The sequence below is a fragment of the Cajanus cajan genome, chromosome 11 (assembly GCF_000230855.2).
Source record: "Cajanus cajan strain Asha chromosome 11, NIPB_CcT2T_4, whole genome shotgun sequence".
In the NCBI taxonomy this organism is placed as follows: Eukaryota; Viridiplantae; Streptophyta; class Magnoliopsida; order Fabales; family Fabaceae; genus Cajanus; species Cajanus cajan.
Genome location: NC_138527.1, coordinates 32,758,909 through 32,830,997, shown reverse-complemented (window position 1 = coordinate 32,830,997; position 72,089 = coordinate 32,758,909). Strand labels below are relative to the sequence as shown.

The following is a 72,089-nucleotide window of genomic DNA, read 5'->3' as shown; positions in this document are numbered from 1 at the left end:
CGAATATTTTTTTGCAAGAAAATTCGCAAAAAGTTTATGTGAATATTTTTTTGCAAGAAAATTCGCAAAAAATTTCTACGAATATTTTTTTGCAGAAAAAATTACAATAAAATGACAGTTTTTTAGTAATGCTTACAGAAAATCATTTTTATCAAAAATTAAATTTCAATATTATCCGAATAATTCAATTTTAAATTTAAGATGTTAATCACTTGTGTTTAACTTCTTAAATTTTGTTTTCCTTATTTAGCAAGAAATTTTCTTGAGGCATGAAAACTTACGTGTCAAGAAAATACCTTATTACATTCAATATTTTTTTAGGATTTTACTAACCAACATATTATTGAAGAAAACTATAATAATTTTTTTTAGTAAATATTAGGTTAAAAATTTATTAAAAATCACACAGGGAACAATAAGAACGTTTTTAATAAAAATTTACATTTTTAATTGATTAAAGCACTGATTAAAATATTTACCATTTCCTTTGTACGTTTATTAAGAGAAGACAAATTACGAAATATAATTAATATATTTTTTTAATAATATTTTGAACTTTTTAATACGTTTTAATTTCGTTATTATTTTACTCTTATTTATTATACAAAGGATGTGTTTATTATAATTAACTTATAAATTACTTGAAAGTTTATAAACTATTTGAAAACTATAACCTATAAATTGAAAATAAACTATACAATGGATTTGGTAAGCCATTTAAAAAATTTATAAGTTTGTTGAGTAACTTATAAGTTAATTTGATTAAAATAAACTAGTTTAATATGCGATTTTATTTTAGGAGTTTATAATTTATTTTCATAAATTAATTGAAGTAGTTTATAATTTATAATTTTCTTCTTCTTTTTTAATCTTTATTAATTTACTTAAATTCTTTTTTTAATACTTTTTTTAATGTAGAAACATTTTTTCTTATCCTGTTGTTCTTTTACTTCATTATAAAAAAATCATTTTGTCATTTTACAATATTAACTAGTTTAATAACTAATTTTATTAAACACTTTCAATTCAATCAATTATCTCATAATTTTAAAACTTTTGGCTTGACATATAGATTTTAAGTTTTTAATAACTTATAAGTTAATTTATCAAATACATTCACAAGCTTACATATATAAATTTTTGTGCTAAATAAGTTTATTTTGGTCAACTTAACTTATAACTCTTAAAATCTCTTACCGAACACAATCAAAATATTTAATAATCAGAACAAAAAATGGGTACAAATGGTAATCAATACTCTCTTAAATTTCTAAATAAGCAAATAAATAGAAGGAAAAAATGGCTAATGCTAGAAAATTATGATAGTATATATATTTTTTGTAATCATGTTACTGGTACAAAATATCGTTAATTCTACTTATGAGTAATAATTAATCTTTCGTTAAATAATTTGATTGCCCTCCTTTATTATAATATCTTATCCTATATATGTTTTTTTTATATATATAATATTAAAACTCAATATCTTATTCAAAGAAATGTAATTTAATTTTATGATTAACATCTTGTTAAGCCATTTTCAGTGGGGTTACTTATAAGTAACCCCACTTGCCATATCAGCGTGAAAATTAGTGTATGAGTTGCTTAAAATTTACAAAAATTATTTATATAAACATTGATTCTTAAAAAAGAAGAAAAAAAATGATACTAATATAACAAGTGGGGTTACTTATAAACAATTCTACGAGAAATAACCTTAGTAAATTAAAGTAGCACATTGTCGTCATAGTAATTTTTTCTATCGATAAAAAAAAACATTCTTTTAAAAGTAAAGAGATAAAGAAAACTTGACATGCATGTCACATACATGTGATTGCGTTCCTTAAGCAATTTCTGATGATGACCGACGCCCTAATTTTAACAAGTAGATCCTTGAGCCTTACTTTGTTAACAACCCAAAAAGCATATTACATTATTACTATAATATTAATGTAGGTGCATTGACCTTTCTGCACCATGACAGACTCACACACATCATTCATTGTACATTACATAAATTTTAAACGTTTTCGGTATTGAAACTATTGCCACTTAGCATTAAATCTTATGGTTTCCGATGTAACCACTAAACCTACCTCCATCTTTTTATTTTTTTATAACTTCATAGTAAGTAATTTCTTAAAAATTGATTTCTACAATTAGAGGACAACAATAAATAAAAAATGTAATTAACATATTCATTTATATTAAAATAATTTTAAATTTTTAATATGATTTCTGTTAGGATTCATCCCAAGTCTCACATCTGTAAAATAAAGGAACATTTACTAGTTTACAAGGGTGTCCTCCATTCCATATAGTATGAGGTCTTTTAGGAAGGAGCCCAAAAACAAAATCGTGCGGGCCTAGCCCAAAGCGGACAATATCATACTATGGTGGAGAAACAGGTAGACTATCGGGCCCTACAAATAGTATCAAAGCCAACGGTTCGACTGGGTTTGATGCGGGAAGACCCTCAATGATGTGCCTCGCAATGAAACCATGCGAGCCTAGCCCAAAGCAGACAATATCATACTGTGGTGGAGAACTATCGGACCCTATAATTTCTACCATTATTTTTTCTCATTAATGGTAACTGTATAAAGTATTTAACAATTAGGTCGAGATAAAAATATAATTAGTTTAATCGATTCAAATCTAACCCAAATTTAAAAACCATAATAAAGCGAGCAAAATAAATAAACAAAAAATATTCCAAACTCCAATGAAGCTGATAACACATGGCATAACCATTGTTAGCGATTTGTATGAACTATGGCCCCTCAATCATAATGGTAATGTGGCAGTGAGAGCACAGAGGTGGCTATTCCATTTTTTAACTTATAATATTTTCTACCCTTAGACATAACACGAGTATACCATTTATTTTTATAAATATTAAAAGAATTAAAGGATCTTCCTTGCCCGATAAATTTGGACAGCCCCATATGGATACGACTGACCCACAAGGGTTTAGATTTTCTTTTTTGAGAAGACCAAGATTTTGTTTTTAATTTCAAGTTGAGTATGGCATTGAAACTTTCCAAGATTTGAATAATTAAACCCCTCTGCCATCCCAGTAAGTAGCATTAAGAGAGGATCAAGCACATTGCCACCCCTTAAGGACTTTATTTTGTTCAATTTCTAGGGACAATTGGGAACAGCAAAATCAACACGGTTTTATTTTAATTACTCCACAAAATCTTTGTATATACTTATCACATCCGTGTATATATAAGTTGGCAGATATTAATTAAAGTCAATTAATTCACAGTCTCATATTGTTGAAAGCATTTTGGCAGCATTAGGAGTGTAAGATTGAACGAATATCCAATCATCGACGACATGGTTGCCCTGCGAGATCAATTCATAAACGACAGATTCACCAATGATAGGACTGAACAAATTGCTTGACCTGACATGTCTATGTACCAAGGACACATAAACTAATTAATCATACCATAATTCATATGATAAACATAAATCGTATTCTTATTGTTTTGTTTTCATTCGAACGCACATGATTAGCGGTTAGTGCTGTTAAGTAAATTCATACTAGTATTCCCATAAACTTCCATTTAATTAATTATTGCATAACCTAAACTCACATGTGCATGACGGATAAAGGAACACAAGAATTAATTCCAAAAATCTAATGAGGACCATTAATCATTTAATATTGCTCAGAATGAGAGGCTTCTTAGGACGGCGAATGTGGCCACCATAATTAGGGCACATGCCATGACCCGTTAATGCTACGATCCCCACCAACCAATTATAATTAATCTCACACTACAAATAATGTGCCCTAACATTCTATATAGTTATTTATAACATCACAAAGCAATAAATTGTTGATATAAATGATACTAAAGTTGATTTTGTTAAATAATATTTTGAATTCAAATATAGCGGTACTTGGTTGGTTAAAAAGCAAAGCAAAACAAAACTAGATAAACTGTATAATAAGAATTATGATCTTGGCAATAATTAAAACCCATTATTTTGATTCCTCTTTTATTTTACAGTGACTATGGGATAAGCAATTAATAATTGAATCATTTATATATGTAGCAGAAAGTGTAGATAAGGTCCTGTCAAGTTGCTCTCAAGCATTATATGTGTGACAGTATTTCTGTGCCTATCCTTTTAAATGTACAAGTCCTGTCCTATATATATACATTCACCATAATATATGATGTAAACAAGGAACTGTTTTCTCCATCAAGTTCAAACTACACCACAGTAGGATGCAATCCCAACCAATTATGCCACATCAAAACGATGCATGTGTAGAATGTTTGTATGGGACTTTAATTTCTGATGATGATCATCATAATGTATCACAAGTGACACATGCTTCCCACAGGGGTGCGTGGTAGCTGAAGAAACACGTGGAGTCATTATTGAAGAACATATCGGAAGGTAGATAGAGAAATTCGCAACCTTAGCTTAAATTTCGGTTGGTGTATATATATATCAAATTGTAATTGGCATGCAATGTGGCTGCCTAAGGTACACGAATTAAATATCATGTGTTTTGATGTATGTTAATATAGATATGTCACTGTATGACATATTTTGATCTGGCTATATCTAAATATCCGAGAGAGAAGAAAGCCAAAAGGGTCCAATGTGTTTCTTAATTATTGTGATTTTCAATTCTCATGAAAAAACAGTACACAACATTTTCTGAACACTGGCAATGGTAAATAAGGGGGGCATCACAAATTTTCGGCTTCTTCTGTTGATTTTTCTTGAATTAAGAGGAAAATTATGAGGCTAGGATTTTAGAACTTGATTGAAAGAGATTGATGAAGCAACCTAACAAGTTTACATGTTGTCCTTTTGCACTGTTGTTGTTCTTGGTCACTTGAGCAAATTTATTGTGTTGTCATTTGAAACATGGACAAAAAATGGGCATGGTATCGGGGACTAGATATGATAACTTTTAACAATTGGTTCTAAGCACATGTATAATTTGTCGTCAGTAGATAAATAATTTGAAGTGACTAATTAATTGAAAGGCAGATACAACCATTTCAAACTTATGGGCCATTATTTTTCAGAAAATGAGAATGTAAAAGTCACGGTTACTAGATAAGCTAGCTGTTTGATCATCATTTCTCCTTCTGTGGTTCTATTGTTAGACAAATTATGTGGAATTTAATTTGTATTCTAATTACAAAGTGTCATAAGTTTTCTAGTTTTTATAATAATCATCTTAAAATTTATACTTAAAAGTATTTTTAAGTTGATTGTTAGTGTAAAAAAATTCATACCAATTGTGCATGGAACTTGAACTCAATTATGTATTAAGAGTGAAAAGTGGTTTCCTGCAAATAGAGAGAAAAGGAAGATTGTACCGAGGCTCTTAGTTGAGTTTGACAAGTCATTTTTATAGCTTATTTCATTAACATGTAAGTTTATTTGATCAAAACAGAGGCATTTTTTTTTTGGTAGTTAAAACAGAGGCATTTGATAAATGATAATATATTTTTTCATTATTTAAAGTAATATATGTGTTTATATATTATTTTCATCTTCATCATCATATGTTCCACTTGCCTATAGAACATTTTTTTATTCCATTTTCATCCTCAATCATTACGTTATTTGTTTACTAAAGTATTTGGTTTATATAAAAAAATAATAATAAGAGTCAAAATTAACTAACCTACCTACAACTATAATTACCTAAAAAAATATATACCAGAAAATAATCTATTTGTCGTCCAAAATTAGAATATTTAAGAGTTTTTTTCTCTCTAGGATCTTGTTTTATATTTAGTTATTGTGTCTTTATGTATCTCGAAAATTATGGGATCTCGTTAGAATTTTATCATATAATTGGGTAATATATTTAGATACTTAATTATGATCATTAATGATTATATTTTGGTATAGAATACGAATTTTAGTTGGTAAAATGCCAAGATGTTTTAGTAGTGATTGAGTCGTTGCCCAATAATTTGTCGTATAGGTGAAAGGATCAACAATATATTAAATTACAACTTGGTGTAATATATCTCGACATCTAGTTGAAATGGTGTAGTTGTCTACCAGCCTCAAACACAAAATATGTAGAGACTAACTCAAATTATACTCTCAAATAAAAGAACTCGACCTCATATTAGGATGATCATGTTACAAAACTAAAATAAAGGTTATATAATTAAAAAAAAATCATATACGCATATTCGTTATATTATTTTACATTTATCGACTAGTTTAATAATCAATATTATTAGATACTTCTAGTTTAATAAACTAACTTAGATAATTTAAACTAAAAAGAATATTTTTAAAATTTAAATTAGCATTTATATTTACGCCAACTAGCCCCCCATTACCTAGGATCTTAACAAGATCATCTAAGCACTTTTTCACGTGAAATAAACTTGTTAGTGGAAGTGTTTTTCTCTTTTTAGGGGCTTGAGTGGTGGGGAGGTTGTGATTTGCATTATATGATACTTAAAATTTAAGCTTTTATATCCGTGTCAACACCTAGCATTAAGACATTATGTTATTCTTTGCATAATTTATATGAGGATTTTGTTGTTAAAAATACTTTGTTTCCCACATTTACACAGTATCTATCTCTTTCTAAACAGGTCCATAGTGCTGTTATTAAATCATGGTGCTTTTGAATTAGTGGAAGGAAACAAAATCTTGTGTCATTAAGTCCACCCTATTAATCAAATTATAAGAGGAATATGAACATTGATCACCACTGAATTTATCACTCTGTATGGTTCTCAAGCATCTTCAAACTACTTTTTCTCTTTTTTGCTTGGCATCTTCAATTAATGGCATAATGGGGGAAATAGTTAACCACTTCTCACTTGAATTTTTCCGCTTCTCATTAATTGACATAACTTTAACTTCTTCATGCATGGAGGGTAATTAAATCACGTCATATTCATAATACAGGGGAAAAGCCCACTTACAATCTTATCTTGCCTGAATGTTCAAGAATCACTAATCATACAATATGACTTTACTACTTCACACTTTTTATTTTCTAGTTTCTTCAGCTATGTATGTAGTTGCAACTTCAATAGCTATGAGACATTAATGAGAACCTTAACCTATTAACCAAACCACATCAATGATACGTATCGTGTGAAGAACTCGTTAAGTTAGCAATAATTACAGAGATTAGTTTCTAGCTCAATAAGCTAAAAGATATTTATGACAGGACCAAAAATCACATAAAGGACACTACAATTATTCAAAATATCATCCACAAATTGATGTTTGGCTTCACAATTCTTGCTTATTTGGTACAGCAGGTGGTACCAAGGAAGAAAATCTGATCTTACAATCTTGAACATGATGAAGTGCATTTAGATGGTTCCTTTTTAAAATTTTTTGTTTTCACCTAATGAACAGAGTGATGCTGCGCATACAGGGTAAAATAATCACAGCAAGAAACTTACAAGTGTAACTTCATACGATTATATCATATCCGGGTAAGAATATTCTAAACAAGTGACATCCAACTTCAATAAATCAATAATTGATTCCCAACCTCACCAGTAGCTAGTACAGCTTTTCTCCACTATTAGGTAATGATTACAATTAATCCTTCTAACACTACTACTTTCATTTTAAGATTCTGGATTATATCTCTTACTTTTCTTTTAAGATTCTGGCCTTGGACTATTATATATATCTCTTAGACATTACTCCAAAGTCTCCTTTACTTTGAATGAACTAGTACATGTCAAATTACTGGAAAATAGTCTCGAAAGAAACATTTGGTGAAAAAACAATACACAGTATAAACAAACACAAATTTCCCGTTTCTGTATGGAATATAATATCTACCATTTCCCTCTCGATTCTATCTCTTAACAGCTATGCGCACTAATGTCAAAAGCTTTTTCATGTAAATGTTGTGTTTCCTTCGGAGGGAACGCCATCATATTGCCATTTAGCAGAGCATGATTAAATTCAAATAAATATTATAATCCATAGAATCTGGAAGAAATGACAAACTATCATCAGTGTACTTCTATAATTATTTAATACTTTTGGTCCATAATTAATCTTGCACTAACCTGGGAATATTTCAAATTCATCATGCATTACTAACAATGTTTAAACTAATAAATCGTAAAGTGCGATCAGTATTAACAACTTCAACGTTCAACAGTACTAATCAGAAGTCAAAAGAAACCGACAATAATGCTATTTCATACTGTACGAATGTAAATCTTGCAATAAGATGCATTAAATGTTTATTGAAAAAAATCTGCGACAAGGTGGCAGTGCACACCAACTCTAAGATTATTGCTTCTATCGCTGGTATTATACTTACTAGGATTTTACCTAGTATAGATTTAAGTTCATTTTGTTTTGGTCATTTATCATATACGTCATTTTGTTTGAATGATGTGAAATTCTAATTGTATTCCAACTAGATTCTTAAATTTCATGGCTGCCAAAAGAAACTAGATGTTCAATTAAAACAAACATATTTGGTTAAGTTTTCACAAAATCAACATATCTAGTGACGTATACTTTTAGTTTTCCCCCTTTTTTGATGGTTTGTCACGTACAGCTATTGGTTTTATTGTATAAAAACTAATATTTCATGATTGCTGTTTTCCTAATGAAGAATGAAAATTATGACAGCTACTATTGAATAGACTCTGCTATCTTAAAATGTAGATTTGAAACTAACTAATCCTTGAGATATTGCATGCTAACCCGAAGTTTGGATTGGAGTTTTCAACATGCACTTAATTCATTTGTTTTTATAAATATTGAACTTGTTATACCTGAATTGATTCATTTGATATCCAAGTGTTTTTCATATTTTGATAATCGATTTATGTAAAAAGTTCAAAGCCATGACATAAGAATACTTACACATGCCCCTAGACGTGGAAACCCCGATATAGATGGTCGTAAAGGCTTATAGCGAAGACGTCCATCAAATTTTAAGCATATATCATGTTTATGTAAGCTGAGAACCTTTCCTCGCTGCTTGATTCTTTGTTACCTGTTACCCCATTACTAGAATGCATTATGTTCATACAGGAACCATATTAAAGCAAGCTAGCTAGAGAGGCCACAGATCATGTTCCATATAACGTAGATACCAAGACAAGGAAGAATGAACAAAAAAAGAAATGAAAAGAACACTCAAGGACACTATTAATGGAGGTAAAGTAAATTTTTTTTGATATTTTGGCAATGAGATGAAGTTAAGAATTAAGCAACATAATTCAGTATGCTGGTGGCCATGGTTATAGATCGGGAAAAAATAGGGATGTTACACGACCATCATGCACCCCAAACTAGTTTGCTCAAATCAAATGACAAATGCAGTTTAGCGCAATATATTTGGACTACTTGAGTGATAATGAAATATGCAATTTTATCCCAGCAAGTAAACTCAAGGTTTCGTCTAATTCGGAACATCAAATTCTTAATATCTAGAGTGTAGAATAATCTACGATGATTAAACCTTCCCAGTCACATCCGATTTTGGGGAAAATCAGCTATATTTTGCAAACAAGCTATAATGATAAATGGTAAAAAAACTTGGATCACAACCTCCCATGTTAGTGTCAACCATTTGATTCACCATTCTCGACAATCCCAGAAACATAATCATGGTTTGCAATGATAGCTGCTTTTACAGGGCATCACATTGAGATTTTCTTTCCAGCTATGGAATTTATTTTATTTTATTTTATTTTTATAAAAATAAGCCTATAAGCTGTCACAACCCACATCCAATGGAAAGACCAAATTTTAATAATCCAACCCAGAGCATGGACAGACCTATTTTCACACCCTTAAGAGTGGACATGAAACAATGCCCGTTCAGGATTCAAGGGGTAAAATGAAAGATAAGAATGGGCCAGATATGCAAATCACAAATATAGTGTTAGAACCGTACGTTGGCTGTAACAGATTCAATTCATCCAAACAAACAGATTCCTATAATGATTACAGGCTCCACAAATACTAATCTTGCATTGTAGCTTTATATGGTATTATAGTGGTAACAAATTAACACAAGACCAAGACAAACTCATGGACTTAAAAAACATAAATAACATCGGAAGGGCATTTAACGACCATGCCAGGGAATTCAGTCATCATCCTCTGCTTTTTCCCACTCCGGATCGAGCACAAAAGTTTGATTAGACAAAAGGCTGTCCAGGGTATAACCCTAACTCCTGCTTTTGGACTTCTCCATGGCCCTGGGAGCTGAGGCAAGAAAATCTACGTCAGAAAACTGAGGCACATTAATTAGGAGTTACAAGATACAGAGTAGTATTAGCGTGGTTAATATTTAAATTGACGTCGGGTGACGAGATAGTCACTAACAAAATTCATGCAGTTCCCTCGAATGAAAATATCGTCTAAAATAAAACAATTTTAACAATTCTAAGAGAACAAAATTTTTTGTTCTCTTGTATTATTGATATATAATATATAATGTTTCAAATATTGCACGATATAGCATATATCGGTGTTTGTCTAGATTCAAGTGATCTCACACTAACATGTCAGGATCATAACGAGGCAGGTTATAGTTCTTAGACACGGTGACTGTCTCAAGTTAAGCAGGCCACAATCTATAATTAGTTCATGTGATAGCCTTCCGCATTAGGTATAATGAGTGACTATAAAATGAATCATCGCTGAGAATACATACCTAAGCCAATGGCATCAGAACCTTTCATAATTTTCAGCCTTTTGCAAGTGTCAATGAACATTCTGCAAAAAAAGTAGAAATGAGTTGAGTGGAAGGGGGAAGCTATCAAGCAAACCAGTAAGGACAAAGCAAAAATCACACCCCATTAATCATTCAGTTCATTTTCTTGGTACAAGCACCAAGTAATTAGCATTAACACGTGATGTCTACATACACAAGCACATTAACACAGGCCAACAGGTAATATAGCTGAATTAGACTTAAATATCCTATTCAAGAGCAAAAGCCATGGACATTATCAAGTTATTTGGTCTCATATCATTATTAGGTAATATAGCTGAATTAGAATTAAAATACTCTGATTGGGACTTGGATTCGTTATTTAAAAAATATGGGGATTAACTCCTCACAGCAGAGGGAAATCGTGTAATACCACAAAGTTGGAAAATAATAAAAACAGAACTAGATAGATGAAAAAGGAATGAGACACTACTGACTCAATGAGGGGTATGAATATGCTCCATCCCTTCCCAAAGGCCCCAAGTCCTCGATCAACCATTACAAACCCCTACTCTCCCCTCTCATCAAATTTATTGTCACTAACCAAATTCCCCCTTTCTCATTCACTTCCCACTACTATTCAGGCATTCTGTTGATAACCCTGTTTACCCACATCTTCAGTATTCCCCCCATTCTATCCTCCTTACCCACATATGCTAACCTCCATTTCAGCCTCATCTCCAGCATACACCATAGTAGCAGGGGTTCTACCATACTCAATAGAATTTCAAATCACTATAATAGAAGTTGCAACATGCTAAAATCATAAACACACATTTCAGTACTTTGTATTCTATTCACTTTTTAAATCTACTGCACTAGTTGAAATTTCTGGTGATTAACTGCAAAGAGACCTATATATAGTGCAAGCTAAATGTCTCGATTTCACATTATACTTTCCTTTCTGAAAAGATAAATGTTGTGGACAACTCAATGCCCATCCACACCTAGAGAGAGAAAGAAATAGAAGAGAAAAAAAAGCAATACATGTAATAAGTGATATGACGTGACAAGATAAATGGGGAGTATTAAACGGGTGTTTCTAACATTGGGGTGTCCATATATCAATGTTCTTAAAAGGACAACTTTCTGGTTAATTGGGTGTTACTGCACTCATAAACTATGCATAATTTTATGCCTCAGTCCATCAGACTTGTCAAAACAGCATATTTCACATTTAAAAAATGCTATGCAGTGTGCACAAACTAGTTGTTTAACAATAATTCTTGGCCATGCCTCAAAATTGCAAATGAAGAAACTGACTGCAATTTCATATAAATTAAAACTATTTTGTATCCTTAACATCCTGTAATCTCTTGTTATTAGAAATTTAGAAGAGTTAGTTTGGAGAAAAATTAATACAAGAGAGCAGTAGCAACTAATTCTTGCACTTGACATTTTATTATCATATTATGGATCAAACTTAGTTACCAAGTTTTATAGGTGATCGCAAAGTACAAAATGCCAAGCAAAAATCAGAAATTACTAACTTTTGAAATTACTTCAAAAATTAAAAGGTAATGTCAGAAAATGATGCATGGTTTGAAAAGCATATGATTAATCAATGGAACCACTGTTCAAGGAATAAACACAAGCAATTAATCATCAGAACCACAAATAGATATAGGTGCAGGACTCTTGCTCTTGTATACATTACCTTGATCCCCTCCTCAACCTCAAGCCCAGAATTTTCTAACACTAGTGACCAAAATAACCCCCAATTAATTTTTCAATTTCAAAATTGTTTGACTCTCGGCAATTAGCAACAAATTACATATCTGCTGATTAATAATGATTACACTTTACACCATTTTAGATTATATATTTGCTAAAGCACCTTTCTACATAATTTAATAATGATAAATGATTACACTTTACACCTTTACACTTCACACCTTTCTGAGAACCTTACATAATCTCAGAAACAACTATAGTTACTATTACAAGGAAATATAATCAAAAGACAAAAATGACCAAGCACATAGAGAATTAAAAGGAACTTACTCCCATGGTACATCTCCTACAAGCATCCAGTCTCCATCTTTATCCTCGTAAGTGAGGACATACTCTGAACCGTGCAGAAGATCTCTCAGCTTGCTCTCACTCAACATTTCTCTTCCAGGAGCTCCATGGGAACCACACTGACCTGGTTGTACACCAGTACCAAAGGCACATTTCATAATAACAAAATTAAAGTCACCATCAATATAAATATTAATATTAATTTAAAACAAATCATTAGTAAAAACCAATTCTACTGCTAAAGTAAAGAGTTGAAAAAACTCACCTAGGGTAAAACAGCTGAACATCTTCTCAAGGGCAGAAGATAGTTCCTGATATGTTGTATAACTTCTTAGATCTACCTTTCTAAGATAGGGAGCACCATCCATGCTGACCTTCACAAAGAGTGCACCAACACCTGGTTTACCATCCACTTCATCATTGTTCTTGTTGGAGGTTGTGGCCATCGAGTTTTTCCTAAATGATCTAATAGGAGGCCAACCAACAACCTGTGCCCTGCCATACAAGAGATTTTACTACATTAGCACATCTAGAAACATAGTGAAAATCTCGTTAATGTTGTCCAACTTCTGGTTTAATTACAGATTCTTAAGCTGGCAGATTTCACTTACTTAGAAGCCGGAGCACTGCCACTGACAGAAGCACCTGCATGGTTATGACTAGTTCCATTGTTAGTTTGACAAGGCCGTTCTTGCAACTTGTTTGGCATTTCTTTCATTGCAGAAGGCTGAGCTCCAGAAGGCCTAGGTGATAGCATTGTGCTCATCCCCGTACTACCAGTAAACTTCGCCTGCACGAAAGATTGTGAGGAATTAATTTCAGACACAGCAAAAGAAATCATTTCTCACAATATGGAGTACTTCAGGGTTCTCACCTGAGAAAACCCATCAATGGTATCAGCAAAACCTCTTTTGTTGCCCGAAACAACAGTTGTCCCTGTTTTCTGCAAAGAGCATATTCCGTCTTTAGTCGGAAGCAAAGGGAACAGTGGCTTCTCATCAAGCGCGGCTGAGCTTAAAGTGTAAAGATCCGGATCTCTAACAGGTGATTGGGATCCGGGAAGACCCAGCCTCAACTCTGTAGCCTTCAAATTCATGTTCTCCTTTTTCTCATCACACAAGCTTGGCACAGTAGAAGCACAGCTATCCACTGATGAGCAATCAGACAACCCTAAATAATTCCGTTCTTTCAATCCAGCCCCATTCTGAGAGAAACAGTCTAGGGATTGCGAAGAACCGGATGCTACGGTCGACGACCCTTTGCTCCGCCCGTCCTCCTCCGCAACCACCGCCGCCGGCGACATCACACTCCAAACACACAAACAAACCAAACTGCCACAAACAGAAACCGCAAAAGTCAAAACCACAGTCCACCTCACTTGTTACCAGCAACAAAAACGCTGTGCTAATAACAAAAAAAAAAAAAAAACAAAACAAAACTCATTGCATAGTGAAAATTTCCCAAATCATAATGATCACGCCTTTAGCGACAAACTTAATCAACAATTAATCACATAATACTGCTACAGAGCTAGAAATTGAAAATAATAACCTGCATGCGTTATACTATTGCAGAACTAACCTCAAAAATAAACAATCATAACGGGAACATGACATTAAGACACGTACACGACCTTGCGAGTTAGTAATTAAATTAACTAAAAACTTTTCAAAACAGCACGCGTTACTTTCTACTATTTCAGCTTCCTTCATAACCTCATGAATCTTCTTCCGCAAATAAATAAATAAACAAATAGAAAGCTGCAACAGCTAAATAGATCCACACTCACAAAATCGTTACTGAATTTTTTCCAAAAAAAAAAAAAAACAAGTGTACATTCTACCTGAAAGTGTGGAGAAAGAGAAACACGGAGTCGTAGAAGAAATGCTTGAAAAAGGGAGCAGTTAGGGGAAGGAGAAGAAGAATTTGTAGAACGCAAGGTTTTTGGTTTAGAGGAGAAAATGCAAAAGCGAGAAAGTGAAGCAGAGAGAAAGGAAAGTTTAAGGGCCTTCCATAAGCAGAAAGAAACAAAAGGTTTTTGAAGAGAGAAAGTGGATGAATGAACCAATAAAACGCAATAATAGTACGCGAGAGAGAGTGGCAAAATGGAAAATAAACGCCTCAGGCAGTGTCGTTTTGTTGATCATATGGATGGACTCGGGAACTCGCGTTGGACGGTTGCGATTGGTTCTGACGGAGAAATCAACACCGTCCGTTCTCTCGCTCTGTGGAGACAGAGACGCGAAATTAAATATCTTGTCGCTGTTAACAGGTGCTATGAATTATGGGTCTGACCCCCGTTCCGTTTTCGAATTTCGAAATCTCCTATTTACCCTTTTGTGTTTGTGACCCAAACTGTTAAGTAACGTAAATTGTGGACATTGACACTGTTTGTGGTGCAGATGATTATGAATGAATTTTAAAACAAAACAAAATGGTACATTAGTCAACAAATTCGTGATTGGATTCGCACAAATACAAATTTAGTGTGAATGGTTAGGTTTATTAAGCTTTTTATGATTTTTTTTAATTGAAACTATTGATGATTGTGAAATGGGTTTAACTCTATAATGTTAAAGAAATGCATCGGGTCTTTGAAGTTTTGCACAACCTTACTTAAAATATTGTGATTTAAAAATTATTTATAATATTTAAAAAATGAACAATTTGTTTAATGAGAGTGGAAATAGGTAATAAATAAATAAAAATTGGGTGTGGAAGACAGATTATTAGGGAACAAATTTTTATTTTTGTAAAATTGGAGAGAAATATACTTTAACCGCATTTGTGGACAAAACAAAAGTAATTGATTATGGTGTTTCTCAATCAATTGTCTTATGTCAAAAAGCAAAAATAATCATTTGTTTGTATTTTGTTCATTTCTTTTTTAAACATAACTTTTTCATGTGAATTCACTTTAAAACAAATTATAAAATACAATATAAAAAAAAACATACATTATGAAGGAGTGAAATTATTTACTTACGATAGGTTTGGTTAAAGGAAAAGTGAAAGAATAAAGGGAGGAATGAAATTAAAGAAGTAAAAAAATAAAATAATTTTGTAAATTTTTTGGTAAGAAATAAAAATATACATTTTGCTTCTTATTGTTTCGTTGGATAGAAATAAAAACAATATATATATATATATATATATACATATATATAATATTACATAAATTTTTCTTATAAAATAAAAAAAAAATATATGAATAAATACGAACAATTTAATATTTTCAGTACACAATCTAAACAATAAGAAGGAAAATGTATATATGGAACTCTAAATATTATATATATGTAGCGAAATATTTTGCTTTCTTTTAATTTTTCTTTGTTATCCATCCTTTTACTTTCATCCATTTCAAACAAATTAATTAGGTGTTGGGTTGAAAAATAAATTAAATATGATTTGATAATGTTGGGTCATAATTTCCGTATAAACTTAAAGCTCAGTTTTATTATCCACAAAGATTAATTTAGAATGAGACGGAGAGGGAAATTAGGAGAGTACAAAAGATAAGGTGAGCTTCTTTAAAAACTATTTTTTCCATTGAAATAAAAAGGCGTTGAAAATGATCCATTGGTATTGGTAGTTGCATGCGGAAATTAAAAAGGTGAAGTTAATTTTGACTGGGAGTGTATTATTGTTTGACTTGGTTTGTGTTGTTGGCGAAAGATCCCACCTGAAATGCACAAAAACGCTGGCAAAAGTGTTACTACACTGTATGCCTATGGAGTGTTGCATTATATATTTCCCAACTAATGGATTGTTTGATTTTTAAGGTAAGTTGCAGGTTTCTTAATAAATACGTTACATTACATAATGCATTATTGGGTGTGAATTAGTGTGGCAGAGGAAAGGAATCCAAGGAAGAAGGAACAGGGGTGGGTATAGCAATAGCAATAGCAATAGCAATAGCAATAGCACAGCAGAGAGCGTTTAGGGACATAAATAATTACTGCGGTGGGAATCATAACATAATCCTCTCATTCACACACAATTTCAGATCTATGCTACGAGTCAACCATAGCACAATCCTCTGTCACACATTCAATTCACTGTCGGATTCAGAATCTAAGAAACCAAAGTTTCAATGATGTTTGGAAATATTAAATTAACTAGAATGGCATAGTGGAGTGGTTTTAGATGTGGAAAAGAATGGGTTTAGTAAGAGATGATGAATGTTAGCTAGGGAGATTAGAAGGGAAGAAAATAAATTCTGGGGAGAGGGGACAGAGAGGGAGACAAGAATGCGGCAATTGAAATGGAGTTGCCGGGTGTTGAGGAGGACAACTTTTTCATGATTACCAACTTCTCTTTCTCTTACTCTATTCTATGCCTACTGCTACTACCTATTCTACCCTCTCATCTCTCGAGTCTCACCACACTTCTCTATCATCACCATACGTCACTCTACTCCTTCTCATCTCACTTCTTTTTCTAACCAACCCTCTCAATAACTCCTTTTTTAACTATAATAAATACTTCTTCTCTTTAAAATTACTTCTATTTCCAGATTCTTATTTTTAATTATTATTATTTCAAATTTAATTATTCATTATTTTTCTAATAATATATTTACCATAAATTAAGCTTACTGATTTAAGCCACAAATTAATCCAAGAAGATTGGAGTGGGTAGATCATACAAGGACATCTATGTTATACCTCATGAACCATTTTATGTCTTTGAATAATACCTATCACATGATGAATCATAATACTTATTTTGAATTTGTTACTTGTAATAACAATAATAATAGCAATGTATTAGCTAATTTGTGGCATTGTAGGTTTGGTCATATGTTTGACAGTGTACTCAAATTACTCGATAATAAAATCATTTTTCCCTTCCTGCTTCTTGTTCTTTTGAAAACTGTAATATTTGTCCTTTAGCAAAGTTTAAGAGATTACCTTTCACTTGTAATAATCATTTTGTTGACTATCATTTTGATTTGTCACACTATGATATATATGGATCCTATGACACACAAACCTACAATGGTATAAGGTACTTCCTCACTTTAGTAGATGATTGTACCATATTTACCTAAATACATATGATGAAGCACAAATTTGAGATTCTTGAGGAGATAGTTTTTCTTTTCAAAATGGTACACACTCAATTTGTTGTCACCATCAAACAAATCAAAACAAACAATGCAAAAGAGTTGGCTTGCAAAGATTTCCTTAAAGGCAAGGGCACACTTCAGAAATATTTTTGTGTGGAAAGGCCACAATAGAATGCAATTATCGAGAGAAAACATCAACATCTCTTGGCAGTTGCTAGAGCCTTTTACTTTCAATCAAAAGTCCCTATCTTTTTAGGGAGATTGTGTCTTTTTAATCAACAAACTTCCTTCACCAAACATAAGAAATTAATCACCATTCAACCTCTTATACAAGTATGAACCAGATTATAGTATCTTCAAAAACTTTTGATATCTTTTCTATGTTGCCACTCTACAATCTTAGAGGACCAAATTCATTGAAAGGAGCATTTCTGCCATCTTCATTGGTTATCCTCAAGGCACCAAAGGATATAAGTTGTATGATATTCAAAACAAGAAGATAATAATCTTCAAAGATGTTCAATTCAGAAAAACACATCATCCCTTACCATTCCTTACCCTCACCTACCTATTTTGATCCTACTAGTACTGTTGTCATCCCCTTGCCTATACTTGACACCAATGTTATGCCTTAAACACAAAATATGAATTCAAATGATATTTCTACAAATGAGCCTAATCCTAAAAACAACCAATATCTTTCTTAACCTACTTACACCACTAAATCTAGTAAAATATTTAAACCATCTTCTTACCTTACTAAAAACCATATCATATCCAACACTAAAATCATTATACCTTATCCTATAAAATCATATGTTTCTTATAACAAGCTTTTCAACACATATAAAAAACACACAACACCCAAGTTTCAAACACTTATGAACTTGAATTCTATTATTAGCCAGTCAAATTCCTTGAATGGAGACAAATCATGGACCAAAATCTACAAGCTTTACAAAAATAATGACTGAATTTTAGAGAGGTGAATTTTTTTTAACATATATATATATATATATATATATATATATATATATACACAAATACAAGAATCAAAATCAAAATTTATTTATTTTACAAGAACTAAAAATAATATTCATAAACTTTAAAAGAATAAAAATAAAGAACAAATTTTACAAGAATTAAAGTAAAAATCACTCATTTTATATTGATTACAAATATATTCAAGCCTAAAATTAATTATTTTATTAGCTAATTATATTTTTACTTTATCTACTTATTTGTGCTTTCATACATTTGCTTTTATTGCAAAGTATAAATGAAAAAAAAAATGCAATACAAACTTTAAAACTACTATTTTTTAAAACCATTTCTATTTTGTGTTTCTTATTTTTGTAAGATAATGAAAGTAATAATATAACTCCTATTCAAGTAAACTTCAGATATTTGAACCAAATTACTACCATGTTTTATTTTGCTTGATGAGTAAAGTTTTAACGTATAAATTAAGAAATAGAATTAACATTTTAAATATCATAAAACTAATAAAACATGAAATAAAATGTATCAGCAGCTTTTAAAATTAATAATGTATTCAGATTCATAATTGACACTAAGCATACGTGCATTAAATCGAAGCAACAAAGGATTACTTCCACATCTTCCACGTAATTTGACATGAAAACGTATATCCCATACGTAAATCGTAAACACGTTATACGTCAACAAAGTTTACAAATCTATCAAAATCCATGCCTATTCCCAAGCTTGATGACATCAAACCCATTATCATTTCGTGTAATGTTATTGAATTAAGGTTTTAGTCGCGCACCTTGTATGTTTTACTTTTCCTTCTCATGTCAAGTTTGTGAGACTTCTGTCATGTGTAAAGACTAAAGATGTTGATTTTTTTTTTGTTTTTGGCTAATTTGATGATTTAGTAATTTTTTGTGACGACAATGATTAACTTGTAAACCGGTCATTATGTATTGTGTTTTGATTAATGAATTTGGTTAGTGAATATATTTGCACTATGTCTGCTTGAACAGAAACACAGAATAAATAGTACGGGGAGAGAAAAAATATTTGAGCGAAAATATGTTTAAATATTCATTTAAAAAGAAATCGGTTAAAAACGAAATTTACAGGTCTATAAGTTTTTTTTTTTTTGCAAATACGAGAGGAAATAAGAAAGAGAAAGTTAAGTTATTTTTTTTTAATATTTTTATCCCAAAAAGGTGGAAATAAAATTTGTTTAATAGAGTCCATTTTATATTCCTATAAAAATGAGAGTGAGATTGTTTTATATTTGAATAAGGTTTACTGACAACAATGATTTATATATATTCTTATTATTCATTCGTTTTAACTGAATATGAATAAACAACTTTTTGGTTACCTGAGTAACACATGTACTACGTTGTTTATTTGAATAAATATCAATTCCACTTGATTGTATTTTGATACATAACGTAAGGTTAAAATAATAATTACTTTTTTTAATTATAATTTCTTTCTTCTTCATCTAATCTTTTTATTTATTTTTATTTTCTCTATTTCTCTCCATATTATTTCTCACATTACCACCAAACAAAACAATATGATTAAGAAGAAATTGTGGGCATGTAGGGTATGGGAGAAGAGAAATAAAAAAGTAATGATAGGAATAAGATTGATATAAATATGAATGATATGAGAAATAATAATTGGACATAATAAGATTGGAAGCAAGAAAATAAAAAGGAAAAGATTTGGTTTGGTTAGGAGCCACAGGTTTTGCGGGGCTGTGCTACGACACAGGGACCCAATGCCGGAAGGACTCCGCTTTTGCCGCTACCCTTTTCTTTTCAATTCTAAGTTCTAACGCTCACGTTCAGGGTTAACGGCGTGCGTTGGACTTATAAACGGAGTTTAGGAAAGAGAAGAGCACGTGGCCGGCACGTGAGCGGCAGGGAAAGCAACAACGCAGTAGGGTCAAACAACTTTGTTTTATGGGTGGGGCCCATCCTAAATTCCTATATCCTAGTCTACACTCACGTGTGAAGCCTTTAATTCGTGACTGCGACCGTGCCTGCGTGCGTGCGTGCGCTCCTCTGCGTTACTCTGTGGCATTCACCACTCTATGCTACGCTGCTCCCCCTTTTGTTCCGTCTCTCTCCCACACACCCCAAAGCAAACCTTTAACTTCAACCCTACACATAAAACAACAACTTTCATCTTATTTACCTAGTTAAGTATAACACTTCAACCAAATCATGTTCATCTACAATTACAACTGCACTTAATCAGATAAAAATGGATTTCATTCAACTTTTGCTGTAAAATATGGTTATCACATGTAATGATGTAAAGTAATATAATGAATTTTGCTCATACGTGTCTCATTCCCATTGTAAAGTCTTTTGGAAATGGATCCATCGGTTAAAAGAGAAAGTGATGAGAGCATAATGTTTAAATGCTTAACTATTTTCTCTTGCAACTTGTGGGCTACATCTTGTAAGTTTTTGAAACGTGATCTAAGCCCACAAACATGGCCCAAACTTGCTACAAGAAAGAGATAGAATACGTTACGTTGGGTTTAGAAGATAAAATAAACTAATAAAGTTATAACAAGTTCATATATTACTTACTAATACGAATGTATTTACCATTCCTATTTCCTATATACAATAAACTAATTTGGATAAATAATTCAATTAGTTAATTAATTGATTAATCTTTATTAAACGAAAGTTTATTGATTTATCGTATAAAAGTTTACCTGGGTTATCAACTTATCATAAGTTTGATTATAACATTTATTAATATGAATTTAAAAAAAAATATAAGAAGGTGATAATTAAATTTGATAAAGTTGAGTTATTATATGTTCATTCAAAAGTCTCCAATCGCTTATTAATTTTATTATAAGAAGTATTTAGTGCATTGTATAATTATTTAAAACTTTATAAACTTTAAAAATATAAATTAATAGAAAAAATAAAAATAAAAATGTCTAAATTTTACAAAAAAAAAAAATACATAATTGAAATATAAATTGAAAATATTAAAAATAATAAAAATTGTATAATCAATTTTAAAAGAACTCAAAATTAAATTTTCAAAGGAAAAAAACCAAGAACAACATTTATGTTTTTTTTTAAGAGAAAGATACTAAAAATGTAAACACTGTAAATACCTTAATTCTAGTTTAATATATAGGAATAAATATTATATTGTATCTTTTCATTCTTCAAGTTGCTTGGATTTGAACATGGCTAAGTTGTTTCAAGTTTTATAAGGGATGTAGATTATGAGGTGCTTCTCGTGAATCGAGATTCGAGATATGAAAAAATTGACTGATGCTCTGGCAATGATAAACCATGAACAGAAATGAGTTGATAATAACGTGCAAGAGTCCAAGTCAACAATAATTTTTCTATAGTGATGATATATATTAATAAATACTTGCTCAGTTGCTTGTACGCTATAGTGACATATATAGGAATTAAAGATGAGTCGAATTTATTCCTAACGTATGTCCTAAGGCCTCTTGCCGAAATAATCCTCCATTTTGGTGCAGCAATAAAGTAACTTCATTTATGATTAAAGTGAAGTTTTAGTTCACCATATATTGATATATGATATTCTTCTTATTATTATTATTGGTGTTGACCTTGTTAAAACACTTGCCATATTGGGTTCATCCAATATTGAGGTTTGGAAGTTACCCAAGTATTGTTATATGGATCGAGCTTCATAACAATATTATTTCACTACGAAAAATGAGAACTCAAATTTATTAAATAAGGACAAAATGTCGCTCACTAATCTTCTTTTTTCCTTTTTTGGCGCTCATTAGTTTATTGATGACAAGAAGTATTTTCTTTTTACATAATTTCAGGACAAATAATCATTAATTGTATATACTTAATCAAGAAATCACAACGCTTTCTAGATTTATGTTCACAATCCTAAAGAAAAGAAAAATTAATTTGAATCAATTCCATGTGTATTAAATATATAAAGTTCATCCCCTTAAATTAATGATATGTAAAGATTTTTTCTTAAGACGGGAATTGAACCATCAATATATGGATGCTTAAAATTTCTGCAACCACGTATATTAAAATAATATTAATATGATTAATTAATAAAATCATGACTAAATTAATTTTATAGCATATGTTTAATTTAAATCTATATATTTAATAATATATAATTTAATATTTTAATCAAGTCAATCATCTGATCATTAAAATTATACTTTTTCGATTATTAAAGTATTAATCATTTAAAATACAACATTAACTATGACTCAACATTAAGTAAGCAATATGACAGATAATATTTAACAGTTTATGCTAAATTATATTTTTAATTCTTATTTTTATTCCATAAAAATGGTAAAGAAAAATAAAAATAGTTAAAATAAAAATTAAAAAATATAATTTAATTTATATATTATTAATTTAATATAATTTGTCACATTATTTAGATAATGTTAAATAATAGTCAACATTAATTATCAACAGATGGGTAATTAATTGTGTAATTAAAATTACAAATTCGTAAACTTGCATAATTAAGGATTGAAAAATAAAAATCATAGATTTAACTTTATAGGAGGAAACAAATGTAATTTGGTCTTTTATTAATATTATAAAATGCACAAAACAAAATTTGCACCGATGTATTTATTGAAAGATAAGTTTATAAATTTGCACTACAGACTAGTCATTAGTTATTATATTGTTTGACTGAAAAGCGTAAATACGCCAATTCCCTAATCTCTAAAAAACCATTTTTTTACGAATTGGCTTTTTCTTTTACAACGTGCATGAATACTGAATAGGTGCTTTTAGTAAGTTTGATGCTCATACCAAAAAGCACAACTCAAAGTCTTGATCAAATCTGTGGGCAGCACTCAGAAAAAAGAAAAGAATAATTAAAGAAAATAATCTGTACTACTGCAGTGATAATATGCATCTTGATTTGATTTGATTATGTAACAAAAGTAAATAAATGTAATTTGATTTCAGTTGTATATATCCTCTAGCTACACATGCAGGAACTATGAAAGGCAAGATTCATTAAAAGTTGATTGATCATTAACATAGATAGCATATTATGTATTCTTAAGTGGTGGCATATGTTTAAGGTTAGGCAAAGTGGAAGCATCATATACTACAATTCATTCTTTGGATTGGATATAATGGATAATTCGACATCCCCACTGAAGTGATCATATGGTCCCAATTAGTTCGATCGAGATACACATTGAAATTAAGACACTAAAAATATCTAACACCTAGCTCCAAAAAGTTGAACATAAAGTGTCCTCAATTTCAGTTTTGTGCTCACAATGGTCCCGAATCCAATTATGAATATGAAATTGGAAGGAAGAATTTATGGCAAATGAGTTACAGTGAGGATAAGAAAGTTGCAGCATTTCAGGGACATATCCACATATTGCTTACGAATAAGCATAGTATTATAGATCATTCATGCTTGTTTCCCTGCTTTGAAAACAAGCTTCCCAGTTTGGATAAGACTAAACATTTAATGCCATAGAAACGCGTCAAAACTAAACAATGAAGGTCACCTACAAACTATATTATATATTTTATATGCATACTAGTTTGCCTCCATCATCATCCAGCTTTATGCATCCCGATTTCTATTTCTACACTATCAATTATCTTTTATAAAAGTCAATAAATTTATCACAGACAGTAATATATGATTAGATGACCGAATAAAATTATTAACTAATGAATGCATATAACCTATTTTTTCTTAATCTAACGGAGTGTCTAAAAATCACTATCTGTGATAATGGTGATGCCCTCAACTTGTATTCAATTATTATATATATGGATGACATAATAAGTTGTGTTTTTGATAACTGTAATTATATTTCTTCCATTGGTTATTAAGTGTTATCTTATATTATTTTATATAGATAAAAAAAATATAAAAAATAAATAAATGAAAAATAGTAATGATTTTACAACATAATACAATAACCACTTTCTAATTAATATTAATAGAAGTATAGATAGAAAAAAGATAATTAATACAATATTAAAAAGTTTACATACCACTTTTTTTTTTATTTTTTTTTTTATAAATCTTCTGATACTACACATAGGACGGGAATAGTATTAAGTTATGGACCAACAAAATTGTTACTACTATTTTAATTTGAGTCATTTAAATAATTCTAGCATGCTTCTATAGCAAGGGGAGGTCTAGAAGAATGAATGTCAATTAGTTAGAAAGAAATCAAAGAATTGTTTTTCTCATCTTTTATTTCTCCAATGTGTTCTATGGATTTTATTGGTCAACCATGAGGACGAATATTTCCGTGCTTGTCTCTTAAATTTCAAGCCAACTGGTATTCATACCAATATGGAATTTCACCATGTGTTGATTTTCTTTTCTGCCTGGGTTTGATTATGCCAGCAAGTTGGGGTAAGAATTCTCTCTCTTTTTAAAATTTTAAAAAAATTGTAAACTTATTGTTGGAAAACTATAGCAAATAATAATAATTAAATAAAAACAAAAAGGATTTTTTTTATAAGTAACAATAGACTCCAAAAATAATAAAGTAATTTCAAGCATATAATAAGATGCACATAATAAAAAAATAGAAATCAATAGACATTAAATTTTAACGCGGGAAAATCTTTAATGTAGGATAAAAATACACGGATCTAATCTAATAAAAACTTCACTAATAATAATTATTTGATATATCATAAGTCCTTTACAACTACTAAAAATCACTAAAATTTGCTTCTCACCAATATGGTGATAACAATATGAAAAAAATTTCAAATGAGTATCTAACCAAATAATAGAGAAAATCTAAATACACTAAAACTAGTACCCAATACTTTTTCTCTCAGTTGGTTATTACACTCTTTCTTATGAAATTCTTCTTCTTCTTTTTGCTTTACAAATAGACACAACACACATTATTATTTTATGACTTTTCTACCTTTTGAAAGGTTGATCTCACATAATCACTGAATCTTACGCTAATACAATTAGTATATCGAGCTTTTGGCCCATTCTCTAACAATTTTTTTTTTATAACAAAATCAATGTAAATCCAAATAAATTATCCTCTAAATATAACCCTTTTTCTCAATAAAATTAGTATAAACTTAAATAAATTGGTGATTTACATAATACTTATTTATATATTAAAAAAATTTAATTCAACGATTCAATTTTTAAAATTAAAAAAAAATATTTTTAGAACCATTTCATCCTTCCTGATAATATATATATATATATATATATATATATATATATATATATATATATATATATATATATATATATAAAACACCTCAACCAACTAATCGGTTATAAAAACATAATTTTGCATTGATTACAACAAAATAGATAAAATGTGTCATGGGTTTAATTACCTGATCGTACAATGATGCCACACTTAGGGTACTCAATTAGAATTCTATATTTAATGGCTTAATGAAGTTAATACTAGTTTTATTATGTATACTGCTATTTGAAAACAATATACCATGTGAAGAATGAAGACGATGATAATAATTATAAATAGGATGCTGATGGATCGAAATTTTGAAAAATTTAAATTCAATACATTTATTTTATAAAAATAATTCAGTTAATTAATCTATTTTTTTTAATAAAATGAATAATTTTTTTTATTTAAAAATATGAATTATTATTTTTAAATTAAATTAATTTGATATGGTGTGATTATGTATTTTTTATGGATCAATTTCTTTTAAAAATTAAATCAAACCAAATCGATTAATTTTAAAAAAATAAATAGATAATCAAATCGATTTTCTAATGAATTGGTTCAATATTAAAAAATAAATCAAAATTTTTAATATAAATTAAATCGATTATAAATTGATTTATATATTTTTTCACATCCCTAATTATAGTTAATTTAAATTGGTAAAGTTTGTAAGTTGTGTTATCTTGGTTTTGAATTAAAATATAAAGTCGGGTAGAAGTAGAAGTTTGCGAGTAACGTTTTGAATTAAAGGCGGCTATATATAAGTGAAGTGTTGTAAAGTCAAAAAACAGATTACGGATTTCGTAAGCAGCCACAATATATTTGAACTTCACACGGCATATCTATTCGGATGCTGACACTATCCATTTACTGTCGACCACTTCACATACCTTTGCCATTTCATTCCTATTATTTTTCTAGAATTAATCACCTATACATTATTATTATAATTTTTTTTATACTAATAACTAATTATATATTTTAATTGTGTCATATTATTATAAATATATTTATTTTTAATAATGACATGATATAATTAAAAGATATAATTAATTGTCAATGTAAAAAAACTTTACACTGACAATATATAAATGATTAACTCTTATTTTTAATAGTAAAAAAATAAAAATTTGTTTTAATAGTGAGAAAAGAAAACTTCTTTTTGTAACTCATATCAAAAAAGTTTTCTCTCGTATTTAAAATGAAAAAAAAGAACAAACAAACATTTTAAATGGAAAGGATAAAATAAATTTCATAATACTATATATGCATATTCAAGACCGGCAACTTATGACCAAAATGTTTTAAAAATTGAAAAAAAAAAAAAATCTCCCCTCCAAATCTTTGTTTTTATCACTTCCTAAAAATTAAACCAAATAATTTTTTTTTATATATAAAAGTCTCCCTTCTTCTTTCATTCTCCTCCAAGCAAAAGTTAAGTAAAAGAAATTGATTTTAAGCAATATTTTTTTTCTTTAAATTTTATAGTAGCATTGAACATTGTTTGCTTTAAAAAATTGAGTTTGTTTTTGTCTAGCTCAACTCGGATCTTTGAAGCGAAAACGATAAGTTTAGGCTTTGCTAAACTACCTAAGAACATAACTTTTAAACTGGTAATTAATTTGAAGTGAAATTTTCCCTTTACGTTTTTCTAACATTGATGGTATTTTTATTTTATTTTTGTGCAAAATTTGAAATCGTTATCGACAATGTAACTTAATATGGACCCTTGGAACCAAAATAATAAATTTAGACTTTGCTAAATAACCTAAGTGCATAATTTTATTTTGAGGTGAGTTTTCTCCTAGAGTTTATAGTATTTAAGGTTATTTGTTTGCAAAAATTGTTTTTTTTTTCCAGTCAATATTGTAATTCAATTTGAACTCATGTAACCAAAACGACTAGTTTAGGTCCAATTTTACTAATTACCTAAGAGCATCTCTAATGGGGGTTGTTTATAAGCAACTCCTTGCTACATCACTGCCAAATTAGCTCTGACCTACTTTATAGGTCGCTTAAATTTTAGCAGAGTTGTTTCTACAAGCAACTCTGCTAAAATTTAAGCAACTCATAAAGTGGGCCAGAACTGATGTAGCAGTGATGTGGCACAGGGGTTGCTTATAAGCAACCCCCATTGCAGATGCTCTAAGTCTATTATGTTAAATAAAAAAGAAGTTTACTAACACGAATAACATATACTATTAAAAGATATAGAAAAATTAAAATAATTAACTAAATTTAAAAATTATAAATAATAGGTAATATTAAAAGAAAAATATTAGGATCTCTTTATTTTTTTGTCAATTTGCAATTTTTATTTACTTATATTGAAATAGAGACATTTAGTCGCTTACATTTAAAAATACAAATTTTTTTTTTTATCATCAATTTAATATTTATTAATTATTAAATTTTAATGTTATTTGATGACATATTATCACTTAAATGACATAATATAGAGATAAAGATTAAAAAAAATAATTTTCAACATATCTTTATTTGTATTTATTTTCACAAGTGATTGATACATCTTTTATTAATAAATTTTATTTTCTATTCCTTGTTTTTTATTTTTATTTTTTTTATCTTCAAATGTCATATGATTAAATATTAAATCATTTGAATTTGAGTAAATATTGAAATTTAATAATTTCAAATATCAATTTAACGAGAAAATTAGAATGTTATATTTTTAAAAGTAAGGAATTAAATATCTTTATTTTAAGATAAAATATTTAAATTATAGATAAATAAAAATTAGGGGTGACAAAGCTGGTCAACCTGATCCATTTTGGTCCGGCTCGCCAATGGCCCATCAAAAATAGGCTAGGCCGGGCTGGCCCGCCATTTAGAAGTGGGTTGAAAATGTTGGTTAGTCTCGCCTAAATGCGGGCTAGCAGGTTGGCGGACCAACGGACCAACCCGTATTACATTAAAAAATACAAAAAAAAAACTAAAAAAAAATTAACATCGGGTTAACGGGTTTGGCGAGTTAGAATGATGAGTCCGGTCCGCCAAATTTTGGCGGCCAAATAACCAGCCCACGGGCCATGACCCATTTTGCTATCCCTAATAAAAATAGAGGATAAAAATTAATAGTATATGTTAAATGGAGGTTGTGAATGTGTTTTTAAAAAATGATTACACAAGGAGAGCACGTAAAATTCAAAATTGGGAAGTTAAATTCATACAAGAATGTATAAACGGCATGTCTTCCGATGGTTGCATTGCTTTGTTCTTTTCGTTTTCTTGCAACCACATTGATGTCCAGAGTTAATTTCCTGCATGCCACAATTTCTTTAAACAAAATCAATTTTTATGTTTAGTAATATCGATATTGAATAAACATCATCTGCAAATATAAAAAAAAAATGAGTTTAGTAACTATATAGAATACGTTGTCAGTATATAAGTTTTTACGCTATCAATTAATTATAAATCAGGATTAGTATGAATTATAAGTTAATTATTAGTTTTTTTTCTGTTCACGAATGATTAATAGTTTGAACTTTTGAATACATATCCTATTTTATGTGACAAAAAAAATATTTACCGGACAAAAACTTTATGCAGCTATTACTTTCTTCATTGAAAAATATCTTTTAAAGAGATAAGATATTTTTTTTTGATAATTTATGTGTCTTTGAAAGAAATTATTCTTTAACTATCCGTTTGAAAAATATCTTTAGATAAATTCATCATTCTTCTGACTGAATTTAAATTAAATAAACTTATGAGAAAAAATATTAGCAATGCATCCTATTCATGTAGAATTTGAATATATTTGTATCGATTATTATTACGGAATAATAGTTTAGCATTATTGATCGAAATCCTTGATAAAAATGTAAAGAAATTAGTGTTAGTGAAAAAATAGGAATATCTGATGCAATGACATGCGTATATATAAGAAAATATAAAGTGGAGATATTAATGGAAAATTTGAAAGAAATTAAAAAAAAAAAGAGGGTAGGAAGCATGCAGCAGCAAATGGTGTAAAGGCAAAGGAGCCCACCTTCCATTGTCTATATATCCCACCTTTCCTTCCTCCAAACCCAAAACACACTCCATAATCCATTCATTCATTCACCTTTCCTCGATGATACCAGGCTCACCGGGAACAAGAGCAACCATATCACCAAAATGGAGGGCCAGGATCTGTCTCCTCCCCACGTCGACACATCTCGACCGTCCCTTGGCTTCCCCCTGGGCACTGCCCTCCTCTTGATCATCATCTTCAGCCTCAGCGGCATCTTCTCCTGTTGCTACCACTGGGACAAACTCCGCACCTTACGTCAATCTCACTCTTCCATCCCTGCACTCTCCCACACCCAATCCCCACCCTCCACGGTATATCACTATTACAATTTTTAAATATATATATATATATATATTCTATTCTATATATCTTGCTACGTTATTTTTATTCTTATTTTTTTATTTTAATTTTGGGCAGGTGGTGAAGGGTGAGAGCTTGCCCGTGTTGATGCCCGGAGATGAGGTCCCAAAGTTCATAGCCATGCCCTGCCCCTGCCACCCTTCTCGCCCGGACAAAATCATTGTCACCGTCCAGCACCCACCGCTCAAACCGCCGCTGCTCCTGCCTTTTTATTAATATGCATCTTGCCACCATTTCTTCTATTACCCCATCAGCTGCATCAGATTCCATATTTATGTTCTTCTGTGTAATTATTATTATTATTATTTAATTTAAGGGACTTCCAATTTCGCTTTTTTAATTATCAAATTAAATTAATTCCACTAGACACATTCTTCCATCACTTTGTCTCTTTACAAAACTAATGCACAATTAGCTTTTTTTCTTGTCATTTTACTTATTATTCCACCCAGTGAGGTACGTGACAAGTATTGGTGCTAGGTTAGTTTGGTTTTTGTCTTTTTCAACTTTCAACTTTGAGTTAATTAAGGCTAGCTGGCTAGAATACAAGTTGATTCGATTTGCGTACCAGTTCCTTCCTTGCAACACGCGCGTAACTGCGAATTAACTCAACACAATAAACCCCACATTCTATATCTTGGTTGGTAAAGCAACCAAGCTCTAAAATGGCTTGCAACTCATATAATTAAACTAGGCGAGCTTAATTAATTAATTAATCATATATCCACTTTGGTTAGCCTTAGCCAAAAAATGAACATTCTTCATATCAAAACGGAACCCACTAAATCTTTTCGTAATTAAAATCATACCTGACGAGAATATATCCATCTCATCAGATAGTTTTAGATAAATCCAATCAGGAACCAACATGTGCGCTATTATATATATATATCGGTTGGTCCCGATGAGAAGGTGCCGCCACATGTACTAATTAAAATCTTTAAGAGGATTAAGCATAGCATAGGAGGGAAATGATGAAAAGGATAGCTAGGCCAACGGAAGCAATGAAAACTGTGGATACTAATAGTATTGCAGGCGAATCAATTAAGTGGAAGAAGCACAAAAAGAAGGGGACGAAGCGTGTAAAAATAAGATTAGACGTAGTGGGGGATGTTGGCCACTGTCCCCTTTTGCTCGTGAATTTTCAACATATGAAAGGGAGAGGTAGTAGCAAAACTATGATGACTTTATCAATTATGACCCCTAACGAATCATTTTCTTCGCCATAAACGAACCACTTCTCATGACCTAATTTTTAAATTTTTTTTATTATTTTTTTATTGTGGCATCAACTTCCACATGAACCTTCTTTCTTTTTAACTTAACAGAGGCATATGTGTACCCTTCCGTGATTATTGTTGGTACTTGTCGTCACTTTTTTCAGGTTCACCTTCTCCTTCCTTGATTCCCTCACTTCGCTTGTTGGATACACAAGTGGTCAAGTGGCTCTGTCACTATCCGCACACCCACAATCATCAAATATTGAAATTTAATTTCATACATATTATTATTCTTTTAAAAATGTAAACTGAAAAGCTATTTTGAAATTGTAAACTCAAAGACTATTTGATGTATAATATCATATGATATTATTCTCAATATACAAATTTAAATGTTATCATATCATACTAGACTCTATATCTCAATCTAGTATGTATTTGAAATTGCATGTAAAGGTTCTTACTTCTCATTACCAATTTCTAAACCAGAATAAGCATAAGATATTTAAAAAATATCTAACATGATGTATGTATCAATGTATCCCTTTCAATCTTTCAAAGGGGGTCGTCGTTATATTTGATTGGTCTTTATCACACATTCTAGTTATATACATAAGAAGGGGACATGGTGACGAGAGCAACATGCTGGATCCCTTTATTCCATTTGTGTTAGGTAGAGAAATCAATAGACAGTTGCACAGTGCAGATGGTGATCCTTCAAGGCCATCCAATTAGTTTCCAATTTCTTCATCCTTGTATTATCTGCATGGTGCATGTAAATAGAAACATTAGTTATATTATAGGTTTAGTGTATTCGTACACAAGGTAAATCGATAATAGAAAAATAATATTTAAGAAATTCACATTCGATTCGTAATGAATTTATTGTATTATGTTGAGAATTCTATACGATCAAATTCTTAAAACTAAAAAGTTAACAAATATAATTTTTGCGTGGCTGAGGGAGTGATTTGATTATATATTATGCAGCAAATACATTTATGTATATGGCCCCTGATGGGTGAAACGAAATGATTGAATAAATAGAATAGAAAACATGAGCCCCGGCGTTTCTTCCTGGATTTATCGAGGAGCATGGCATCGTCCAGTCTTTTGGGGACTCATAATTGGAGTGGGGCATATATGCATTCATTTCAGCCACAAAATATATATATACCCTGTTCCTGTTAGTACCATCTGTTATGATGAAATGAATAATTATTATATGTTGGAAATCCTCGCAAAAAATTAGGTACTTAGGTAGAAATGATGGATATCATATAGTGAAATTATATATATTTATACAAATCCATCCCTTTCCCATTCTGCTTTCTTAGCTATCATGCAATAACACAATACCCCATCGCTAGCTATATATGTGTTCTCTTTCCATTATTTTGTTTTACTTGTCACATTATATATTGTACTTTCCTTACTTTATTTCTATTATCATTGTTTCTTGTCTGCATCTATATATGAAGGGAAAATAACACATTAATCTGCTTTAGTGACAGAGGGGTGGAGGCCGTGGAATTGTGAAAATCAGTTGGTTAGTCTTTATTTATTATTTAGTGGTTTTTAAACATATATAGAGTAACCGATTGTAATAGTTCCCTGCTCTTGAACTATGATCTACACACGGGTTTGGGTACCTTGCACCACCTTAATATATTTGTTTTGCTGATAAAAAAAATAAAGGAAAAAAAACTGAGATCAATGGCCAATAGTATATATGTTTGTATTTGATTCAGTTTTCTTTTTTTAAAAAAAGGTTAATAGCTATATATTTAACTATTTTATTTGTGAAAATTTTTATAAAAATAAACCATGTTATATATTCCCCAATACAATTATTTCCAAAATGCACTGTTTCACTGCCATCGAAACTAAAAACAAAATAAACTACTTAAACGCTGAGTAAACTCTTACTTTACACTCAATTTGAATAAAGGAGGAAAGAAATAAAAGGAAACAAAATAGGAGGATGAAAAAAAAATATAAATAAGATGAAAAACATGTATTATTTAAATGGGCAAAATAGAAGAAAAATGGAGAAAGTTCTCTTTATTTATTTGAATAAATAAATAAATTACACAAAACAACTTAATAATAAGTTTAATTTAATAAGCAAACATAAGCCTTTTACTATAATATTTTCATATATATAATAACAAAATGATTTTAAACTTTTAATGTTTTATGTTATATATAAAAAATTATTTAACATTAAAAATACCTAAAATTATCTCTATACGCACTGATTAACCAACACAAAATTATTATAATTTAACAAATAATTATGAATTTGAGATATCATTAAATATTCAGGAAAAAAAAAACTTTACGGTATAAATTAGTCTTAACAAATTCAATTGCCTAAAAACACATTCAATTTCTTTCCCGTCATGAGTAAGGTTATTTAATATTTTGGACCCACACTCTTTCTCACTTATTCCATGATCTCTCCACCAAGTCCTAACCAACTAAATAAGGAAAATAACCATATTATTCTTTAATTTAATTCTCTCATTTCCTAATTTTACCATTAGTCATTAAAGTTGTAAGCAACTTTTATTTTAATATCTAATTTTGCAAAACTTATACTTTACAAAAAAATACTGTAAAATAATTTTTTATTTTAGTCCTTTTTATTGTTTTTGTTCTTGATTCTTAATTGTATAATATCCAAAATATATTTTACAAAGTCAAAAATCAAAATTAATAACTAAAAGAACTGACACTTGTATAATTTATTCAACGATAATATCATAAAAAAGATATTCACTAAAATATAAACGGATATGTTACTTTAGTACTTAAAGGAGTTGATTGGTTAAGGAAAAAGTATGAAGTAGCGCAAAAACAGAGAGAGCTAGGTTAGGTAAGTGTCATTGCAGTGTATATACTATATACCATATTAATTTGTGGATAACATTAAACAACCTACATGAATTGCATTCTTACATCAACTTTATATATACATATTAATCATATAACTTTTTTCACATTTTTGTCCTTGTTATTCTTTATTATTATGAACCTATCTTTGTTATAATCGATTATATCCTTATAATAAGCAATCTGCGGTTTGCTTACGAATGACGCATTGTTAGGGGCGACATATATATCATCAACTAAGTACATATATAATAAAGTCACGTACGCTTTTTAATTAAGTTCACAAAACCATGAGCTGCACATAGTTATCTTTGTTATTTAAAATGGGAATAATGCTTAAGCCGTAGTGCATGTCTTTTGTGGATAAAAGAGTATATCCTACAAAATTTTGAGCACGATCAGATGATGTACATATGATTTTGAGATATTCAAGTAATTAAGTAACGTGATAGCTGAAAAGTTAAAATTTATAATTCGGAAAAGTAAGTAAAGCAGTTGATCACATATTAAAGTTGGGGGAGGAGATAATGTAGTTTAACACATTGCAATAAGAAGACAAGGAAGTGAATCTTTCACAACTTAACAACTTAATTCGTGATTAAGTTAAATTTAAAAGAGTACTGGGACCTAGCAAATTGATTTTTTGAGCTTGATAACATTAAAATAGGTATATAGTTACGTGAGTCAAGTTGATTTCATATGCAGATTAGTTGAGTTATTAAAATATGATTCACAAAGATTATGAGTTAGTTAGTAGTATACTAATAGTCAAATTGTAAAGAAAATGGATGAGAGAGAAGGTGATCATTTAAAAGACGTACGACTTGGTGCAATATATACTACGAAGTTACATATAAATGTTGAAAGAGCAAGAGGTTTATGTTTGGAGAAAGATATGGTAAAACTGGGAAAAAATGTTTTACAAAGACTATTAGAGTGACATTAGAAGAGATGGTGTAAACCATGCAGGTTGCCGGGAATTGACATGGTCCAACATTATTTTTTAGTTTCATATAAAAGGAAGATTACAAATTTGTTTTGTTTAAAGGGTATATGAATGATATATTTCATCATTATTTAGTGGTTCAAACTTCAAAGGTGGCAATTAAAGAGAACAATTCAAAAAGTAGTAGCATGAGTACGCCAAATCATTGAAATTTAAATGAGAGGAAGATGATGACCACAAGCAGATTAATGCTTCCATTCACAGTTAATTACACAACACATGCATTGTTTCAACACAAAAAGAGAGCCACCTGCGACTTCCAATCTAGATTGAAATTTCAGGAAATTTGTTGTTGTGAGGTGATTTCCAGTAAAAAAATATATGTTAAAAAACCACTATATTTTTAATAAACGTATGTTACTTTTCTGAAATTTATTACATGCATTAATATAAAATTCTGATTTTATTTACAAATATGTAATTTCTTGTGTAAGAGCTTATTTATAATTTATTTAGGCTTTTCTCAGTAACCCCTAAGGTCGATTTACAGCATGTGAATAAATTATTTTTAACTTATTCAATAAATTTTATAGAATACGTTATAAAAAAATAATTTATAATTTAAATAATATTACTTTAAACTTTTTTTCTTCTTTGACTGTAGAATTAATATATACATAAACATTTATATGATAATTACTTATTTAATAAACAACTAATTAAGTCATCCACCAATACACCTAGATTAATATCCATCATATCAAATGATATTTTTCTTATTAATCATTTGATTGTGAACGTGAATTTATTGATTCGTGGATTTTTTATCAGCAAAAATTACGATAACAAGACTTAAATATATAAATATATATATATATATATATATATATATATATATATATATATTTGAAAATCAAAGAAAATTAGCTACATAAGTTTAAAAAATATAGTTTACTGTTAGTAGAGTAAAAAGGTGGGATAAAAGATAATTGTGCGTTAAAAATTAGCCCAAACTTGTTTTCCTATTTACATTTATTTATTTATTTATTTCAAATTAGATTTGTTGTATAAATAGTTTGTGTGACTTTTAAAAAAATAATATTATAATAATATGAGGTTAAAATATAATTGTAGAATAACCTGATAAATGATATATTAATTAAATGTTCACTTATATGCTATGAAAATGATCTATTTATTAAAAAAATATTATATTTAATTTTAATTGTGTGAAAATCTTTTGAGTTAACAATCATTATATCTTGAATAAGAAGATTAGTTTATAATCTAATAGACCAAGAAATATAAGTGACATGACAAAAATTGTAAGATTGGTCTAAAAGATTAAAAAAAAAAAGAGAGAGAGAGAGATAATGTGTATATTTTTTTTTATGACGGATCTACAAATTAATTAAAGGGGACCATTTTTATTTTTATTTTGTAATTGTTTAAGTATTTAACCTCTTCTTCTTCTTTTTTCCTTTTTCTTTTAATCTTTTTACAGGAAGTATTTAAATTCTAATGAATAATTATTTAACAAATAATAACTTCCAAAAATATATTTTTAGTTTTACGCATAAAATTGAAGCTAATTTTTATTTTAAATGATAATAGCCTTAACCATTGTTGTAGTAACAACAAGCACAACTAGTTTTACAAATTTTAAACGTACTAACTAACCTTAACAATTACAAAAAATAACTAAAAAAAATAAGTTTATATATATATATATATATGAAATAATTTTGTAAAAATTGTAAAAGTGAGTTTTTTTTTATATTAAATATAAAATAGAGAGGAGGTCAAAGATACTAGTTTAATTTTTTAGGCACAATGAATGGAAAGAATTTTATATTGTCAACTAATAAAAATATATTTTAAGTATAGTTTTAAAGTGATTATTCTAAAAATTAATAATTTTATATTATCCTATTGATGGATGATAGTATAATTTTTTCTACACCATCAATATATTTTAATATTAAATATTAAATTAATTTTTCTACTGAAAAATCCAACACGTAGGGAAGGTTTGGGCCGTGGTTTATATTTGTGGCCCGTAAAGACCCAAAAGGAGTGTTGGTTAAGCGTTGACGAGCCATTCGTTCCAAGTTTGAATTCAAAAAAGATGTTTCACTGTTTCTGATTCTTCGTCTTCGTTTAGTAGAAGCCACTCCATCAAGTGTTCGTGAAAATGCCAGATAGAAACTCCTTCGTCCACACCCCACGAAGGTCGCCGAGATTCTTCCCCGAACAACACCACAACACTCCCAACCCCAAATCCGCAAAACGCACCGTTTCCGCCCAAAACTGCGCTGTTGCGTCGAGAAGATCGCCGAGGCTGAACAATGGGATCGATCTCAGACGATCTTCCAGGTTGAACAAAGAGACAAGCGATGAAAAATTGAGAGCCGCCAGAGTGAAGGCTGGTGATGCTGAAACGCAGGAAAACCGTGTCGTTTCGGAGGAGGGGTTTGGTGGAGGAGCGAAGAAGCGGGGAAATGGGAAGAGACTTGATGGTAAAACGCGGGAAAATCGTGTCGTTTCGGATGAGGGTTTTGGTGGAGGAGCAAAGAAGGGGGGAAATGGGGAGAGGGTTGAAGTCAAAATGGAAGATAATCGTGTCGTTTCGGATGAGGGGTTTGGTGAAGGGAGAAAGAAGGAGAGAAAGAGGAAGCGGGTTGAAGTTAAAACGGAAGAAAATCGTGTCGTTTTGGATGAGGGGTTTGGTGGAGGAAGAAAGGAGAGGGGAAAGGGGAAGAAGAGAAAGCGCAATGGTGAAGAAATTGGGAAAGGGTGGACGGAGGAACAAGAGTTGGCTCTTGAAAGAGCGTATTTGGCTGCAAAGCCTAGTCCACATTTCTGGAAGAACGTTTCCAAACTGGTATGCTTCGTTCTCTCCGTCTCTGAGTGAAAATGTTCATTTTTTGTTTGGTTTTAACTGGGAATTGAGTTTGAGAATAATCAAGTAGTAATTTATCTGAAATTTGCATGATTGGGATTGGCTTGTGCAAATTTTGAAAGCTGCCTGTTAAATGGTTTACATGTTAAAGAGTTTGATGTGAATAGGATCAATGAAATTTAATATGCTTGTCTTCTTTCTGCCTTGGTTCTCAAATGTTTTAAAACACATATGATGATGATTCTTCAAGAGCCTGCTTGGTATTTGACAGCTAACGATTGTGGTGGATAAGTGATTATGTAAGCATTAACCTTTCAAGCCAAAAAGTATAACTCTGAAATGTCAATAGCTGTGTGTTTGAATGAAGTGATGTACTATGGAATGGTATGTTTGTTTGAATGAATTGATGTAGTATGGAATGATATGTGTGAGTTTGAATGAAGTGATGTAGTACGGATTGATACTAAGTTACTCTTTTTTTGTTTTTGTATCCAATCAACTCGGATGGAATGGAGTATAACCTTTTCCGTCCCCTTAAAAATCAGGGTATGAGGTAGTTTCCGTTTAGTCGTAAAAATATACAAAACAATGGCATGGTAGCTTTATTGCATTTTACTCATATATCCAAACATGAAGGAATTGCTATAAAAAATTGTTGGTATGTTCATAGTTTTAAAAATCGGACCGCTCATCGAACCGGTTAAGGTACTGGGTCAGTGGGTCAAAGGTTGGATTGGTGGGTCACTAGTTGAACCGCATGACTCGATTTTTATTTATTTTTATTAAAAAAATATTCATATTAAATGTATTTTATACTTATAAATTTTAATAAATTCATATCTTATTTTAAATTTCAATTTTTCTATCTTATTTTAAAATTTTATTTTTATTTTGTAAGAAAATATATAAAAAATTACATGTTAAACTGTATATTAATACAAATTAAAAATATAAATAATATGTACACATATAATATGCTTGCAATTGATATCACAAAATAATTTATGTAATATTTACATAGATATTATATTATTAAATATATAATTTAAAATTAATAATATACTATAAAAATTATTTAAGTTGTATATATTATAAACAAATACATTAGAACAAGCAGTCATTGTTATCTATACTAATCTATACTAATATATAAAGGGGATACCCATTTTGATAACTACCTTGGTCTCCACTTTTTTGGACCATTATACCCTTTTATGTTAAAAAATTAGAAAAAATATTTTTAATCAAATTTAAGAATTTGAAACTAATAAATCATTTTTACAATAATTACTTTTGGTTCTCATTTTTACATGAATTATTTTATCCTTTATTTATTTTTTAATAACTACTTTTTTATGAGTAACTTCTCATTTTTTTTTCTTTTAGTTTTTTTAATACAATGCAGGCACGAAGTGCCTTTTTTCTGCTAGTATTTAATAAGAATCTTTATTCTTCCATTAAGATATTCAATTTTCATTATTATTTTTGTGGTTTATGGTCCCTTAAAAAAAATGTTAAAAAAAAAGAAAAAAAAGTGGTTGAACCGGTTTGACCCACCGGTTCACCGGTTGAACCGGAAAATTGACCAGTTTAATCCGGTTTGAAACGGGTTGACTGCATAACTGATCCAACTTAAGATTCGGACCGGCTGAACCACCGGTTCCCGGTCCGACTGGCCGGTTCGATCCGGGTTTGATCCGGGTTTTTAAACACTAGGTATGTTTGATCTCTACGTTGAAAAACAGTTTTTAGTTTAAAAAAAGATGAAAAACAGTTTTTAGTTTTAAAAAAGATGAAAAAGATGAAAGAGAATGAGAAAATATCTTTCTATTTTTTGGTCATTAAAACACTTGTTTTGAAATTATTTTTTTTTGAACGAGTAATTGATTGCTGAATAACATGGATTTGTGTTAGAAAACAACTTTTAAAGCCAAAAAGTGAGAAGTAAATCAAATGTGTTAATGTGCCTTTATTTCCTGTTTGTATATATTTCTTATAGAACAAATGCAGTTTTATAGTCTGTTGTAGTCAATTGCTTGGCGGATACACCAAGACCATTTTCATTTTTTGGGGCTAGCTTATTGATATATTTTATTCTTGAATTGGTTGAATCATTGTCATTGAAAATCTGTTGCAGGTGCCTGGAAAGTCTCAACAAGATTGCTTTGATAGAATTCACTGTGACTATATGACACCACCTCAATCTCAGCCTCGATCGAGGGCAAAGGCATTGCTGTCATCGCCCCTTCATGAATTCTCTTTATCTGCTAGTAAACTTCTCAAACCTGTTCCTAAAACAGTTAGAAAATCTAATGTTCTAAAACCAAAGAACATTATTACCCAGAAGTCCGTTGAGAAGCTGTTACAGCGCCATCTTAAGGTTGATCTAACCCGTGACGGGGACATATTTTCTGTTCTTGAACCAAACATTGAATTTTCTACTAATGCTTTACAGCCTAGTGAATCACTTTCTACTCCGAAGCAGCAAAAGGAAAACAAAGGGTTCCTGCAAATTTGCACTGAAACATCATCTTCAATCCATAAGAAGCCGCTTTCAAGATTTAGTGGCTCGCATGCTAAAGATCTTGTTAGTCCCCCAGTACTAAAGCAAGTAAAGAACAGGGTAATGCATGAAAAATATATCAATCAATTGCGCTGTAGGGAATCTAGGAGAAGAGCAGACTCTACAAAAAGAATTGGTGAAGGAAGAAGCATTCAGAAAAAGGATGTAGTTAAAGCTGCAAAAGTTGCCTTGGTTTCTGAAGCTAGAGATGCTATCAATAAATTTCAACAGTCGCAAGTCAATTTGATGGGCAACACTTGTAGTTCCGATGAAGATAACGATGGCATTGAATTTGAAGATGAAAGTCAATAGGTTTTTCTCATGTTTTAGTGAAAAGTAGACTAATTGCATGTACAGTAGCTTGACTTGCAGTTTTAGAAATTGTAGTGTCCCTAGTCTAGTCGAAAACTATTTTTCCAAAGAACAGATTTTGTTGTATTTTTAATTTTTTATGTAGGTGTAATAAAATGAGCAATTCACCTTTCGTACTTTCAATATATTCTGGCATTGTTTTCTGCTTCCGATCTAATTCAGACAACAAATCTGGATCTTCGCCTAACCAAGAGAGATGTCTCCGAAACCTTCCTCTCTTTCCCACCAAAGCACTTTCGCAGTTTATTTGAGTTGTTGGATTTGAGCTACGGGGCCTGAATTAGGTCACACAGTTGTGACTCATCCACGCAAGAACAGAAAAATACCCTGCATGGTCCAAGTTATGGTATATTCTTTTTATTGTTATTGTTAGAATTTTTATTCACTTAACAGACATTGCAATGCCTTTACAAGTACTTTACCCCCATCACAGGAAATAATTTGCACATAGGAGTTGAGTTAAATTGCTCGTGAGATCAACTCGTACCATATATAGAGTGTAGATGTATTGTATTACATTTAGATCATACCAACAATTGTTGTGTTTGTTTAGTTACTTAGCTTGAAATATTGATCACAATGGGAGAGAGCTGCCTCTGTTATCTTTTAGTAATAAGTTCTATCTTAGAATTTTGCGTGTAGTAGCTTTAGAAGTAGTGGCTAGTATCCAATTCAAGATGATAACAAGTTGAAGGTTAACTTGATTTAGAGTTCCTTTTTCATGCTTTGAAACTTCTATATGTTACATGACGAAAATAGATGGTATCAAGACCCTTTGCGAAAAATGAAAATATAGATAATTTGATCTGGAGTTTTCTTCGCGATGCAATATTTAAACTATTATGTATCGTTTGAAACAATTTAAAGATGTATTACAATGTAACGAAAAGAAGAAAAGCAAATAAAACATGATGAATGTACATCAAAACTTATATTAGCAATTCCTGTAAAAAAACACTTTATACTTCATTGAAAATAAAGATATTAATTATTGTTTTACTTTCACTCCAACTGATATTGTGTATCTTTTATCTAATGTAACTTTTAAATTGCAATTTTTTTCGTGTTTTACTGTATACTTAAATCAGTTTATTTAAAAAAAATCATTTACTTTTGTGATTTATCAGTTTTATAAGAAAATTAAACTATCATTGAAATCTATTTTAAATTCCCCCATCATGGCCAGCGTCAGTAGTCCAACGGTTAGGATAATTGCCTTCCAAGCAATAGATCCGGGTTCGACTCCCGGCTGACGCACCACTTTTGTATTTATTGCTTAATTTTACACACCTGCGCGTGACTGCGTCTGGTAATTTTTTTAAAAATTTTATTTTTAATTCAAAAATGTTAGTTTTTCACCTCTCTTATAAAAATAATATTTTTTTAAGTAAAATATCAAACATAAAAAAGTAAAAACTTTTCGTAATCTTTTAAAGATTTGTTTCAGCAAGGAATCAAATCCTAAAACATTTACTCAATTGGTTATAAACCAACTAATAGAAAAGCTTTAAGTTGGTGAATAAGAACATGTAAGGTTTACAATCACTTGTGACAGAAATATTTCTTATGTCTTGTTATCTCAATGAATTACTTTTTAACTAGTTGGAATCTTTTTGACCCTATCCGTATCCATTTCATGTCTTGTACCTTGTCGATATCGGTCACTCGCAATATTTAACATCACATTTTATACATGCAGTGATGTGAACAAAGTCTTTCATACAGTAGCTTGTTTTAAACTGAACGCATTGAAGTCTGTGCAAAAAGGGTTTAGTATTCAATTTTATTTTGTAAATTTTCGTTGCTTGTCTCTTGTAACAAGTTGCCTTCGAATGTTTGGTGGTACTATATCTTAAGTCCCTTTTTACACTTTCTACGTTCTTTGATGCTTTTAGAAGTTTAAGTTGAAGAAAGTAGATGATTATTCCATCAGGAACATTAATGTACTACGTTGAATTTTCTCACCATCTAAGGTGTTAATTCGTATTATTCGATGGCAGACTTTTCTCACGGATGCAACATGCAAACTTCTAACATGTACCTTATATTTTGAGTGAAACCAAAAATAAGAAGAGTGGAAAGTAGTGTAACCAAAAGAAGAGAAGCAAATGAAACATAAAAGGCAAGGATAAAAATAGTTGGTTCTTTAGTTGTGTTGACAAGGATAAAAATGCTTTGCTTTATGGTTAACTTAGCACGTGTCATTACAAAAAAAAAAAAAAAAAGTTAGCCATATTTCTTTTCATGTCATTGCTATCTGTTTCCTTTCCACAAGGTGTTTTCTTAACTCAATCACTTTTTGTGTTTAGATATCCGTTTATAAGCGCCTTCAATGGAAGTTACACAAGTTCCAATACATAAACATAGAAGTAAATAGATTCATGGATTAACGTTACGTTGAGTCTAACTAGTTTACAAACATGACAACCGATGGAACTTAGCAACTGAACTGAACCTATGAAATTTGATGATGAATAGGTTTTTCTGGAGGGTAACATGATGAGTGGTTTTTCCAAGTCACAAAACCTAGCTCATCATCATTGTTGTACTTGTGATATCAGTAATTTTGCAGTTATACTGCGTTAGCAGCAAGTTTTAGAACTTTAAAAGGCACCCCCAAGATGTAACTTTCCCTATCCGGAAATAAAAAGAGGATCATATTTATTTCAACAATAATGTTGTAATAGTAAGGAGCTGATTTATACAACTTAACATAACATTCTATTTGGTCCTTGGACGGGACGGGACTACCACGCCCTGAAATTATTGAGAAATCATGAAGCAACTTGCCGATTAATCATTTTATAAGTGGTTGTTATGCAATTCACTTGGCTACCTTACTTCTCATAAAGTGTTAGATATCTGAAGCCTTTTAAAATTGTGTCATCCACTTGTTGTGTGGCCACGGCATCAGGATACAGGTGACACATAATTATTTGTTTAATAATGTCCCAGAAATGAAATTCTGAAGCAACCGCATATTTAGGAATCTATTAAAATCAGGTTCATTCCGCTTATGGGTTTGGCAACAACCCTCCTTCATTAGTAAAAAAAATGGATATTTATCACAGGGGGAAAGTGAGGCTTGAACTAAATATATACCCCATAGTATGCTAAAATACAGGGTAAAGTTATAACTTGGAAGAATCAAAGCATCAGCCAAAGCCAACTTATTGGGAAATCTCTTAAACTATGTAACATCCCTAATTCCTTGAATTACACAAGAGGAAAACTTTGCTTCTTTTTCAACATCTGCATATTGTTATATCATCTTTCCTCCATCTTTCTCCTAGAGACATCTCCCACCATAACCTGCATTTCTGAATAGTGCTTGCTTTATCTCTTCCGGGCTCATACAATTTCTCTGCTCTGCTGCCTAAGACCATGAGAACAATAAGTTAAAAAAAAGTAACATGTTTGGTTTCATTGTTTCAAGGATGTAAATAAATATAGGGGCCACTAAAATATGTCACAGAATACAAACCTCCGAGCAAGAGGCTTGCATTGAAAAATCATTGAAGCTGCTTATAACACACTGGTGAATCTCAAGGCCTAATGCTTCTAAGGTGTTCACTGTGGACAGTAGTAATCCTGGCTTTGTGGCACAGCAGATGCTGATCCTTGTGTCCTGGTCTCTTCTCTCAACATCAAACTGCAAAAAAATTATAGCAATTCAGGAACTTGGTTTATGGCTATGCATCAGTTCAGGGTTTTGTTTGAGTGAGTAACTAGAACTAACCCATACCTTGGGGGAATTTCTTACCATTACTTCATTTGGCTTTAGCTCCTTAGAAATGCCTAAGAGGTTTATCTGATTTGTTCCCTCCTCCATTTCCTCTTCTTGCAACTTACCTATCCTTTCTAGAAGCTCTTTCATGTAATCAATGGTATCTCCAAGAATGGAGGTCCTATCCATCTGGCATGGTTTGTATTCTCATGTTAGTTCAAAGGTTATAGAGCAAATCAAACAAGAAATGCTTGTAAGAATAATCATGAAAATACCATAAACTTAGAAAGCCAATTTCATTTCCATTGATTGAGACATTCATTAAAAGGAAATGACAAGGTAAGAATGATGTAAAAAAACAAAAACATTGTATATCTTTTTGAATCACCTTGCTAATCTTAGGGACTATAGACCTTAGCATGGAGAGGCGATCATTCAAACGCTTTCTTCTCCTTCTCTCTGCCATGAGATTCTTTGAGGGCTGCCCTTCAAGTTTTTTGGATTTGGGCTTTTTCTCTCCACACATGCCCATGTTGAAGACTGGAATCTCTGTCACTTGTTCCTCAATTTTGCAGCCATTTGTTGCTTGTTCCAAACTCTGGTTATCACTCCCCAGAAAGCCAAACTCTTCATCCTCCAATGAGGGGTTATCTTCTTGAGGCAAAAGTGGTACTGACTCATCATTCCTGGTGTATGATGAATCAAGCTCTGGCAATGTGAACCCATCAACAAAAGGGTATGATGCTTCACTTCCATAAGGACATTCAAATCTATGGTCTAGTGGAGTTGAAAATGCAGCAAATGAGGGATTGAAAGTGCCTAAACCTTGGTTGTCATCAAAAGAGTCAAAGCTCCAACCACTAGGGAGTAACTCATTCAAACCAGAGGACAAAGCACTCCAAGTGTCTTTTCTTGGAGCAAGTAGCTCATCCAGAAAACCAAGTTGAGAAAGCTCCATCTTTGTGCTGTTATCTCTCTCTCTCTCTCTCTTACTCTCTAGAAAGGAAGTGAATTGTGAAAAAAGCAAACAGGGAAGGGTTGATAAGATGAAGTTGAGGCAAGTGGGAGGAGTTTGTTTAAATAATAGTGCAATATGTAAAAATGTAATAGCCTAAAGCAGGGTCCATTCTTCATCAAACACCTATGATTACAGAATGTATTACAGTGAAAAGTCTAGTGAAATAGCACCTAGAGGTAGCCTCAGATTAAAATGGAATCTCTCTCTCTTTTCTCTCTCTCTCACTCTCAAGGTGAATTAATGTCCTTTTCACCGAAATAATCAACCAGACAGAATTTGTATTTAATTACCATTCCTCGAAAACTTTGACCCACAATTCTGTCTTTAACGAAAATGGGTGGAATTAGCATCATAGATTGTCAGTACTTCTTCCATTTTTAATGCAACCCCCTCTCTCTTTCACGTTCAAAGAGAAATAATGCATCTCTTCTCTCCTTTCCAACAGGGGATTCGAGATGTTAGGTTAGTGAGAGAATTCTTTTTATAAATAAAAATTATTATATATATAAAGATTAAAATATAAATATAAAAAATAATCATCGTTAAATTTAATATAAAATTAGAAATTAAAAAATACAATATTTTAAATTTATACTAATTATTTATTTAAAATAAAGAAATATATCTATTCACACTTATTATAATACAGGTCTGTGACTATTTTTCATTATGATTTTCATTGTAGTTAATTAGACTCCACCCTGTACACAATAGTCAATAGTTTTGATTATGGCATACATTATAAAAAAAACAAAATGTTAAAAAATATTTATTTATGAACGACTTAGAAATTTGACAATTTGGAACATTGTTCATTTCATTAACCACCATTTCATGCATTATTTTTAATCAATTTCCTTCAATGCCAGCCTGTTTTATCTTCAATTTTGGACAAGTGTCTATATTTAACAAAGGGTTATATTAAAAGTGGGCCAAGTTTTTGCATACAAATACATTTTAAGGAATGAAATTTATTGATTTGAGGACCCTTTTTTGTTTTGTTTTTAATCATATATACTTTATATATCTTTAACGAGGAAAAGACTGATGCAGAACAGTGTCTTTTCTTTTGCTACATTTAGTGGTTTCTTTAATCAGTTAAAATATGTATTAGTAGCTAGTTTTAGTATATGTATCCCCACATGATATATAAAATAAAATACATGGTTTCAACTTGCAATCATTCATTGTTCTATCATTGCACTCTAAAGCTTATTTCAGTCTCAACTGTTGAAATTTCAAGGGTGGTACGGAAAATCTGGCCTTTTGAATAAGTTTACAAGGTTCAGAAATTTTCACTCAAAAGTCTTCAATTGCAAACAAATTTCACCCACTCCCGAGGCAGAGATGAAGTGTGTGATCACGTTGGTAGAAGTAGAAGTACTGGTACACACTACTAGACGACAATTTATACATACAATAAGCATGCATGGGTCTGGATTTTGTGAAATCACCATACAGTTCAGTGTGAGAACATGGTAATGAGTAAAACCATGTTCACAAAATGATGAGCTTTTTATTCGTATATAAATTATTCATCTGTCCTACTCCTTGTTGTAATAGTAATAACCCATCCCAGTAATGTGCCAAACATTAAACAGTTAATGATCGCGTGACCAAATTGCTTTCTCTATCAGATGCTAATTAAATTTACTTGTTTATTACTTTTCACGTTCATATCCAAATTAGGTGACCAAATTGCACCCTCAATTAAATGATATCTATATCCCATTTAGCCAATAAGCAAATTACACCCGGGGGGTTGATCGCATTCTTTTATCACTCTTTTTGAATGATTTTCCGAATTTTTTCACTTAATTTTCAAAGTTTATTTTTAAAATTTTACACATTTTATTACTTTTTGGTCATGACTTATATTGACAGATGATATAAATCATTGATATAATATATAAATGATAAAATAACATAATATATCATATTAACAGACACTGATAACAAAATTTACAGATTATAAAATATAAATGATAAAAAGTGCGATTAAACTATTATGGTTTGATATTTCAATGCTACATCTTTGTTTTGGGTCCAGACTATTATGAAGTATATAGGTTGTCATTATGTCATATAAAGTTAAAATTGCTCATCTGTCAATATCAGTTAGGATGAACCAGAATGGTCACTAGGCCCCTCATTGATTGTTAATTGCGTAAATGTAATGGCAATTTTTTTTTGGTATTTTGTTGGATGCTAACCGTGTTAGAAAACAATGGTGGAAGAAGAAGGAGAATTGGGTCTTAGCCATTAATTGTTGTGCATTTAATGTGGCACAGTGTCACGCATCCCATCCCAGAATCTGCATGCTTGACTGAAGCTGAAAGGCATTTATCAGTTCTGAATGTCTGGTATTTCATTATGGACTCGTCCCTCTTGAGAACCTGAATATTGGTTTATGAGGACATTATTAATGTTTAGGTTCTTTCCATTGAAAGATGTGAACCCTATGCTTATGCTTATCTCATTTGTACACTTACTTGTTTATTCTTTTTGTTATAAGGAATGCATTATTGTGGTTGATGTTGAAATTGATAAGAAAAAACTATGTTTAGATGTGATTTATAGTTACACAGGTTCATTATGCCAAAGAATCATGTAGTGAGACTGTTTACAAGATCAAGTCTAGATATGATCGTTTACAGTTTGTTTTTTCTGTTTTCTTTTTCTTTTTTCTTCGTTGTACCAACAAAAAAATTTATGTCTGCACGCGCCTTTTCCTTGTCATGAATTCTCCCGTGATATTGAAATCTCCATGATCAAATGTTTTTTCATTTTAAATTTTTTAATAGATACTTTTCTAACACATAATTAGATTAGTGCTTACAAAAGTATTGTTGGGATAAACTTATTTATTAGCTAATATATAAGTATTTCAACATTACTCCTCATACAAAGTATTTAATATCTCATTTAAAAGAGTTTATCTTTGTATTATATTTTTATTATTACTATTTATTTGTGTCATTGTATAGGTTATAAGTTATTGGTTGTGAACCAATTCAATTGAGTTAAACATTTTTTTTGGGATATATTTGTTAACAAAATGATTATATTTTGTTATTTATCGATTATTTACACATACATCTCTACAATATTAAAATATTGTCCAATTTTTGTTTAAAGTCTTTTAACTTTATTTTTAATCATTATTCAAAAGATCTCTCACCAATGAAATTTATGCATCTTAATTACAAGAGTTAATCATCCATACACTACCAGTGTAAAGTTTTTTATACTGACAACCAATCATATCTTTTAAAATTACTTATTTTATTATTATTTTATTAAATAAACAATTAACATGACACTATTTAAAGATATGATTGGTTGTCAGTGTAAAAAAATTTTACACGGACAGTATATAGGTGATTAACTCTAATTATAAACTCTTATTTTTCTTTTGATTTTAATGAAATGAGATTTTATTTGTATCCAATTAATATTTTCAAAATAAAACAAGTCATTGAATCAATTTAGACATTGATTCAAGTTTTAATAATTCATTCGTGATTAAACTCACATTAATAAAATCAATAATTATTAATACAAAAATATTATTAAATAAATATAATTTTATAATTTTATAATACTAAAAATCGAAATAACATATTATTTATAAGTTCTTAATATTTATTGTATACGAAAATTTTTAAATTAAATATAATATAATATTTAAATTTAAATTTTAATAAATATAATATTATCTATTAACAATAACAAGTTTATATTAGTGTAGTGTCAGTTCTACTAACTTTCTACTGATTCGTTGTTAAAAGATTTTATGATCTAGCAAAATTGGATAAGGATTGATTTTCGATTGGTCCGATTTTGATAACGATGACATTTAGTTAAAAAAAATTGTGACACAGAAAAAAATACCATGCACTAGTCAACAATTTGAAAAGTATAAATATTTAATAATCAAAACATGATCAAAATATAAACTAAGGCATTAAAATTAAAATTTCATATATATCTTTTTACATATAATAAAAATCATTATGAGTTTTTTTTACCCCAATCATTATATGAGCTTTAAAATTTACCATTCACATATATAAATAAATACAAATATAAAAAATAAATTATCATAAAATCCAACCACTGCACATCTTTATAGAATAAAATATATAAAAAAAGTCTATCAATATTAAAAAAATTTGTATGTTATATAAGTTATTCTTATAAATTATATAAGATCTCTCAAACATTTCTCAATATACCTTATAACATAAAAAAAAAAGTCTAAACCAAGAAATTATTAGTTTTAGTATAACTAAATTCGATCTCATAAAAATATATCTCAATTTTTTAAGTCTAATAAATGAAAAAAATGATTAGATAGAGAAAATCAATTAAAAATAAAATTACAAGATGAACATCAACAAATAATAAAATTAAATAATAATGATTGAAATAAATTAATAAGACAGTTTACAAAATATTAGGTTGAATCACGCTATACACTATCCTTATAAATAAAACATTCCCACTACACAAGTATATTATTTTGTAATACACTCCTTTTTCAAGATATAACAATCCATTAGACCAACTGAGTGCAAAAAAAAATCTCTAAACTAAAAAACACCGCTTCAAAATATATTAAGTAATAACACAAATAATTTTTAAAGAAGGAGAGATGAGTGAAGTGTTGTGTATCTATATTGATTAATGAATGCAAAATGTATAGAGTTGATGCAACTAGTGCAATGTTACAAATGAGTGACAATCTCAACATGTACAAAATTTTGTACATATAGGTCAAAGTAAATAAATAACAATAATATAAAATAAAAGTTGAATTTAAAATAGTAACTAAATTAATAGGATTTAATTTTTAAAATTGTCAATGAAAGCTAATTAAAAATATTAAAACATAAGAACATAAATTGAATAAATAATATTTAATTAAATATTAAATTATAATAATATTCTCCAATAAATCAACTATAAATTAGTTCTAACTTTCCTTATCTCAACTCCAAGCAAAAGAGATGAAGAAGGAAGAAGAAGGTTTTCAAGCTTTGAGAAATTATAAGCTTCGTATACCACCTTAATTCTTAAGTCCATAGCCTTGAATCACCAACTCACTCCATCAACAAGAATCTTACACCCTTGAGAAATCTAGAAGGTAGAAGAGAAAATCCGAACTTCAAAGTTTTTCTATCTAGTTCTTTCTTTAAGTTTATAAAGGTTTTAACTTATGATGCTCAATTCTTAATAAAACTTTATAAATTGGATTCAATTTTAGAGAAATCCTCTAAAATAATTAAAGACTCTTAAGAAAAACATCATATCTCAGAGTAACACAACATACAATTATCACTAAAAGATAATAATTAATAGAAAAAATTCAATATTACAATTATTAGTTTATAATTATTATTGTACTTTATTCTTAAAAAAAATACATTCCATCAAATTTGATTCATTACTATATATATATGTAGAGCCATATTATAGGTAAAAAAAAATATCTTTAAAGGATGTTTTACTTTTATAAGAGATTAAATCCATGACTTACGATTAAAAAAATAACTCTTAATTAATCAAATTAATTTAATTATTTACAAAAATTACGATTATCATAATTCATAATTTTTAGAAAACATAATTTTCGGACATATAATTTTTTATTTTCTATCAAACGCCTCTTAAATAATAGTGCTTGTATGAATTTTTATTTAAAAATTCTATCCAACTTAAATAAAATTACATAAGTTAAAATACAACAAGGATTTTTTTTTTCTTCATATTCTATTACTCGTAAAGATTAGCAGCACGATGAATAATCCGTAGCAATCTTCTCCATCAAATTAGAGTGTCAAATGGCATTGATGTCTTGAATTTTTATTTTCTTTATTCCTTTTGTCACGCCAAAGTGTTACTATCGGCGCATTCACATTATTTTTTATTGTTCAATAATTCTTTGAGCTCTAACTTTGCATGCTTTGGTCTATTAATTTGCTCCACACGAGACAGACAGATTAAGAATCTGATGTCGCTCTTTCGTATGTGCTGTCGCTTTTGCTTAATTTCCCTCTTCTTCTTCGCTATATAAATTTTCACTCATTATTCTATTTTTCCACCATCCATTCAATATTCACATCAATTTTCTTTCCACGTATATCATGTTTTACTTTTTTATCAACATGCAATCAATATTTATCTATAAAATATATAAAGATGATAATTTAATTTAGTTTATACATTTTTTTAACATAATTTTACTCTTAAATTTTTAAATAATAAATAATAATATTAAAAATTAATTATTATTACAAATATGATATTTAAATTCAAGATATTGAGATTTGAAAATAAAAATAATATTAAATAATATAACCAACATTAATAATTTTTAAATATTTTTATCAAATAAAATATACAAATATAAAGTACTTCACTAGTTATGAAATGAAGCACTTTTTTAAGTTTAATACTGAAATTCTCTTTTTCTAAGCGAGCTAGTTAAAAATTTATCCGGTGTAGAAAAGAGCCACAACTTTATGCTCTGTGTATAATATATTTTTTTTAATTAATCATTTATTTTTTCTATATTTATCTTAAATTGACAATTTTTCATTTTAATTCGTATATATACCCAAAATTTTATATTTCAATCTCTATACTAACATTTTTATTTTACATTTAGTTTACTATTTTGTTTGACGGTTTTATATTGTTAAAAGATTAAAGACTAAAACTAAAACTTAAAAACATTGTTCGTATAGAAAGAAAAACAGAGAATTTTTAGATATAGAGATTAAAAATGAAAAATTGGTGCATGTAAAGGAATCAAATGGTTAAAATTTGGGATTTAACTTGTAAATGATATAAATAAAAAATATATATGATCAATACTAATATATTAATATAAATTATATGACTGATTCATGTCTGAATAAAATGCATAATTAGTATTTTTAAGTTAGGTTGAATAGAAATAGAAATTTATTAAGTTATTATATCCAACACAACTATAATTAGCTAGGTCAGTTAATTAGAATATGACAGTTGATATATACTACTATTCTTTTTTATAAACATGCCTCATTTATCTTTTTAAAAGTATCATTCAAAATCATTTTTCTTTTTTAATTTTTTTTCATTCACTCCTTTCCTTCACCCTCCCTTTCTTATACTCCATTCATCTCTGATCTCTCTTTTCTTATTATTTTTTCTTTTTTATTTTTTGGTTCTTAATTTCTTTTTTAGTAATAATTAAAGATAGTCACACATTATTTTTGTATTTTTAAAATTCTATTTTTTCATTCTTAACTTTATTTTTTAAGACCTTAATTTTTTATTTATTTCATCTATTATTTTCTATATCAAATTTAAAGTACAAATTAATATGTTAAATTACATTTTTTATTTATAACTAGTCAGATAAAAAGTAAAGAACTGGCTGAATTTTTTTGAAGGCATCTATTCATAAGGTATGATTTCATGGAGTGAGCTAGTTCAATCTCCAGAAATATAATTGGATTAAGTTGAGTGAATAGAGTTTATCTATTTATACCTATATTTTTTTTATGATTGATTAAAGAAAAAGGTAAAATCATGTAAAAGGAAAAGTAATAATTAGAGATGGTTCGATAGCTTTAAACAAATTGTAAGCGTGCGAGATGTGAATTATTGAGATGTTTAGTGAGTTAAATGTGATATAATTAGATGTGAATAAGAAAGTTGGATAAATGAGAATTGTAGAAGGTGGGGGATGAGTGTCTAAAAGAACATGATGGTGATAGAAATGGGAAGGGACGTGACATGTGAAAAGGGAAAGGGATGCATAGTATTAGTACGTAGTATATAGTAGTACTATCACTGCTACTGCTACTTCACTACTTCACTACTTCACTACTTCACTACTTCACACACTTCACCATTCACATTTCGACAAACAGGTAGCGCCCACAATATTCAATATCCCCTTCAAAACCGCCATCTTTTGTCCATTTCCTATGATTTTTGGCCCCACTCTCGATTTTGCAGATCAATGTACGCTACTCTCTAGACACCTCCTCTACCTTTTGCATGCAACATCTTCCTTCTTCATTTTCTTTATTTATCAAATACTCATCAAATCATCAACAAAACATAAAATTAAATTATACGGATAAAACGTTTTAATATAGGGTATATAATCGTGATTATTTCATATATATACTTTTTCTACGGTTTTTCCCCTCCCCTTCTCTCCTCATAGGTAAGTTAAGGACTGTAAAACAAAAATGACGTTGCCAAACAAACATAATAAATATATAATTCAGATGCATTTAATATGCTGTAAAAATATATTCATTATTATAAAAAGGATAATGGTTAAGAAAGTAAATTAAAGATACAAGATACATTAATAATTTTAAATATTGTATTTTAATTATTTTTAATTTTTAACTATTGTGTTTAAGGCAATGTAAATTTGACAAAGCCGATAAAAAATTCCCGAAGTGGGTCAATCAATGTGCGGTTATTAGTGGGGCTGGGCCACTCACAGTTAACTCCATTTGTGAAAACTAGGTTAACGTTGCTTAGTGCTCACATCATTTTCACATGGAATTGCCATTCAAATATAGTCTAAATATTCGATTCACATTTTATTCTATTTTATTTTTTCTTCTTTGAATGATCCGATTTCCACAATTTTGTTTTTCCTTATATGTCATTTACTTACAGAAATGACAATGGACCTACATGTCATGGGTGTATATATATATATATATATATATATATATATATATATATATATATAGAGAATGCTAATATACTCTCACCTATTTTTTAATGGGAGTATGTTAGCAACCTATACTAAAATTTTAAGACAAAAAAATCACTTATTTTTTTTGATTTAGTTAATTTGTATAAAGAATATTATAGTCATTTCTCATTTCTATTAAATTCGTTCTCCAACCCATTTTTTTTTCCTATTAAATATCTTCTCTAACTCATTTATTTCTCTTCTATTAAATTTCTTCTCTAACTCATTTATCTCTATCCTATTTAATTCCTTCTTTAGCTCATTTCTCTTTCATCTCTCATGATATCTCTCTTCTCTCTCTCTGAACAAATAAAAATTAATTAATAAAAAAATGAATTAGAGAATGAAATTAATAAGAGAGAGAAAATGTTTATTTTCTTTTAAAATTAAATTAAATTACTATAATATCCTTTATACAAATTAATCAAATCAAAAGAAATGAATAGTTTTCTTGTCCTAAAATTTTGGTGTAGGTTGCTAACGTACTCCCACTAAAAAATAGGTGAGAGTATATTAGCATTCCCCTATATATATATATATATATATATATATATATATATATATATATATAATAAGGAGGGATCTTTTTACTTTAGGATAGTAAGTCTATCTAGACTTACTCCGTTCAAAAACTCATGTTTTACATCAAATTTTAACGATCCAACCGTTCAATTTAAAGTTTTTAATGCATAGATTAAATTTGTAAATTTTTAGAAAATTTAAAAAATCATTTGATACTCCATTTCATTAATTAAAATTGACGGATAATCATAAAATTACTTTATACATTGATTTGAATTAATGAAACGAAGTATCAAATAATTTGTAAATTTTCTAAAATTTTGCAGATTTGATCTATGCATTAAGAACTTTAAATTGAACGGTTGGATCGTTGAAATTTGATGTAGAACATGAGTTATTAAACGGAATAAGTTTATGTATACTTACTCTTGGAATAAAAAGATATATATATATATATATATATATATATATATATATATATGTGTGTGTGTGTGTGTGTGTGTGTGTAGTATGATATCTTGGATATAAAAAATTTTGTAGTATGATATCAGCTAATAAATTGAGTTTGAGTATGAATAATTATTCACAAAACTGTGTGAGTATTTTAATAAGTTTGGGTTTAGATATTAATAAACATTTATTTAAAAATGTTTTACGGTTAAAATTAATATCGTCTTTCAAAATTTTCTCTTCATCATCTAATTAAGCTATATATATATATATTAAATGCTATTTTTTATTATCCTTTCATAATTATTATTAGTACTGATATTTATTAAATTGTAAATAAACACACAATAATAAGAATGATATAATATTTAGTTTATAAGTCAATTTTATAAGGTTGAATTAGTCTCAAATACATATTTTAAGATAATATTAAGGTCTATTTAAATGATTCTTATTAGATTTATTAGATTATTCATTATCAAATTATTATTAGACTACTCACAAATATCTAGTTCTACAAATTTTAGATTCAAGATATTTAGTTTTCAACATGGAGAAGTATGTGTTGAAAATCTTGTATTAACCAATAATAAGACCAATTTAAATAAAACATAATTGAATAACAATTTTTATCTTTCAAAACAATTTTATAAGGTAAATTAACCAAATCTACATTTTAAGAAAGTATGAGTTCAAATATGAACATACATTTTAAATATAATAATTAAATATATTTTTAATCCTTAAAATTTTGTCAATTTTTATTTTTAGTCCTTATTTTAAACAACTTTTTTTTTTCTTTCTAATTTTAGTTTTTGAGTAACTTTTGTTGATTTTTACTTTCAATCTTTAAATTTTTTCTCTTATATACATTTTGTTAAAAATTTTCAAGAACTAAGATCAAATAAAATTTGTTGAAAAATTAAAAATAAAAATTAACAAAAAAAAAATTGAAGGACTAAAAATACATTTATTCTAAAATATGAATATAACATCAAGCGTTGTAAGAGAGAGATACAAGTATACGAGTTTAATATCTGTATACTGTCTCTCGTATCGAAGAGTTTCAGAAAGAGAAAACGAGTGTGCTAATTTCTTTTTTATATCATTCAACATCTTTTACTCGTGGATCTCTTATTCAAACTCTCCTGTAACGAAGACATCCACACTATTTACCTGTGATACTTCATTGTCCTATAGTAAAATTGTACATGCATACTTTCAACCTGAAAGACAATTATTTTTAGGTACAGAAGTTTGATTATGTTACTCCCAAATTAATTTGACAAAATATAAACATGCAGGGAAGGATAGTGTTTTGTTGAGTGATTTTAGAGTCTAATTCTTCCTTTTTATATATCATATTTTGATGATATCAAAAGTTGATATCCCCTCTCACATCGAGTATCAGCCATTTCAGACTACTGCTTAATAGCATGTAGATAGGATATAATCCGATATTTCTTAAAATGTGGCTTTGGAGTTAAGTGTAAAGTGATAATTATTTTGAATTTATATATAGTATTTGGCCTTACGTCTGCTGGGTGAGATCTCCAATATGTTTCATTGGGGGCATATGATTGGTGTTGGTTAGGTTTCCATGCGCATGATATGATATGATGGAAGGGTATAGAGGTTGGGGATGGAACTTGTTTCTGGCTTAAACGTCAGAGCTCGTACGTTTGCTATTGTATCTTAGCATCTCAGATGAATATATGAGTGGGGTGGGGTATCCAAAACTGATCTCATCTGATCTGATATGATCATGGTTGTTGCATTGGTCATGCACAACACAACCCAAACCAACACAATAAGAGCAGTGACCCCCCAAATAATGAGCCCAAAAAGTGCCATAAAAAGACGAGATTTTTAACTAACATTGCAGTAGCTAGGGAACAAACAACCCTCATCACTCATCATCTTTTCATTCATCTTCTCCTATCTAATATTTCTTTCATCAATCCCTCCTATAACTATAGTGATTTGTTTGGACCAAGAATGAAATAAAGTTGTAAAAAAATATTATTTTAAGGAATGATTAAAAAAATAATACAGAAATATTATTTTACCTTTACAAATGTATTGTAATAGCTGATAAAACTAGAAATGTATAAACATGCAGAACTGATGTATCTACACTCAATACATTAATACTGTGATAGTGTGATACAATCCACTGCATTTCACGTAGAAAAAAAATACTTTATATGGGGCCACGAAAATTTATCATCTCTCTCCAATTTCCCTACAAACAAATGAAATAATTCTTAGTACTTACTCATCCTATTTCAGTAGAAACAATCCAAGTGTAAACTAATGTCCCGCATGGAGCAGCTAAAGACAAGGAAAAGTGTATATAAACTCGATTTTTTTGACGATACACCCCCTCATAAATATCGAGCCCAATCCAAGCTCAACTAAACAGTTCTGCTTCTTGGGCTTTTATTCAATAAGGTTTTTATTTAATTCAGTGTATTTAATTTGTAGGATATGATGTTTTGCTTTTGTATATTGAAAGGAGCATGCAATTTCATCATATATTCTATGACACTCAATATTAATTGCCCTCCCTTGAATCGTTCTCTGATATGAGGTAAAATTACAGTATATATTGAAGACAGACCAGTACCTTATAATAACAATGATAAAAAAATGTGATATGAAATTAATGCAGCAGAATATAAACATTTGGGGTCAATAATGTTTGTTCTACACTCCATAATTGGATATACTAACAACAAACAGATAGGGACAAGTATATGTCTATTCAATTTTGCTTAGCTGAATTTGCGGACTGGACAAAGTTACGAGGTCTTGCCTGCTCTGTCTGCAACTATAATGCATCAATGCGACTATGTGGTCGCTCAAGTAACCCTTCATTGTGTATATATGCAATATTTTATATATAGAGTGAGAGAAATTATATTTTGCAACAAAAAAAAAAGGATAAGGAGTGAAGAAAAAGAAATATGTGATAAAATAATTAATGTGATTGAGACATACATAGAAAAAAAATAATATTATAAAAATGTTATATAAATAATAAAAAATATAATTTTATACAGTAAATACAAGTAGTAATGAATAGGTGTTCCACAAAAGTGAAAAGTTCTGATTATGGTAGTTATGGAAAAAAAGAATTGCCTAAAATGGATTCCAGTTCTAAAGTTATATTTAATGTTTTCTTTTTGGAGTTTGGTACACACTTCGAATTGATCCGATCCCTGTGAGAAAATAATTCTGAATAATTACTTTTGTGAAAGTTTTTTAAAATGTTTTTTTATAGAGTTATTTTTTATGATAACAAATTAAAACGAGCATACACTTGTTATGATTTTTTTAAATTAGTGTTTTTATGATAATCAACATAGTTTTAAAATAAATAATATTTTGAAGAAAAAAAATGTTGAGATTCTTTTTAAAATTTTAATAAGTATTAAAATACTAATTAGAAAATTTTAATTTAAACTACGTACGAGCATGATATATTTAAATAATTTTATTTGGCATCTTGTCATAACTTATTTATAAGCATAATTAAATCTTGTTAACGAGTATTTTAAGGACATTATTCAGAAACTAATCAATAAATGATGAATAAAAAATTATAATAAATTTATGTAAAAAAAAATTATGATAGATTGCATTGAAAATGTTTAATCTATAAAAAAAAGTGTTTTCAATTCCTTAATTGACTAGTATTTTAACATATGCTATACACATGTTAAATTTTCATTATATATAACTAAAATTCTTAAAAAATTATGTATATAAATAAATAATGTGTTTGAATGCATAAATTAAATTTAAAATTTGAATAAATATAATTTAGATTTATGGTAAATAATTTATATTATATTACAAGATTATTTTTATTTATTTATAATTTATGTTAAAAATATTAAAATTTAATTTATAAATAATTATAATAAATAAAAAATAAATTAGATATGAAGTTAAAAAAATCTTAAAAAAAAAATTTATTGGAGAAAATTTTTCTAAAAATATCCTTACGTGAGATTCGTGTTTTATAAATAAAAGTTTAAAATGTAGTGAAAATATTTCATTGATTAATATCTTTAATAATTTTTTCAATATAACAAATAGTAAATCAATTAAAACAAAACTAAAACAATTCCGGTAGAACATTTCTTTAAAAAGAATAACGGTAGAACATTATTTTTAAATGCTTAAAATTGAGGTTGAAATTACTTGTCTCTCATATTGTATCTCATTAAAGGAGGTGTCTTTTTTAATTGACATGCCAATTTTTCATTAGAAAAACACAAAGTAAAACACACCATGTAAAACAGGTGATTTCAATCCTGATCGTGTGTGAAAAAATTGCTTCATGAGAGCTTTACGACAATAGCGACATTTGAACCATGATTTTATATAAGATGGTGTCGAGGTAGAGGTAGATGCATAAAAAAATTACGTCCAATTTTCATTACTGTCATTAAACTAAAAATAGAATAGAAATTTGTATAATTAAAAATTTAATAAATGATAAAGTATATAATGAGATAAAGAAAGAGTTCATTATTATACATAATATATGATCACTAAATAGAAAAATAGTGACATTTAAATTTTCAAGTTCCGATGGATACTGAACCCAGAAATAATCCAACAACCTAACCACAATAAGAGCAAGACTTGGGCAGTGAGCCGGGGCTGCCCACGTGATCTGGCTCGTTTCTTCTATTTTCTGTGGATTTTATAAACAATTACTTGTAAACATTGATAATTAAGTAAATTTAATATTACATATAATTTAGCAAAATTTTAATGAAATAAAAAGTATTTTTTTAATAAAATTTAATAATACTTTTTTTTATAACATTTTTAAAGTGTATATATTTTAAGATAAAACAAAAATATAATGAATTACAATATGTCATAAAAATAAATAAAAAATTTAAAGTGTTTAAAATGTAAATGTCATTTTAATTTTCTATGTTCTCATGAAAATTGAACATGTAATCTACAAGGTAAACCATAAATGACATATATTTAGGTGGCAAGTCACTATTTATTTTACCATTTGATTCATGAATCAAGTTCCATTAATATAAAGTAGATATTTAACAAGGTCAAAATAAATATTTTTCATTGATTTTAGAACAGATGATCCCGCCAATGTAAATGAAAACACTTTCTACATCAATTATAATATAATAAATGTAAAAACATGTATTTTCTATAACATTCTAGTCACTATGACAAGGCGTTGTTCTTCTGCATGGTGATACAGGGTGACCCTAACGACCACTACAATGTTGTTTCATTCTTTTGTACTACTATTAAAGTCTTCTCTTTGAAACTTTCCTCCTATATTTTCTCCTCTCCACTATGATGTTTTGACGAAGAGACTTTGAGTAGATCTATATCTTTGGAGTCATGCACATCAATGTAATATGCATACTAAATATACAAATTAAAATGTATGACATATACAATAATACAAACCATTTTGAAACCATCAAAAAAGTTTTTTTTAGGGATTTACTTATGTTACACAAAAATAATGAGAAATGGAGAGAAAACATCAAAAGTCTTCATCAAAAAATCCTTAACAATGGGTAGAAGTAATGGTGATGATGGTGGTGTTCACGTCGACATTGAAATAACAAAAAATTTCTCAAAAATATTATGACATTTTGCAAAAGGTTGCCAATAGAGTTTAGGAAAGAAACAACAGTACACGAGAGTCAAATGGGGTTTTAAATGATATAAAAAAACCTTTTATATATTGAATAAATGTAAAATATTCCTTTTATATTATTTATATATTGAACTAATGTAAGTTAAACATATAACCAATGTAATGGATAATATAGTCTACATCTGTTTCTTCGTAACCTTGTAACAAAGTTATAAAAAATTTCAATTGTCACCGTAATTTTATAATACCAGTTACTAAATAATCAATGTAAAAACATAATATTTTTTTTTTTTTGTGATAGTCTTTGCAAATTAGTTATCTAATTAATAAAGTCTTGAATTAATATCAAGTATGTTTGATTTATTGTCGTTCCTAATATAGTTACTACTTACAACTTTCACACTAGGTTCAAAGCCATTAAATGAAGAAAAAAAAACATCAAAACAAATATGAAGAATGAAAAAAAAAACACACACACACAAATTTGCTGATTGGTATTGCTACATGCAAAAAGGAAGCATTAAAAAGAAAATGAAATATATCGAGCTTTCTCAATCTCGTTTTGGATAGAAAGGCAGAAGAAAACTAATCTTGTGTAATCAAAATATTAAATTATCTTATTTTTTACAATTATTTTGTCAGTGATATATATGTTATTTTAATTTTAATTTTTATCTTTTCTTCCTTTCCTTTTTCTTTCATTTTATTTCCCAACACTCTAATTCATAATGACTAAAACAATCAAAAGCAATGCACACTTATTATATGTTTTCAATCATACAAGTTAGATATGAATAATCCTGATCACTTGGAACTTTTAATTAAAGCACACATAAGTGATTGTAACTTGGAACACTAAAATTCATGGCTACAATGACGTGAAAGAAAAATGACCAAAGAAAACAACCAAAAGTACTGTATGCCCATATGCTATCATCAATCATATATGTAAGTTGGATTAGAATTAAGAGTACCCCATGAGTAATTGCAACTTGCAACACTCAAATCCATGGTTACAATCACATGGAAGAAAAATAAAGAGGTGATGTTAGCAAATTAAAGTCAGCTACATGAAATGGAAATTGGCAATTATAATGAAATGTTACAGTGATAGTATCATATGAAAAGCCTATCTTGCTAGCTAATGATGAGAGTAATATATGATTAAATTTCTATATATAACATCATCACATTGAAGTGACTGCTAAACCAAAAAGGATGGAGAGTTGAAGAACTCATCCATTTAATTAATTAATTGAAGTCAAGGCCAAACATATGCATTTACTGAACTTTATAAAAGTCCATGTTACCACTGTTCTTTTCCACCTAGCTAGTGAAATTCCCTTGTGTGTGGAAAATGAACAAAAGTGCTGAATACCGACCACTAGACCCTGTTGAAAATGCTCCTAAAACGAGGTAATAATCATGCCTACATCCCATTATTTCTTGGATTTATTTAGAACTTTAATGCTGATCATTCAAAATGGTTTCTCAGCTATAAACCACTTCACACATTGACTTTGCATTTGCATATATACCTCATCTGCGATCTTTGTATTTAGCTATCATTTACATTTGTTTTCTTTGCAATATGGAGATATTAGAATTAAAAGAAATCTCATATCATTGTCGGTATCAAGTGATACTCATGGTTTGAAACTTTATAGGCTTCTAGCTACTAATGAAAACATAGCTTCATGTGAGACATGCATATGTCCAACTATTTACATGGCTCGCTTTATATCACATCGAATTGAAACTTCTACATGTGTCCTTTTATACTTGTTTGCTTTAACCTGTCACAGAATTACCAAATCAAACCTAGACATCATTGCTGCAAGCTTTGCCAAAACTCACATGCCAGATTATTTTCAACAGAATGTGTGGGAAATGGTATGCTCCATTAACTAAATTCCAAAAATGCGATCGTGATCATTAGATTCCCGCAGCTTACTTGCATTGGCATCATAAAAACAAATTACATATTTGCAGCTGGAAGTTCTGTTAATTAATTTACAGCCATATAAATTCATACGTAGTTTGAACTGATTGCAGCAACAGTAACAAATATTAGATTATGAAGTGTGTATAAAATTCATATCCAATCCACATCAAGTTTATGCTTTGGTCGCCAATTAGACTTTTATGATACATATAAATTATAAAACCATGTTATAATGCGACAAGTAACAAAGACCATGTTCTCATTTAAATTTCCGTTTCTTCTCAACTTATACATTATAAAACCATGTTATAATGCGACAAATAATGCGAGACGTACGTGATCTAAACTTTGTCATCTTAATTAATTCAAGTTTTGTCTGACTCAATTCTCTTTTGTTATTTGGGTTTCTTGAAGAACCAGTTATTATACGGTTATCCGTCTACTGGCACATTATTTGTTTCTTCTGACTCTTTATCATATTGGGTAAGGGAGCATCAAATTAGCTATAAACTATATGAAAGATTCGAGGACAAACACTAAAGAACCTTGTTGGAACCATCCAAAAGAGACGGGCCACCCAGATCAAACTTTATTCATAAATGATTCTGACCGGATTGGCATTAATTTGGGTACAGAATTTCCATTTGTAGAGGCTTTATTTTTTCTTTTGATGTGAGGAGAATACTACGTTCCATCTTCATCCTAAGACTCTAATACTTTGTTCATATATTCAACATGTTTATAAAGATTTTAGAGGGAAACACAAAACATAGGTTAAGACAAAGGTTACTTGTTTTTCGTAGAAGCAGATTTTCTTTGTTGGGGGTGAAAGCATTAATAAGACAAAGATAAAGTCACCATTATGATGGTTGGTGCATGTGCATGTGGCTTGACTGGGCCTATTATCCACTCTTATAGTTGGGCCTCCAAAATCAGAATTAAGTTTGCTCGCTCTTGCTTTAAGCCCATATCGAAATGGAATTTTGGATCAATAAATAAATGGCAGATGATAAACACACCTCCACCCTCATATAAATACACCCCCTTTTTTAAAAAATATATATGAAATATCTAAATTACCCTTAAAAAAAAATAATTTTTCTAAATTTACACCTCTCTTCCCTGCACCCCACACCCCACACCTCACACCACACACCCCTCCTTCCTAAAGCCTCTTTGAAATCAGCTATTCAGTCGCTGACAAGAGCGGTAGAATAGAACCTTGTGATGGGATAGATTGAAGCAGTAATTGGTAACCCAAAATTCTCATCCCAAATTAAAAAAAAAAAAACGAAAAGAAAAGGGGGTTGTTCCGAGTTCCTAGTTCCCAAAAACAAGAGCAGAGGGGGTACAATTTCTGAAGAGGCATGAAACATAAGAAAGAAGAAACCTGAGTGAGCAATGCGAGCTGTTCGATGCTAAAATATCTAGCGGCAGAGGGTGTCGAGGGCGAGATCAACGGCGGAGGTGCAACCAGCACGCTAGATTGGGACACACGAATAACTCTATTAACGTTTTAACAACAGGGAGCAGAAGGTCAGAGCGAACGCCGCTAGATTGGGACACGCGAATGAGAATAGCATTGGGAGCCGCACGAGGCCTGGCGTTCCTCCACGTGTCAGCCAAACAGGTCCACGGCAACATCAAATCCTCCAACATCCTCCTCCACCCGAACCACGACCTCTGCGTTTCGGACTTCGGGCTGAACCGATATTCGCGAACCCGGTTCCCTCGAACCGGGTGGCAGGTTACCGGGCTCCGGAGGTTCTGGAAACCCGAAAGGTGACATTGAAATCCGACGTGTACAGCTTCGGCGTGCTGGTGCTGGAGCTCCTAACGGGCAAGGCGCCGAACCAAGCCTCGCTGAGCGAGAAAGGGATCGACCTTCCACGTTGGGTGCAGTCAGTGGTGCGCGAAGAGTGGACCGCGAAAGTGATCGACGCGGAACTCATGAGGTTCCAGAACATCGAAGAGGAGATGGTTCAGTTGTTGCAGATTGCCATGTCCTGCGTTGCGCTTGTGCTCGACCAGAGGCCCAACATGGATGAGGTGGTGCGCATGATTGGGGATATTGTTAGCCTCCCAATGGAATAGTGAGAAGAACAAGAACAAGATCACCAAGGAAGAGGTTGGTTCATGTTCATCCCTTTGTTGATGATGATGATTTGTTCGGGGGTGCGGGGAAGGGGGTGTGGGATGCGAGGAACGGGGTGCGGTAAAGGGAGGTGTATTTTTTCTAGGGGTAATTTAGACATTTTATATATATTTTTTAAAAAAGGAGGTGTGTTTATACGAGAGTGGAGGTGTGAATATCATCTGCCTAAATAAATAGAGACAAGTGTGGTGCTAAATCTCTGTCAATCATGTTTCATGGAAGATTTTTGACATTATCATTCTCAGTAACGTCTTTGATTTCTTTTTGTTTTAGTTCCTAATTTTGTTTGCCATACATGAAATGCAGATTTCATTATTGTTTTTATTTTTTGACAGGACGGAGATGTCTTGCTGATACCAATTGTAAATTCCTTATTGAGAATTGCGTGAAGTAACAACAACATTATTGAGTAATATGGAAGTATGATATAAATTGTTATTAAACTTGTGGCGTGTCTTTTACTATATTTGGAGAAAAACATATCTATCCACCTTTAAATGTCAGTCTAAGTGATAATGCCTTTTTTTTTTTTTTTTTAATAAAGCCTCAAATTCACCTTTAGATGTTAAAAGATTATTACTTTTTGAATGGTATAAAGTTTTTATATCAGCACTTTGATTGGTTAATAAAATAAAAATGAAAGGAAAGAGAATATAAAATGAAATTGTTTGGTGTGCCAGTAAATACAAAGAAAGAAATTTTTTCTTTTCTTATTTGATTGGAAAGAAAATGAGATAGAAAAAATATATATATATCAAACGATATAAATGCTTTTAAGTAAAAATAAAGTATAATAAACAGAATAAAATGAAAATGTTAAGAATGTACTTTTAAACTTAATATTATATTACTATTTTAATGATATTAGATAAATTAAATTAAAACAAGTTACATTCTTTTTAAATAATTATTAATTATTAATTGTGAAAAACTTTTGGGGACTGAGCAGGTTATGGGTGGGTGTAGACTTGTAGTCAAAATATAAAGGGAAAATAAAATTAATGTGTAGTTGCAGACAGGAAAGGAAAGAAGAAGAAAAAAAGTACTCATAGTAGGAGCTAGCCTAATGGATAAATTGACACTCTCCCTCTTGCTATTGGTCAGAAAGAATTTTGGTTTTTTTAATGGGATCCACCATTTTAATCCTTCATTGATTACGTACAATTAAATGATGGAAGCAAAACGCAACCCATTCTTTTCCTTTTCTTATTTCTTTTCTTTTTTGTTTTCACTGCAATCTGTAACCAAGAAGTGCGAATATCAAAATAAAACCTTCTAGAAAATATAATTTAATTGAAATATACGAAAAGTATATTTTTACTGTATAATGCAATCATAAATTATCATATAAGTGAAAATTATTATTTTTTAATAATTACCCTAAAAATTTAATTAAATATATTTTATATATTATCATTTAATAATAAATTATATTATATTATTAACTTTTATAATCATAATTATTATAGAAGTCACACATATATATATATATAATACTTTTTGATAATTTATGTAATAATATATTTGTAACACATGTGTTTAGGTTTTTATGTAAGTTGTGTTATGTATTAAGTTGGATCGACAAAAGAAATGTATAAAAGGGATTCCCTTAAATTTTGAGTTCATAACTCAAGTTTTTAGAAATTTAGATAGAAAATCTTGTGAAAAATTCTTTAAGTAAGCAAATCTTTTTTTTTTTTTTTTGGCTGAGAATCCCTTTTCTCCTCTCTTGTAACCAATCGAAGTTGTTAAATTGAGGATTTAGAGTTTGTGCCTTAGAGGGCTTGGTTCAAAGTTGTTTTCTTCCTCTTCTCCTCTAATGAATTTGGTTCTACAAGAGGTAAGAGAAGTTGAATCCTTGATTTTGAATGGGTTGTTTGGTTAGTGCCCATGTGGGTCGCTCCAAGCGAGCTTGGGTGATCATTTAAAAATGCTCTCTTACTTAGGTCACTTACACCAATTTTTTGCCACTTTGAACGAATTTTAATCATTTAGATTGAATTGTTAGGCGCTTTGAGTGAGTGGTCTGATAATTCTAAGCTAGATGTTAGTAACACTGAGCTAGGTGTTTTGGTAGCTATGAAGTTAAATGTTTGGTAGCTTTGAGCTAGTTATTAGTAGCTCTGAACTAGTTGTTGGCTAGCTCCGAGCTAGTTGTTGGCTAGCTTTGAGCTAGTTGTTGGTTGTTTACATAATGTATGATGAGGATCGAATGTAGTTCATTATATATTAACCTATGATGATGATTTAGGTTGCCTTTGTTGTAAGTTGCCTAATGTTGTCAAATGTTGCAAGTCGTCTATTGTAGTAAGTTTCTTAAGTAGTATGATGTTTTATAATTATATTGATGATAAATTTGTGTGTTGTAAGTTGATACATTAGTTATGATGTTATGATGATAAGTTGTAAGATGAATGATGATATTTAAGCTGCTAAAGTTGAAAATTGTATGTTGATTTAAAATGTTGCTCATGTTATATACATTGATCTATGAAGATGGTGTTTATGAGTGATACTAGTTGAAAGATGAATTGAATTGTATGTTGTTCAGTTGAGTAGCTGTGTTGAATATGCTTTATGCATGATGTTGTTGTGTTGTTGAGATGATGAATGTTGAGAATGTTTTAGGCATTAAGGCATGGTGTTGAAATTTGAATTGTGTTGATCAATCTAGGACTAGAGGAAATGTTGTTTTAAAAGTTTCATATATCATTGTGTGGATATTGTGTTGTGGTGCTCTAAGAGTCTAGTTTGTTGAAAACCCTTATTGAGAAGTTGATCCTTGGAGTGAAAAATTGATTCTTCTTTAAGTCCTTAATTGATGTAGAGTAAAGTATGAAGTCGATGAATACCACCCTTAACTAATTACTTGATAGGTTGCATGATTCCTTGCAACTAGTTAGTGGGATAACTCCATAAGTGACTTGGTAATGCATGTCAAGGTTGTGATACACTTATATCCAACTATACTAGTCTTGATGATGTGATGATGGAACTAAGTTTTTTTAGTTTAGGTGGTGACATTTGAGAAAACTTCTTTATGTTGTGGATTGATATCCAAACTTGCTAATGATCTACTAAGCCCAAAATAAATCATCTATGTTAATTGATTCAATAAGGTCAAGTCACTTAGATTGTTCACCTATATTGTAGGAGACCTCCTAGTTGAAATGTGTGACAAAGTCTTCATATGTGATGTTGGTCTGTGATGAAATGTGTTGATGTGTTGAAATCTGAGTTGTTGATGTTATGTTTGTTTAAGTTGATATTATGTTATGACATTGTGTTGTAGTAGAATGAATGGTTATGTTGATAGTATTGAATGTGATGTGATATTTGATGTTGGTTAAATATAAGATGTGATAATGCACCTTATTATTCCTATGTAAAGTTGACAAATGTTAATGGTGTGGTGATGTTGGACTTAGTTGAAAAATGTGATAATATGAGTGTTGTGTTGAATATACGATGTTGTTGTGATGAAGAACATGAGTTGCGAATGTAGTGATCTTTTGAATTGATATTGTGTTGTAGTATATTAAAATGTTCATGATTAATAGTGCTGGTTGTATGGTGATGTTATATGTTTTGTTGACTCTAAGGGGTGGTGAAGTACTATATTATTTATAAATTGATGTTATATATGTTCATTTTTGAAACCTTAACTTACTTTTGTGTATTTTCATATGATTAGATTATGGTGATCATATTTAATATGAGAAGAGAGTATGTATAGATTAAGGAGTTGTGCAATAGAGACAACTTGACAGGTGGTGGAGTGATGTCTTTTAGCATTACTTTCATTTAGTTTTTGTATAAATATACTTGACTGACACTTAGGATTGCATTTTTAATCATCTGAATACATATATATATATATATATATATATATATATATATATATATTAATTGTTGAACCCGACTACTAAATATTACTCTTAAGAAATTATTGTTATTTTTTGTTGTTGTTTGTTGTCGTATCGTAAGTGTAGGATTTATAATGAGTCGTTATAATATAAAAATTAAATTTATATTTAAAATATGTCTTTTTAAAACTATCAAATTGTTTGATCTAAATAAAATTAGACTTATTTTTTTAAAAATCTAGACTTTAAGTAATAGATTAAAAAAATGTGGTTAAAAAAAATTTATTAAAAGTAATTGACAAAGTTAGTATAATGACACAATAATATAATTCAAAAGTTAATCAATAAAACATTTTTAATTAATTACAAAAATATTTAAAAATTAAATTATTGTATTATCATTTACTAAGGTTATTAAACAAATTTATAAAGATAAGAAAAAGATGAAAATTAAAGAGAAAATAGTTGATTTTGATCGAAACATTTAAAGTCAACGTGGGAAAAAAAATAGTTGAGTTGTGAGTGAGAGATGAATTGAGAAGTTGGAAGTGTGTATCGAAGGAAGCGAGAAGAAAGAAAGAGTGAGATGTGGAACCGAAAGCAATGGAGTTCCATGACGTTTGTGATCTTCTTCTTGGCCGCAACATCAAGCAGCGACGACTACGCTTGCAAAATCCCCCACCACTCTTCCCACCCCTTCTGCGACGCTTCTATTCCCATTCCCCATAGAGCGCGCAACCTCGTCTCCCTCCTCACCCTACAGGAGAAGATCCTCCTACTCTCCAACAACGCCTCCGCCGTCCCCCGCCTCGGCCTCCCCGCCTACCAGTGGTGGTCCGAGTCCCTCCACGGCCTCGCCACCAACGGCCCCGGCGTCTCCTTCCACGGCGCCGTCTCCTCCGCCACCGCCTTCCCCCAGGTCCTCCTCTCCGCCGCCTCCTTCAACCGCTCCCTCTGGCTCCGCAGCGCCGCCGCCATCGCCCGCGAGGCCCGCGCCATGTTCAACGTGGGCCAGGCCGGGCTCACCTTCTGGGCCCCCAACATCAACCTCTTCAGAGACCCCAGGTGGGGCCGCGGCCAGGAGACTCCCGGCGAGGACCCCATGCTCGCTTCTGCCTACGCCGTTCAGTACGTCAGAGGCCTTCAGGAACTTCCCGGAATCCATGACGCTGCTCGTCAAGACGATGATGATGATGATGATGATGCGCTTATGGTGTCTGCGTGTTGCAAGCATTTCACCGCTTATGATTTGGACATGTGGAGACAGTTCGCTAGGTATAACTTCAATGCTGTGGTCAGTTCTCCTTTCACATCTCTTGTTCTTACTTCCACTCTTGCTTCCTGCTATCTCATCGTTTATTTCTTAACTTAATACTTTATGAAAAATAAATTATCAGTAGATAAAGTTTAGTTGAATCAACTTTTCCTGAAGCACTTTTAAAATAACGCAAAAGAAGAAAAATGAAAATAGCTTTTTAATGAATTGAAATTAATTTATGCATAAATTTTATAGAAGTTTTTGAAGTAGTTAATACAACAAAATTTTTACAAATTAACTTATAGATAAATTAAATTTAGTTTATAGAGAAGCTAATTTCATACTTTCTTTCCATTTTCCTTTTCTGTAAGTACTTTAGGAGAAATTTATCCAAATAGACTAATAGTTTATATATACCATAGTCTAATCATAATTTGGTAGTTTTTATATAACTAACTTAAAGTCATATTAATTATGATTTACGATTAGTTGATAAATATAAAAGAAGTATAAAGAAATTAAATTAAGCTCAAAATTAATTGTGGTCCTAAACAAAGAAATAAATTAAATAATTGTGTATTTATGTATGGAAAATATAAAAATCTTTAGAATTAGTAGGAAGATAGTGTAAGATGGTTTAGAATTGGAATTTGATTTGAATGCATGGAGAGTTATCCAATCAAAGATTACTGTCATATGGAAAGTTTGTTGACTTTTATAACAACTACTTTTAAGGGATTTTTTTTTATTGACTTATAATTGACTGTGCATAGGATTTTTTTTATTTTTTATTTTTTGATGCTTTTGTTGTTGGATTGGTATGGTGTTGAGTGAAATTGGTTTTGGTTGGTTGGTTGGATGGGATCAATTGGTTCCATGTTTCTAGGTATCACAACAGGATTTGGAAGACACTTATCAGCCACCGTTTCGTGGATGCATTCAGCAAGGGAAAGCAAGCTGCTTGATGTGTTCCTACAATGAGGTGAATGGTGTTCCTGCTTGTGCTAATGAGGAACTCTTGGGACTGGCTAGAGACAAGTGGGGGTTTAAAGGGTAGGGTTTGAGGGTCTTTGAAATTTGTGTCAGTGTGAAAAATTGTGAGAAAAGGATCTTTTTTTGACTATCAGGATTGGTGGTTTTGAGTATAGGTACATCACCTCAGACTGTGATGCTGTGGCCACGGTGTTTGAGTATCAGAAATACGCAAAATCCCGGGAGGATGCTGTTGCTGCTGTTCTCAAAGCAGGTGTTTTTGTTTGTCTATTTAAATGGATGGTTTCATTGAATTTGTTGCAGCAACTTTATATGAACTG

General features: G+C 30.0%; 5 protein-coding genes, 1 non-coding gene and 1 pseudogene across 8 annotated transcripts in view; 5 read left to right on the top strand and 2 right to left on the bottom strand.

Moving 5' to 3' along the window:
* Positions 1–9,887: 9,887 nt before the first annotated feature.
* On the bottom strand, positions 9,888–14,825 carry LOC109800166 (auxin-responsive protein IAA8). Of its 2 annotated transcripts, none has more exons than XM_020360896.3 (7): positions 14,610–14,825; positions 13,641–14,097; positions 13,378–13,556; positions 13,032–13,261; positions 12,749–12,890; positions 10,685–10,746; positions 9,888–10,248 (listed from the first exon to the last, which is right to left on the bottom strand). In XM_020360896.3, the coding sequence occupies exons 2-7, from the start codon at positions 14,067–14,069 to the stop codon at positions 10,196–10,198; spliced, it is 1,095 nt and encodes a 364-aa protein (XP_020216485.1). In that variant the 5' UTR covers positions 14,070–14,097; positions 14,610–14,825; the 3' UTR covers positions 9,888–10,195. The 2 variants fall into 2 exon arrangements, with proteins under 2 accessions (XP_020216485.1, XP_020216486.1); XM_020360897.3 differs by having other exon boundaries at positions 9,888–10,233; positions 14,610–14,824.
* A 15,306-nt stretch (positions 14,826–30,131) lies between these two features.
* LOC109801504 (uncharacterized protein At5g65660) lies at positions 30,132–30,824 on the top strand. The gene is made up of 2 exons (XM_020362587.3): positions 30,132–30,435; positions 30,542–30,824. Exons 1-2 carry the CDS (start codon positions 30,229–30,231, stop codon positions 30,698–30,700), a joined length of 366 nt encoding a protein of 121 aa, XP_020218176.1. The 5' UTR covers positions 30,132–30,228; the 3' UTR covers positions 30,701–30,824.
* A 6,798-nt stretch (positions 30,825–37,622) lies between these two features.
* Positions 37,623–41,510, top strand: LOC109801100 (Homeodomain-like superfamily protein). The gene is made up of 2 exons (XM_020362090.3): positions 37,623–38,432; positions 40,588–41,510. The coding sequence occupies exons 1-2, from the start codon at positions 37,743–37,745 to the stop codon at positions 41,323–41,325; spliced, it is 1,428 nt and encodes a 475-aa protein (XP_020217679.1). The 5' UTR covers positions 37,623–37,742; the 3' UTR covers positions 41,326–41,510.
* Positions 41,511–42,570: 1,060 nt separating this feature from the next.
* TRNAG-UCC (transfer RNA glycine (anticodon UCC)) lies at positions 42,571–42,642 on the top strand. Its single transcript has one exon. It is a non-coding gene; the product is annotated as a tRNA-Gly (tRNA).
* Positions 42,643–44,343: 1,701 nt separating this feature from the next.
* On the bottom strand, positions 44,344–46,266 carry LOC109800768 (transcription factor bHLH93). Of its 2 annotated transcripts, none has more exons than XM_020361631.3 (4): positions 45,501–46,266; positions 45,149–45,301; positions 44,870–45,037; positions 44,344–44,761 (listed from the first exon to the last, which is right to left on the bottom strand). In XM_020361631.3, the coding sequence occupies exons 1-4, from the start codon at positions 46,068–46,070 to the stop codon at positions 44,675–44,677; spliced, it is 978 nt and encodes a 325-aa protein (XP_020217220.1). In that variant the 5' UTR covers positions 46,071–46,266; the 3' UTR covers positions 44,344–44,674. The 2 variants fall into 2 exon arrangements, with proteins under 2 accessions (XP_020217220.1, XP_020217218.1); XM_020361629.3 differs by having other exon boundaries at positions 45,131–45,301; positions 45,501–46,260.
* Positions 46,267–62,909: 16,643 nt separating this feature from the next.
* Positions 62,910–65,924, top strand: LOC109800437 (putative inactive receptor kinase At2g26730 pseudogene; annotated as a pseudogene).
* A 4,098-nt stretch (positions 65,925–70,022) lies between these two features.
* Positions 70,023–72,089, top strand: part of LOC109801337 (Glycosyl hydrolase family protein) — a 5,463-nt gene continuing 3,396 nt past the window's right edge. Inside the window, exons 1-3 of the mRNA XM_020362383.3 lie at positions 70,023–70,812; positions 71,663–71,829; positions 71,925–72,022. Coding sequence (XP_020217972.1) covers positions 70,105–70,812; positions 71,663–71,829; positions 71,925–72,022 — 973 coding nt within the window. The 5' untranslated portion in view covers positions 70,023–70,104. The remainder of the gene's footprint in view (positions 70,813–71,662; positions 71,830–71,924; positions 72,023–72,089) is intronic.

Excerpts from the sequence above, each read along its gene's own strand:
- LOC109801504 (XM_020362587.3), top strand. The coding sequence starts at position 30,229 with ATGGAGGGCCAGGATCTGTCTCCTCCCCACGTCGACACATCTCGACCG. Across the intron at positions 30,436-30,541 it reads CCCAATCCCCACCCTCCACG|GTGGTGAAGGGTGAGAGCTT; the intron begins GTATATCACTAT and ends AATTTTGGGCAG.
- LOC109800768 (XM_020361629.3), bottom strand. The coding sequence starts at position 46,070 with ATGGAGCTTTCTCAACTTGGTTTTCTGGATGAGCTACTTGCTCCAAGA. Across the intron at positions 45,038-45,130 it reads TGGTAAGAAATTCCCCCAAG|TTTGATGTTGAGAGAAGAGA; the intron begins GTATGGGTTAGT and ends ATTTTTTTGCAG. Across the intron at positions 44,762-44,869 it reads TGCAAGCCTCTTGCTCGGAG|GCAGCAGAGCAGAGAAATTG; the intron begins GTTTGTATTCTG and ends TCATGGTCTTAG.
- LOC109801100 (XM_020362090.3), top strand. The coding sequence starts at position 37,743 with ATGCCAGATAGAAACTCCTTCGTCCACACCCCACGAAGGTCGCCGAGA. Across the intron at positions 38,433-40,587 it reads GGAAGAACGTTTCCAAACTG|GTGCCTGGAAAGTCTCAACA; the intron begins GTATGCTTCGTT and ends AATCTGTTGCAG.
- LOC109800166 (XM_020360896.3), bottom strand. The coding sequence starts at position 14,069 with ATGTCGCCGGCGGCGGTGGTTGCGGAGGAGGACGGGCGGAGCAAAGGG. Across the intron at positions 13,557-13,640 it reads CCATTGATGGGTTTTCTCAG|GCGAAGTTTACTGGTAGTAC; the intron begins GTGAGAACCCTG and ends TCTTTCGTGCAG. Across the intron at positions 12,891-13,031 it reads GTTCAGCTGTTTTACCCTAG|GTCAGTGTGGTTCCCATGGA; the intron begins GTGAGTTTTTTC and ends GTGTACAACCAG.